Below are 72,089 nucleotides of genomic sequence, written 5' to 3' on the forward strand. Positions count from 1 at the left end.
GCTTTCTTTCTTTCTTGCTTGCTTTCTTTCTTTCTTGCTTGCTTGCTTTCTCCTTCTTTCCTTCCTTCCTTCCCTCCTTCCCTCCCTCCCTCTCTCTCTCTCCCTTTCTTTCTTTCTTTCTTTCTTTCTTTCTTTCTTTCTTTCTTTCTTTCTTTCTTTCTTTCTTTCTTTTCTTTTCTTTTTTTCTTTTTCTTTTTTTTTTCTGAGACGGAGTTTCGCTCCTGTTGCCCAGGCTGGAGTGCAATGGCAGGATCTGGGCTCACGGCAATCTCCGCCTCCCGGGTTCAAGCGATTCTCCTGCCTCAGCCTCCCAAGTAGCTGGGATTACAGGCGCCTGCCACCGTGCCCAGCTAATTTTGTATTTTTAGTAGAGATGGGGTTTCTCCATGTTGGTCAGGCTGGTCTCGACTTCCCGACCTCAGGTGATCAGACCACCTTGGCCTCCCAAAGTGCTGGGGTTATAGGCGTGAGCCACCGCGTCCGGCCACTTTTAAATTTCTTTATTTCATTACTTACCACTTCTACAAACTCATCTCCTCAGTGAAGGATCATAGAGAATTTTCAGAGGGCCACGAGACAACACTGGTTATATTTCTAATGATTACTGATAAGAAATAGAAATATCTAGTGTCCCATTGAGGCCATTAGCGAAAAGCTTTTCTTAAAAATGACTGCAATACAATAGAAAATTCACCTAGTTTACTTTGAAACCACCGCCAGGCTGAAAATGAGGAATTTCCCAAACTATAAAGGTCCTCATAAAGTCTTTTATATTAAATTACAAAGAATTAAGACTTTTTCTTAAAAAACAAAGCATAAGTGAAATGCTGGCCCTCTAACCATGAGCCTAGAAACGAACACTGTGTCAAATAAAAACAAATCCAGACTTAGTAAGGAGAGACATTATCCAAAAGGATTATTGCAAAGCTGAATGGGAGTATTGCTATAGAAAGTAAGTTAACCAGAAGATCAGCGTCTCAGGGGTTAGTCAAAAAGAGATTTGCTTGTGTAGGAAGGAGTTAATAAGGCCGGAAAGAACCGGCTGTGGAAAAATGCTAGTGTGATAGGATAGTAGATTACAAGATGTTCACCCTGAGGTATGACTGTTTTCAGGTGGGATTCTTATGAAAGGGCTATATGCTGGCACAGGTGGACGGTGAGCCCAAGTTCAAGGACTTGAGGGAAGAAGGAAAACTTAACCAAAGTTGTGTTAGCAAGCATTTTGTTGCAACTGATCAATTGGGTAAAGCATTTCATCTAACTATGAGCAAATTATGGGAATTTGGAGGGTCTGTGGTTCTCCTTGTCATAGGCACACAAGGGTCATCAATGAGTAATATCTAAGTTATACCGGGCACAGTGATCCTTAGCAAGATAATTTCCTGTAACAAAAAAGGTCAGGGGGGATTTCTAACCTTCACTGTTTTCCATGCTCACAGGGTTCTGAAGCAGTGGGAGTGGAGAAGGAACAAAGGAATCTATAACTGGTTATGATCAATTAGTTGTAAACATCACTGCCTCAGACCAGTCTGGCAGCCAATTTTAGAATTATAGACTCATATATGCACTATTAGTTGAATTCAAATAAAGGATTTCTTTCTCTTTGTAAAATAAATGTATATTGCTGATTGTGTTCTAATCACTATACTGTTTGCTGAGTTGTCAGGCATAAAGGCATCATTCATATCTAATTTCAGAGCTTCAGAAGTAATAACTCTTTTGATGTGATCAAAGTTTATAAATGACCTAATGCTTCTAAACTAAATTTAGCATTCTTAGAAAACAGATTCTTAAACATTTCCATTTAATAAACCATCTAAATTCAATAACCGTCTTAAATATGTCTCTGTACCTTCCCTTACTCTTTTTGCTCATTTCATCTTCATGTAAAACATAAATTACAGAAGCTTGGAGTAACTGGACCATTTTCACAAGCTATAAACAATATGCCTATGTTCTCATCTGGCTGTTTCTCTTCATTTCTCCAAGGGAAATCTGATGAGCTGAAAACTACAGATCTACATTTGTCCACTGGTGAAAATGGAGTTTCCATTAGAATCATGGGATTTTATAGGACAAGCATAGGAAAGAATGATTTGAGCAAGCTTTGGCAAGATCGGAACAGATAGAAAGCAGCTCTTTCTATACCAAGAGTAAGTGGACCTTTGCCTCAGGCCCAGTACACTTAGAGTGTTCTGTGATTCTTAGGATTGAAGAAAAATGGATGGTAGTTACAACAGTTGATGCTAAAATATGATACATAAACAATAGTATTTATTTACATGGGTGCCATATGGGACTGATAAAATTTTAATCATCACTTTCTATTTATATAGACACATATTTTTGAAAGTATGCCCTCTACTTAGTCCTTACGTTTAAGGTGCAGTTTCATGATGTTTTTAAATTCAAAGTGCTTCTGCTGCCCATGTAAACCTAATTGTACTTTACAAAAATATTGATGAAAGGGGAGAAATACCTAGATTGTAACATAATGTACCCAGGGCACACAACCCTAGAGTTCAACAAAGCATCACGCTATAATAAGAGGGTATTATAATTTTACCTGTATCACAAAATGTTAGAGGTATCTTCAGCTGGGGTGATGAGACAGTGTAAGTAGATCTTAATATCTGATTATTCCAGCTAAGGAAGCCTTGCAGTTAATGCTTATTAATAATGGTCCATGGAATTTTGAAGCATTTTATTTCTGCAATATACATAAAACATAGTCTGAACTCTATCCCAAATGTCAAAATTAAAAAAAAAATTATTAATCTTATCATCCTAAGAAGAATACATTAGTACACAATCATATATATACATTCATCTCAAATAAGAAGACAGAGCAGGTGAAATGCACAGGCTTTGGCATCAGCCTGTGTAAGTCTGCTTCCAAATTTACCACTAACCTTGGGCAAGCTACCTTGGGTGAGCTACTCTCTACCTCATTTTGTCAGTTGTACTGTGGATATTAAGATAGTACTAACCTTTTATTGTTTGTTCTAACAATGAAATGAGCTAATTAAGGGTCAGAAAGCTCTTAGAAGATCCCTGACATTTTAAATACGCTAGTTATTATTAGGGCACAAGACTTTAATGGACTCTCATTTTTCTGTGTGCTCTAAATCAATCAATTTCATTATTACATAGTCTTATTTGTAAAGATGAGTGCTTACTGCAATGCAGCCACTCTGCTAAGGATCACACACAAACATATAAATATCTCCACATCAAATCTCACCCTTTCTAAGGCTTTGTATATACTATTATAATACACATACTATTAAAATTAAACAGGAAACTGAGGCTCAGATCTGCAAAGTAACTTCTGTAAGATTATAGACCTTTTAAATAATGGAAAAGAAAACACCCGACTGGAATAGGAACAGTTGAGGATTCCTCCGCAAGTGGTATACTATAGACCCCCATAATCAAAGGGGAATGTGTCCCAAGAATTCCAGTGGATGCCTGAAACCATGGATAATACCAAACCCTATATATACTATGTTTTTCTATATGTATATATTACTTTTGCAGAGTGCTTCAGATTCCAGTTGTCTTACGACATTTGCTTAATTAGCATGGAGCCAGGTTTTCTTTTGATGGAAATGCCTATTTTTTCCTCAGGGAGTACCTGAAGGAAAAGGAGATTTTATCTATAATTATGTCTGAATGTGTAGGGCTTCTCATCTCTGCCTGTGGTCACTAGGTTGCCAGGGGATATAGGTGACTATAGGTTGCTACATGCACATGTATAGGTCTGGTTTGAAATATTAAACTCCAATACATTTCTCTTTCTCTATCCTGAAGATAAATTTGTTCTGCTCCTCAAAACTATTTTGGCATTCCAAAATGGAGCTGCTGAGACTCTAATAACCCAATTAATCTTATAAATACAATCATCTTCTCAAAGTAGAGATTCTTCGGAGTATTTTGGGAATTGGAGGTTTGAGACACACAGTTTCAGGGACTAGGGCTAAATAAAATTTCATGTCCTTACACCAGAAGCCATAGAGAACTCTCAGATGTAGTCATTGTTACTTATCTTTGCCCAATCTACCGAGAATTCTGCTTTCCTCCGAGTGTTTTTAACCTCAGGGTTCCCGTTGTTTTTCTTTGATCTACTTAAAAGATCCACAGTTTATCAAACAAATCTGAACCTGTCCAAAAGCTTTTATTATGGCAACAATACACTTTTAAATTTAGAGAAACATGTTGTATAAAATTGCCATTGCTGCCCTGATAACAATAACGTTAAAGAAAAAATATGCATATGAATATGGCAAATAATATAAAACCACAACTATGGAATTGGATTGCTTATGTTATAGCTTTAAAAGAGAAAACTCTAAAATAAATTTCAGTCATTATCCAAGAAAACATTAAAAGCTATCTTTTAGGAATATATCAGTAATTATTTAATAGATACCTTAAATGTATTGAATACTCTGCTAAAAGAGTCAGTGTATTTTTTAAAAAATGAAACATGGTTTCTAATGTAAAGCACTTGAATATTTAATTGTGAGAGATGACTTGCTCACATGTTAAACATGAGAATAAGAGCAAATATTGACAAACATATAACCGTTTCTAATGAGGGCAAGAAAGAGAATCTGGGTTTTCTATTTCCATTATTTAAAAGGTCAGTAATCTTAGAGAATTTACTTTGCAGCTCTGAGCCTCAGTTTTCTGTTTGATATTTCATAGTATGGGTATTATAATAGTACGTTTGTGTGTGTGTGTGTGTGTGTGTGTGTGTGAGAATTAGAAACAAAAAAATGGTACTCTCATGATTCACTAATATGACTATGGTATGGTGGGAGTATAAATTAGTTCAACCATTGTGAAAGACAGTGCGGCAATTCCTCAAGGGTCTAGAACCAGAAATACCTTTTGATCCAGTAATCCCATTACTGGGTATGTACCCAAAGGATTATAAATCATTCTACTATAAAGATACAAGCACACATATGTTTCTTGCATCACTATTTACAATAAAAAAGACTTGGAATCAACCTAAATGCCCATCAATGATAGACTGGATGAAGAAAATGTGGCACATATACACCATGGAATACTATACAGCCATAAAAAGGGACAAGATCATGTCCTTTGCAGGGACAGGGATGAAGCTGGAAGCCATCATTCTCAGCAACCTAACACAAGAACAGAAAACCAAACACCACATAATCTTACTCATTAGTGGGAGTTGAACAATGAGAACATATGGACACAGGGAGGGTAACAACACACACTGGAGTCTGTCAGGGGGTGGGGACCAAGGGGAGGGAGAGCATTAGGATAAATGTCTAATGCATGTGGGGCTTAAAACCTAGATGACGGGTTGACAGGTGCAGCAAACCACCATGGCACAATTATACCTATGTAACAAACCTGCACATTCTGCACATGTATTCTAGAACTAAAAGTAAAAATAAATAAATAAATGCATAAATAAATAACTATCTAAAATGACTACAATTAATTAGCGATTTCAGCAAATTTGCTGGTTATCATCTTATAGTACAAAAATTGGTTGTGATTTTACATATGAGCATATGTATGCCTTTATATATAAGAATTTTAAACAGAAGTTTGAAAATTAAATGTAATTTCAAAAAAATTGGCAGTGACCTCAAAAATATTAAATGCTGAAAATAAATCTCATGGATAATATGCAAGATCTCTACATAGGAAGCCATAGACATTATTGAGAGAAATTAGGAAGAAAAAAGTAAGTGGATAAGTATTCTGTGTTCATGACTTGGATAAGTATTCTGTGTTCATGACTTGGATGATAAATTATTGATTTCAACTTTTCCTTACCTTATCTACAGTTCAATGCAACACCAATCAAAATCTCAGAAGATTTGTTTTGGATATAAATTAATAAGTAGAGTATAATATTTACATAAAATTATTTGTTAAACGTCAAGATTCTCTTAATGAAGAAAATATGAATTTACTTGCTCTACTAGAAATCAAGTCTTATCATAAAACTACTATAATAAATAAAGGATAGCATTGGTGCATGGAAGAACAAGTAGAACAATGGAATAGAAATTAGTCCAGAAAAAGAAACATATATTTAGGGATACTTAATTTAAGAAAAAAATAAGACTGAAGTGTATAGAATGGTGCTGGACCAAGTTAAAATCCATAAGGAAAAACACTGAAGCCTGACATAAACTATAAACAAAATCTATTGCAGTTATATTATTAATGCAAATATCAAAGGCAAGATTATAAAGCTACTGGAAGATATTATTTATAGAATATCCTCATGATTTTATGTAGAGAAAGATGTGTTTAAAAAGACATAAAAAATATTAACCATAGAGGAAATAATGATAAATCAGACAATACTAAAATTGATCAATTCTGTTTCTCAAAAGACATCACTAAGAGAGTGAAAAGGCAAGCCAAAGGCTGGACAAATATATTTATAATGCACAAGTGGTTGATATTTAGAAAATATGAAGATCTCCTACACATCAATAAATAAAAAGAAACAAAACCTAAGAAAAATAAGCAAAAGACTTAAACAGGTAATATTTGTCTTATTACTATATCCCTGGATATAAGCCATATTCAAATGGCCACAAAACTTATAAAAGATTTTCAAGTGAATTAGTCATTAGGGAAAGGAAAATTAAAGCCTGGGGTAGCTAAAATAAAATATGACTGTCAATATCAAGTGTAGTGAGGATGTGGAGCAATGGAAAATCTCATAAGCTGCTAGAAGGAATTTAAATTAGTCTAAAAAACCATTTGAGAAAATAGTTTGAAACTATCTAACGAAGTTGGAAATAAAACTGCCATACAATTTAGTATTTCCACCTAGAGATATATACAGTAAAGGAAAATGCACATTTTTACAGCAAGATACATGTATAAGTATGTTCACAGCACTATTACTGGTAATAACCAGAAACTGGGGAGAAACCACACACACACACGCAAAAAAAAAAAAAAAAAAAGCTATCATCTCTTAGCAGTAAAAGGAATAAGTAAATTGTGTAATATTTATGTTTTATACAATGCTGTATGGAATACAAAGATACTTATAATATATAACTCATAAACAGTTGATATTCAGTTAATAGGAAGACCTTCTACAACTACCTCGGGAGTTTAACCTCAAGATTCCCATTACTTTTCTTTGGTCTCCTTAACAGCATTCAAATACCATACAGCATTGAAATACTATACAGCATTGAGAATAAATGAGTTATAACAAGAATATAATGAATCTTACAAACATAATACTGAGTAAAAACTGGACACATGTATATTATATAAATTAGTTTACATGAATTTCAAGACAAGTGAAAATAAACTTATTGCTATGGACTAAATTGTGTTACTCCAAAAGTCATTTGTTAAAGCCCTCTAACCCTCAATGTGATGGTACTTCAAGATGAGGCATTTGGAGATAATTGGGTTTAAATGAGATCATGGGATTGGGACCCTCGTGACAGGATTGGGGGTTTTATAAGAAGAGACACTACAGTGCTGTCTGTGAGCACAGACCCAGGAAAGACCACGTGAGAACATAAAAAGAAGTTGGACATCTGCACCCCAAGGACGGGGCCCTCACCAGCTACTGATCTTGTTAGCACTTTGACCTTGGACTTCAGATCTCCAGAGTTGTGAGCAAATAAATTCCAGGTGTTTCAGCCACCCAATCTATGGTAAATTGTTATGGCAGCCTGAGTATTTAAGGATGCATGAACATGTGGTAAAGCATAACAAGGAAGCAAATATCATAAAAGTAAGGCAGTGATTACATTTGAGAGGGAGAGAGGCAGTAGTAAGTGAGAAAGCTGTGATGAAGTTTTTGAGATTGTTTCAGAGTTCACATCTTGAACTAGGCAGAAATTACCTTGATTTTTCATGATGATAATTCATGGCACTTTTCTTTTTGCATGCTACATATATATATGTGTGTGTGTGTGTATATATACACATAATATATATATATATATATATTTTATATATTTTTTATTTTTATTTTTTTTTTGAGACGGAGTCTCGCTTTGTCGCCCAGACTGGAGTGCAGTGGCACAATATCAGCTCACTGCAACCTCTGCCTCCTGGCTTCAGGCCATTCTGCTTCACTCTCCCAAGTAGCTGGGACTACAGGTGTGTGCCAACATGCCTGGCTAATTTTTTGTATTTTCAGTAGAGATGGGGTTTCACTGTGTTAGCCAGGATGTTCTCAATCTCTTGACCTCATGATCCGCCCGCCTCGGCCTCCCAAAGTGCTGGAATTACAGGCATGAGCCACCACGCCCGGCCTTTGCATGCTATATTTTTAAATGCTAACAAAAGAAAGAAAATAGTGATGTCAGTTATTCCTGGCTGATAACATAGAGCAAGTTATGAACTGCTAAATGTGGTTTCATCTTTTATCTTTCAATATTCACATTTTTAAGGAAAATCTGTCATACAGGTCCTGCTCAGGTTTAGCCAAACTTCACCGCCATCATTGAATAAAGAATACTTAGCATGACTTAGATCTCACTGATCCTGTGAGAATTCAGACAACTTGTCATTTGTCTCTGATGGAATTAGATTGATAGGCTGGAGACAGATCAATGGAACTGCTTAAATGCCAGATTTAGTTATTTATGCATTATTCCACAAGACAGTTTTCTATTTTTCTGTGTTTCTCAGGTCCCAGATCCCCTGCATTAAATATGTCTGGAATGTTCACCAGAAATCTAAGCTCTTAATCAACTTAATTAGAATTTGTGAAGATAAGGACCCACACAAATATATATTTTTTAAATCGTCATATCTAATTCTTATCTACACAAGATTTTAGCTCAACTGCAGTTAACAATGTGGTAACATGGAAGTTCTTTTTAATTAGGGAGTGACATGATTGTAGTTATAAGCCACATTGAAGACCCTGATATGTAGACAGTTATTTGTGTCTATATTTTATTTACAATAAAGCTAAAGGCAACAAAGTTATACAGAACATTAATCAGAAAGTTCAGTTCCACTGGGAAGCAATGCTAAATAGTTTGCCTGCAAATTATTTGCAATTCAGTATTCAAAATACAGATACCTGTGCTTCAGCTACCTTCCCTCCCAAACTAAGGAGACGTGGTTGAGAACCCTTGCTCCATTCATGATATGCTTCACAGTTAGATGGTAAATAACCAATTATTTTTGTTATCTGCCAATTGACTGAAAAATCGGGCCATAAGAGAAAGGGTGGCACAACTATAATTTGGAAAAGGTTAAAATATAACTAGGCATATAGAAAAAAGTAAGTTAAAAAATATATAATAAAATGCTAAAATATTTATCAATTTTTAAACTTTTATTTTGTAAACATCATTATGGACTTATGACTTTAAATATATTTTCCAGTTTGATTATTCCAGTGGCTTTGCTGTCAATGGATTCAACCTACTCACTCTAACGTGTACTTTAAGCCCCCAGATTTGGAACTCATTAAGGGAGAAGGGCAGGGAAATACGAAGAGGAAATAGCTCCTTGGTTCCAGAAAGCAAGTGTAATTTCAAAACATGACATGATCATGCTGAAATAACAATAGGGCCAAATACAAAAACTATTGTTGGCCATCTTGTGATCTATTAAGCATCAAAATAAGAAAAATGTTGGTATTTAGTTACAATGGTTCGTTAAGCAGGGACAATTTCGGCACCCAGGAGACATTGGCAATATCTGAAGACATTTTTGATTGTCACAATTAGGGGGAATGCTACTGGTACCTAATGAGTAGAGGCCAGGGACACTGTTAAACATCCAACAATGCACAGTACAGCCCTCATCAAAAAAAAGAATTTGCCATCTAAAATTTCAACAGTGCCAAGGTTGAAAGACCCAATGAATTGAAACAAATTCAGACTATAAAGATACTCCATAAGGATGAAAACTATATAAATGTAAAGAGCAGAAGGTTGTATGCAAAAGAAGAGTAAGTTTAATGCATTTTTGAAACTGGTTTTCACATGTGAGCAGACTGGCATATCTGAGTGTGCTGTTTTCAGGGTTTTGTTGGTTTTTGTTAACAACATGCATGACAATCGACATTTAGTGTTTGTTAACTGTGTGATAGAGAGGAAGAGTCATGTGTAAGCCAATCTGAATCAGAAAACCAATAATTCTGTTATAAACTGGAGAGTGGTCAGCAGAGATAATCACAAAAACTATCAGGTAGAAACAGGGTTTAGTGGTGGGTTCCAAGATAGTAGTTTAACCAAATTTCCACAAAAGTGAGTTAACTGTATACAGTCTAGTCTACTTTGGAAGGGAAATATTTGTATGACTCTACTAATTTATGATGAAATAAAAAACTATCTGAGATGTCTGTAGCCATGACTTGATGGATAAGAGAGTAAAACAGGGAAGGCGCACACACACACACACACAAAATGATATCCCAAAGTCTCATGAAATAGCTCATGATCTTTTACTCAAAGGAGAAAGCCAGACCAATCAGTGCAGACTTGGTACTGAATCCCCATAGGATGGAACCATGTCTTGTTTTCAGATCAATAATTCATTAGTTAAATGGGAACATACAATCATGGCTTGAGAGAATATTAATATTTTGGGGTCTGTTCAGGTTATTTATTCAAGGGGATGAATATAAATGCTAATTTTGTAAACCCACAAATCCAGGGTGTCAATATCTTTGTAATGGTTTAAGTGTTGGTGTAATAATAAGATTTGTGGTCATTTATTCTGTGTATATTTGATCTATTTTAAGGAGTGTCAGCATTTAAAAGATCTTTTATATCAGATTCCTATTTTTATTAAAATTCAAAACTTGCCTATATTCTAATTAACTTTTGGATGGTTAGTGAATTGGATTTCTAAATATTTATTTTGATTCATTAAAAATGTAAGTGGTACCTAGAGATATAGGAGAATTTCCTAATGATTTGTAAGTTTAATAAGTTGAATGTTAAAGCAAAAGTAGTCAGTGTTTCTCCCCAAACACAATAGCCCCTGGAACTTTATCAACAAGAAGTGGCAATAGAGTGTAGTCCAGGTGTTGGTACGCCATGGCCCACATGGCCCACAGGTCAAATTCTGTCTGCTTCCTATATTTTCATAGCCCACAAGCTAAGAACAATTATTACATTTTTAAATGGTTGAAAACAAAAAACTAAAAATAGAATTTTATGACATGAAAATTATGACAATCAAATCTCAGTGTCCATAGTATGCTATTCAGGGTGCTGTTGGAATATAGCCACCCTCATTCATTTGTGTATTATCTCTGGCTGTTTTCATGCTATAATGGCAGAGACCATGTGTTGACAAAGTCTACAATATTTATTATCTGGCCCTTTACAGAAAGTTTACTAGTCCCTGGGGTAGCAGTTGCAAGCTGGGGCTCTGAACAAGACAAATTGTTTCAATGCCAGGTTTGCCACTAGTAGCCATGAGATGGGCACATTTGTTAAACTCAGAGGATTCCAGTGTTTCCATCTGTAAAATGAGACAATTTCAGTGACCGTCTTATAGTCTGGCTACAAAGAGCAAGTTTGTTAATATGTGCAGAGCACCTAAAAGAGTGGCTAGAAATACGAAGCCCTTAATGTAGGTTCATACTAGCACTAACTAGTATGAGGCCTACCTAATGATATTTCTGGAGTGTTTCTGGAAGGAGTGCATATGCTATCAACTTGGAAATGTGTCATTTTTAAAGCTGCACAGTTATTTCAAATTATAAATTAAAATGTGTATACCTTCTAAACGTCAGAGTCATGACACAAAGCCAGTTGGATTTCCCTTGAACTTGTCCTGGTCCAAAAGGTTGGTAGCAGAAGAAAGAATCAGTGCATACTGGAATCACGTGGACTTTGGAATTATGCAGGCTTCAGCTGAATTATAACTCTTCCCCTAGCAGTGTGTCTTTAAAAATAATCAATGTGCCTTTATGGATATCATTTTTCTCATCTACATAATTAATAAGTGTATACCATTGGTCTATATATCTGTTTTGGTACCAGTACCATGCTGTTTTGGTTATTGTAGCCTTGTAGTATAGTTTGAAGTCAGGTAGCATGATACCTCCAACTTTGTTCTTTTTGCTTAGGGTTGTCTTGGCTATATGGGCTCTTTTTTGATTCCATATGAAATTTAAAGTAGTTTTTCCTAATTCTGTGAAGAAAGTCAATGGTAGCTTGATGGGGATAGCAATGACTCAATAAATTACTTTGGGCAGTATGGCCAGTTTCATGATATTGATTCTTCCTATCCATGAGTATGGAATATTTTTCCAATTGTTTGTGTCCTCTCTTATTTCCTTGAGCAGTGGTTTGTAGTTTTTCTTAAAGAGGTCCTTCACATCCCTTATAAGTTGTATTCCTAGGTATTTTATTTTCTTTGTAGCAATTGTGAATGGAAGTTTACTCATGATTTGGCTCTTTATTATTGGTATATAGGAACGCTTGTGATTTTTGCACATTGATTTCGTACCCTGAGACTTTGCTGAAGTTGCTTATCAGTTTAAGGAGATTTTTGGGCTGATGCAAATACAGATGCTTGGACCTACTGAATCTCAAAGGATGAGACCCAGATATTTGTAATTTTAAAGAAAACTAAACAGGTAATACTGATGTAGATGCAGGCTGGAATGAAAATCACAAAATTAAAATGTTTATGTGAGATCTAAATGAAATGGGTGTCAAACTCCCAGAAGGGGACCTGCATCAACCAATCTGCCCCCATCCAATACTTTCTAATATCCCAAATATCACTCACTTAGAAAATCAGAGATAACGGAAAAGTTGAACCTGGACTGCTTATCTTTATTCTAGGACTCCGGAACAGAGGAAGGATCATTTCTGTGCCCTAACAATAGGTAGCAAACATACCTTGTGCCCCTCAGCCTCTGGGGGAAAAAGAAATGCCTCTATCCAACAGTCAGAATTTTTTCGGACCCTCCAAATTGAAAAACAAGACTGCTTTTAGAATCTTACCAAAAAATGCTATTAACTGATAGAATTAAAAAGTTCAAATATTTAAAGCATATTTTCTTTAAAGGTCATATTTCTATCAAAAATAGACCTTTTTCCCTTGCACTCTTGCAAGCTTATTAACACTTAAAATCACTAGAGCACCTGTAAGGCAGTGGTTACATATAGCCAGCTCTACTCTCTATGGTTCAACATCAATACAAAGTCTCATTAACCTTATCACTTTCTAGTCCTTGAGCACAATGGGATATGTCAGGCAGCTGCCACTGTCTCTGTGCTCTAATGCATAAACTTAATGGGTTTGGAGAACAAGACTTCCAGCAGTGCCATGAGCTATTCAGAGGTACTTTTCAGCTAGCAAATATGTTATTCTGAACCATCCAGCTATTATTGGAAGGTACAGAGCCTGAATTTTGGTTTAATGATGTTTTTTATGGAGATTTCAATAAAACTCAGGCCTCATTTCAAAAGTCCAAGAAAAATGAAAAGGGCTCTCCTTCCCACACAGTCCTAGTGACATTAAATAATGCCATATGTTGGTTTCCTCACCTTCTTCCCAGCTGCTACCTAAATGGTTTTGAAAGATAGCTTCACCTTGTGGATTCAATTGTGCAGAGTCTAAGGAGAGGTTCCAAAAGGACCTTAATTCTCTTAAAATTATTGTAAGAAAAAGAAAACATGTGTAACTGGACTTAATTGGTAGAGATGTCTAAAAGTTTCTTCTGACAATAGAAGAAATAAACTAGGATACTGCACAAAATAGCCTTATGCCTAAGAGCTCTATAATTACTGGTTTGGTTTGGATCTGTGTTTGCGAAACTCTCATGTCAAATTTGTAATCACCTGTGTTGGAGGAGGGGCCTGTTAAGAGGTGATTAGATCATAGGGGTGAATTTCACCCTTACTATTCTTGTGATAGTGAGTGAGTTCTCACGAGGTCTGGTTGTTTAACAGTGTGTAGCATCTCCCAAATCTCTTCTTCCTCCTGCTCCAACCATTAAGACATGCCTGCTTCCTCTTTGCCTTCCGCCATGAAAGTTTCCTGAGGCCTCCCCAAAAGACTATTTCCTGTACAGCCTGTGGAACTGTAAGCCAATTAAACCTCTTTTCTTTATAAATTACCCAGGCTCAGGTATATTTTTTATGGAAGAGTGAGAATGGACTAATACAACCACTACCACTGTCCCCATCACACCCCCAAATATAAATCTCATTGGTAGAGTGTGTGGCACTTAACAGATGATTGGTAGAAGAAAAGAACAGCCTTGCAAAAATGATGCAATCAAATCGTATTAGGAAACCAGTCTTGTAGGTAAAATAATTTTCATAATAGAAAGATAAAAAATAGGCTAAATCTACAGTATGAGAAAAGGTGTGTATTTTATGTCATTTGTTCTCCTAATATTACTACTATCCTTCAGAAAAAGAGAGCTCATTTGTGGAAAATACCATAATACATTTTGCTAAATGGAATCAGACTGGATGTAGTCTCAAAGAGCTGGTCCAGGGAAGATCAAAGCCAGGGTCAGTCCTAGGCTGATAATCAGTATTGCGTATTCTATTATTGACATGTTAGTGCAGAAATTTAAAAGCCTACACAGCATCAAACAAGATTTTCTTTATTTATTAAATTACAAAATTGGAAATGATTTCAGTGGTCATCTAACTGGGATCTTGTTGCCACCACCCCCACACACTGACTTTATACCTTTCTACTTTGTTTCTGTCTGAGTGTATTAGTCAGTGTTCTCTAGAGGGACAGAACTAATTGGATGAATAGATAGATAGATAGATAGATAGATAGATAGATAGATAGATAGATAGATAGATAGATAGATTAGATAGATAGATAGAAAGGGGAGTTTATTAAGTATTAACTCACACCATCACAAGGTCCCACAATAGGCTGTCTGCAAGATGAGCAGCAAGGAGAGCCAGTTCAAGTCCCAAAACTGAAGAACTTGGAGTCCGATGTTCGAGGGCAGAAAGCAGCAAGACAGTCTAGTCTTTTCATGTTTTTCTGCCTGCTTTATATTTCTAGCTGAGCTGGCAGCTGATTAGATGGTGTCCACCTAGGTTAAGGGTGGGTCTGTCTTTCCCAGCCCACTGACTCAAATGTTAAGTCCTTTGGCAACACCCTCACAGTCACACCCAGGATCAATACTTTGCATCCTTCAATCCAATCACGTTGACACTCAGTATTAATCATCACAGGCACTTTGAAGGAAATAATTTACTTTAAAGAGACTTCTGGACCTTTCTCTCTTTCTGATTCTTACCATATCCAATCAGCTACTAATCCAATCTCTTTTTAAATTCTTATTTCTTTCTAGCTATGATCTCTCCTCTACAATACTTTTTAGTCAATGTTAAAACACTAAATCTTCTTAAAATAGTACTTTGATCCTTGAGCTGGATGGAAAGTCTGTTTGCTCCTTTGCAATTGTTTTTACCTTTTCTGTACACTTCCCTGGACTCTGCAAATTTAACCTCTGCAGATAACATCAACCAATTATGATGTTCTTTAGCTTCTTTTGGTTTGCACTGAGAGTCACCAACAGGAGATCAGGAATCAATAGGACAGAGAGGTGACCATATCTTTTATCCTGGCCACCACCAAGGGCTGGCTGTGGTTTGGTAGTAGTTGTATTTCTCAAAGGGCAAGTAGGATGGCAGTCTCCCAATAGCATTGGGATGAAAGCTCTCTTGAAGTTCTGGCAATTGTTTTCCCTCTTTCTTCTCCAGGTCTAATGTTGCTGGCATCTGTGTGTTTTCCCCTTAATCCTGTCCACATTTTTGTAAATAATCTCTTCTTTCAATTATTTTCAATTGAATTGGTTCAATTGGTTCCTAATAAAATTCTGACTGATACAATAATATTACTTCTCAACTATGTACTTTGAAGTGTCTTCTTATGAGTTCCATTTTCCCATGCCTGGTCCCCATTAAATATAGTCCTAATCTATCTGTCTTGATTAATTTCTATTGCTAAGTTACCTTAGCAATGAACCCTTTTCTCTAGCCAGACTACATCACTCACTCTGTCTGCCACATATCCCGCATATTCCCACAACCAGACTTGACATGGGGGACTCAAATTTGGCTGGATTGACTAGCCCCTTTTCTCTGAGATCTGCACTCTGTGTTCCTCATTAAACTATTAGCAGTTATGTTTCTGCCATATGACCCTCCTCTCTATATTAGACCAGGAATGCCTACAAGATCCAAATTGGGCCAATCACATTCCTGTTCTCACAGACTTGGAATTCTAATGGAGTTGTTAGGACTAGATTCTGTTGGTAGTGGGAAAACATGAATAGCATTAGGATGAAAGAAGGCCCACAATCAAATAATCCATCCAGTGCCCCACCCTTTTTGAGGTTTGATTTTAAAACACTTCCTAGGATTTTTAGAGATGCTAGAATAGCTTCTTTAATAAGTTTGATTATGCTAATCAAGTCTTATTTATTTAACCAGAAAGCAAAAGAACCGTCCCTAACATACTAGGCAATCAACATCTCTTTGCCTTGGAAAAACACTATGCCTCAATCCATATATTTACAGCAATGGTCTGCAAAGTAGGTTGTGAGCCACAGAGCATGCACAAGATGTTTGTGGAAAAAGATATTGAAATATTTATTTTGTATCAAAATGATTTAAAAATCAAGCTATATTCATATTTAATATTTGGATTAACATTGGTGCCCTCACTCGGTTGGCAGGTCAGCAGGTGAAGTACCCTCTATTTACATGAGACACTAGGAGAGGAGTGGGAGCTTTATGTGATGAAGAGGTTGACAGTGGTATTCCCCCTTCTTTATTTGCTTTTAGAAAAAGTTAAAATATAATAGTCTATATGTGCCTTGTTAGATTGGTTTAAATGCTAAGCTAAAGGCTAGAGTTTTTACAAAACAAGACATGAGACGGGACATGACCATGCCTTATTTTGTAACATCCAGAGGTTCACTTTTTATCTCATGGCAAAGTACTTAAAAGAGTTGTCAAGCTAAAAGATAACGTAAGCATTTTTCTTTTAAAAACGTAAGTGTTCCAAATATACTGAATGTTTGGTGATAAAAAGTTGCTGTTAATAGAAAACTATCTAGCAGATATTTTGTTAAAAATTCAACCTCTACTGTTTTTTCAAGATAAAAAGTGGTATTTTAAAACAACTAAAAGTACCTTTATTTACAAGACAGGGATGCCCTCTCTCACCACTCCTATTCAACATAGTGTTGGAAGTTCTGGCTAGGGCAATCAGGCAAGAGAAAGAAATCAAGGGGATTCAGTTATGAAAAGAAGTCAAATTGTCCCTCTTTGCAGATGACATGATTGTATATTTAGAAAACCCCATTGTCTCAGCCCAAAATCTCCTTAAGCTGATAAGAAACTTCAGCAAAGTCTCAGGATACAAAATTAATGTGCAAAAATCACAAGCATTCTTATACACCAGTAACAGTCAAACAGAGAGCCAAATCATGAATGAACTTCCATTCACAATTGCTTCAAAGAGAATAAAATACCTAGGAATCCAACTTACAAGGGATGTAAAGGACCTCTTCAAGGAGAACTACAAACCACTGCTCAGTGAAATAAAAGAGGACACAAACAAATGGAAGAACATACCATGCTCATGGATAGGAAGAATCAATATCATGAAAATGGCCATACTGTCCAAGGTAATTTATAGATTCAATGCCATCCCCATCAAGCTACCAATGAGTTTCTTCACAGAATTGGAAAAAAACTGCTTTAAAGTTCATATGGAACCAAAAAAGAGCCCGCAACTCCAAGACAATCCTAAGTCAAAAGAACAAAGCTGGAGGCATCACGCTACCTGACTTCAAACTATACTACAAGGCTACAGTAACCAAAACAGCATGGTACTGGTACCAAAACAGAGATATAGACCAATGGAATAGAACTGAGTCCTCAGAAATAATACTACACATCTACAGCCATCTGATCTTTGACAAACCTGAGGGAAACAAGAAATGGGGAACGGATTCCCTATTTAATAAATGGTGCTGGGAAAATTGGCTAGCCATAAGTAGAAAGCTGAAACTGGATCCTTTCCTTACTCCTTATACGAAAATTAATTCAAGATGGATTAGAGACTTAAATGTTAGACCTACTACCATAAAAACCCCAGAGGAAAACCTAGGTAGTACCATTCAGGACATAGGCATGGGCAAAGACTTCATGTCTAAAACACCAAAAGCAATGGCAGCAAAAGCCAAAATTGACAAATGGGATCTCATTAAACTAAAGAGCTTCTGCACAGCAAAAGAAACTACCATCAGAGTGAACAGGCAACCTACAGAATGGGAGAAAATTTTTGCAATCTACTCATCTGACAAAGGGCTAATATCCAGGACCTACAAAGAACTCAAACAAATTTACAAGAAAAAAACAAACAGCCCCATCAAAAAGTGGGCAAAGGATATGAACAGTTCTCCAAAGAAGACATTCATACAGCCAACAGACACATGAAAAAATGCTCATCATCACTGGCCATCAGAGAAATGCAAATCAAAACCACAATGAGATACCATCTCACACCAGTTAGAATGGCAATCATTAAAAAGTCAGGAAACAACAGGTGCTGGAGAGGATGTGGAGAAATAGGAATGCTTTTACACTGTTGGTGGGATTGTAAACTAGTTCAACCATTATGGAAAACAGTATGGCGATTCCTCAAGGATCTAGAACTAGATATACCATATGACCCAGCCATCCCATTACTGGGTATATACCCAAAGGATTATAAATCATGCTGCTATAAAGACACATGTACACGTATGTTTATTGTGGCACTATTCACAATAGCAAAGACTTGGAATCAACCCAAATGTCCATCAGTGACAGACTGGATTAAGAAAATGTGGCACATATACACCATGGAATACTATGCAGCCATAAAAAAAGGATGAGTTTGTGTCCTTTGTAGGGACATGGATGCAGCTGGAAACCATCATTCTTAGCAAACTATCACAAGAACAGAAAACCAAACACCGCATGTTCTCACTCGTAGGTGGGAACTGAACAATGAGATCACTTGGACTCGGGAAGGGGAACATCACACACCGGGGCCTATCATGGGGAGGGGGGAGGGTGGAGGGATTGCATTGGGAGTTATACCTGATGTAAATGACGAGTTGATGGGTGCTGACGAGTTGATGGGTGCAGCACACCAACATGGCACAAGTATACATATGTAACAAACCTGCACGTTATGCACATGTACCCTAGAACTTAAAGTATAATAATAATAATAATAAATTAATAAATTAATAAAGAAGCTCCTTTGAAATTGTGTATTTGTTAAAGTTTCTGTCAGTATGAGCTTGTATTGCCAAGATAAGTTATTTACATGAATGTTAAATATAAAAATAGAAATTTCTAATCAGTTTTAAATTCTCCAAATAAAGAATATTATTAGGTGGTGAGACATTTGCTTAAAATATAAAAATATAACACCTTACAAATGATACAAGAACAATTTGTCAACATCAGTTAGGTTAGAAAATTAATAGCTAATTTCAATTAAACACTTTTCATAATGGAAGCAGAAAAATATGCATCAAAATGATCAAATATGGCCAGTTGTGAACTTCTCCAGTTGGATCAATATAGCTTTCTGAACTATGACAGCCATCCCCTTAAAATAAAACATTAAAATATACTGAACTTGGAACCAGAACTTTAGAATGTTTTTCAAAAACAAATAATTAAAATTCATTTTTCAGTACAATGAAGCATTTCCAATAATAGTAAGATCAAAAAGTTTTGAGGTATAACTAATAAAATTAAATAAAATAATTTAATATGTCATTTATTTTCATCATATACTTAATTTATTCTTATTTATGTTTTATCATATAGAAATATATTATTTCAGTGGTGCATGTATCTGACATATAAATGAATTAAATAACTATATATCTTATTTTATACATTTTATGTACTATTTTATGTTATTCATATTACATATTATTTTATATTATTCATTATATTATTATATTTAGTTTTATATTACTTTATAGTGTCAATTTATATTTTATATTATTTCATATAATTTTTGAAAAAAAATTTATATCTTAAAAAGTCATATATTAATAATGTATGTTTGATAATAACGTGTTCATGACATATAATCAGAGTGTATAAATAGACATATATTACTTATTATATAAAGGAATCATATATATACTTATTTATAATTGCAGGTGTTCACTTTTATTAGCTATTAGGAAAATTGGAACAAAATATTTCAGAAATGTCAGCATTAGTGATGCACAGTTAGAGATAAACAAGAGTGGCTCTAGGTTGACAATCAGTTTATATGGACTTGGGAATTTATTTTCTATACTCATATACATTTTAAATTTCCAAAAGAAAACTCCTTAAAAAATGACATTTTTGTAATTAAAGCCATAATAAGCCAAACTTGTAAATGGAGGATAATTAAAGACTTTTCCTTAAAGGAATAAAACATCTGAGGAATCATTAACATGATGATCCAAGTCAAGTCTGTCTTCCCCCATGAAGGCCTCTTCTGAACCCAAACCTCTGGGTTTTTTTCTTTCACTGAATTCCTCTCAAAGCTCTTTGTATAACTACTTTTAAGAGTAATTCTACACTTACGTATTTTCGTATTTCCTTATTTTTCATTAGCATTTATGTTATCGCTTCAACTATTTTGCCAGTTCCTGGAGACAACCATTGTGTTTCATGGTTATGTAATATACTTTAGACCTTCTGTTCTTTCTTCATGCTCACTTGGCCTACACATATCCTGCTTAAATTCAACTACCCACCCATACAGGGGAGCATGGTTGGGAAGAAAGGCTTACTCAACTGGCTGATCTCACTTTGAATTCAAAGTCACTTAACTCAAACAAACTACAGTGTATTATCCTGATCCTTTCATTCTACTTGCCCTGATGACAATTTTTTCTTGGTAGCTGGACATGATGTATTGGTTTAAAGTAAATGACATTAATTGTCCTTTAGTAACATGGTGGTAAGGTGAGGGAGGTGGGGAAATGTTTTATCTATAATCTTGTGAGTAACTCTCAGTCTTTTAGTGAGCCTCTGCCTCTGGATTATGAACTTCACAAGTGCTTCTCAGTGTTTTCTCCCCTTAGATAGGACTGGAGAACTGGAGTGGGCTGAAGTTGGGTATTTCCCTTCTTCCAGGTCAGTCAGGCTTTGGTAAAACCCCAGTAGGTTTTTGCAAATAATTAACTATCAAATAGTTTATCTGAGGGAAGATCTTGTGTATCAGTCCATTTTCACACTGCTATAAAGAATTACCTGAGACTGGGTGATTTATAAAGAAAAGAAGTTTAATTGACTCACAGTTCCACATGGCTGGGTAGGCTTCAGGAAACTTAAAATCATGGCAGAAGGTGAACGGGAAGCAAGGCAAGTCTTACATGGTGACAGGAGAGAGAGAGATAGTGCAGGGGAAACTGCCACTTTTAAACTATCAGATTTCATGAGAACTCCCTTTATCATGAGATAGAGAATTATCATGAGAACAACATGGGTAAATCTCCCCCATGACTCAATCACCTCCCACCAGGTCCCTCTCTTGACACATGGGTTTATCATTTGAGATGAGATTTGGGTGTGGACACAGAGCCAAACTACATCATTTCCCCAAATGCTTAACTCATTCCAGCATTATCTCAAAAGTGCAAGTCCAAAGTTTTATCTGAGACAAGGCAAGTTCCTTCTGTCTACCAGCCTGCAAAATAAAAAAATAAAAATAAAAAATAAAAAAAAAAACCACTTAATTGCTTCCAAAATACAATAGGGGTACAAGTATTGGATAAATGTTCCCCTTCCAAATAAGAGAAATCCACCAAAATAAAGGGACCATAAGCCCCACGAAAGTTCAAAACCTGGCAGGGCACTCATTAAATCTTAAAGCTCCAAAATAATCTTCTTTGACTCCATGTCTCACATCCAGGCCATGATGATACAAGGGGTGGGCTCCCAAGTCCTTGGGCAGCTCTGCCTCTGAGGCTTTGTGGGGTACAGCCCCAGCAGCTGCTTTCACAGGTTGGTATTGAGGGCCTGCTGCTTTTCCAAGCACAAAGCTCTTGGTGTATCTACCATTCTGGAGGATGGTGGCTGTCTTCTTACAGCTCCGCTAGGCAGTGCCCCAGTGGGTACTCTGTGTTGAGGCTCCAACCCCACATTCCCCCTCTGCTTTGCCCTAGTAGAATTACTCCATGAGGGCTCCACCCTTGCAGCAGACTTCTACCTGGACATTCAGGTGTTTCCATTCATCCTCTGAAATCTAGCCAGAGGTTCCTGACCTCATGTGATCCGCCAGGCTCAGTCTCTCAAAGTGCTTCGATTGCTGGCATAAGCCACTGCACCAGTCCAAACCTGTTTCTTTTACAGCCTTCCCCACCCAGTTTATGGCAACTCTATTTTTCCATTTGATAAGATGAAAAACCTTAATATTCATCTTCCTTTCATACTGCATTTTTAAGTTTACTCTCCACACAGCAACTAAAGTCATTCTGCTAAAAACTGTCAGATTATGTTACACCCATGACCAAAATCCTTCTGTGGTACTCCAACTTTTGTAATTATACAATGGATTTTAACTGTAAATGTCCATCAGAAAACCAAATAATTTAAAGGGTTTTCTTTCTATCATTTCCATTATTACTCAACAAAACATTGTATACTGGTTCCCTGAAAGCACCACTAATAACTGTTGATATGGCAAAGCTGACGTCATTATTTGTTGCAGTAAGGAAGAACATTGTCTTGAGAGAATTAGTGGCATCTCAGAAGGATAAGACAACACTGAGAACTTGATGAGGCTTTTGGGGTTATAGTTTAAGGTGTCCTTCAATGTAGGGGTTTACTTATAATGCTAAGAATCGTGAGGCAAGAGTGTAAGATTGGTGACAGAGCTAGACTCAGATATTGAAAAGAGAGTTTCAGGGGAGTCTTAGCACATAAATAGTCGTATAATGTTTTCTGTATATGCAACATTTATTTTGCTGGGCAATTGTTTCTGGAAATTACAGTCATGAAGATGAAAATAGTAACAAGTGAAGAGATGCCATATTAAGATAGCCCATTGCAAAGTCATGCAAATGATGACAACAATCTGTGTGAGTATAGATCTTTTCAGTTCTCAATAGACACCTTTCCCTTCCCAGCAGCTATCCATGCCCACCATCTGAAGTCAGAAAATTAGAGATTCTTCCTATGAATACACAGAACAGATCAAATATGGAGAATTGGGTTGATTCACATATTATCATCCCTGTTTGGTCATTAAAGGTATTTAAATATCTAAGTGCTAATGATTAACACTGTTTATTGACTAAATTAAATCAACTATCACTATATTTATGTGTCAGATAAACATGTAATAAAAATAGTAATTTAATTGAGAATCAATAGCTTTAATATGAAGAATGCAACATCTGCTTATGACTTGCATTGTCGCCACCCTGGCCCAAGCCACTGTGATCTCTTATAACACTTATCGCAATGGCTCCTCATTGTCTAACTTGCTTACACCCTTGCCCACTCTTCAGTCTATCCTCCACAGAGCAGCTATAGTAATCCTTTTGAAAACTGTCAGATTATGTTACACCATGACCAAAATCTCTCCCTGGTTTTCTTCCGTTCTCAAAGTAAAAGTCAAGTTCTCTACCATGACCTACAAAGCCCTCTTCAATCTGACTACTCATTAACTCTCTGATTTCATCTCCTATTGCTCTCATGCCTTCTTCTGCTCCAGGCATACTGGTCTCCTTGCTGTTTCTGGTCCCTGTCAGTCCTGCTTGCTCCAGCCTCAGAGCCTTCTCATGGGCTGTGTCCTCTGCCTGGAACTCAGTACCCCCTGCACCCACACATACACATACACGTTCCTTAACCTCCTTCTCGATTTTATCTTTTCCCAGAGCATTTAGCATCATTTAATACATTATATACCTGGGTATTTATCTGGCTTACTGTCTGTCCTCCTCCATTACTAAAATATAGAATCTATGAAGACAGAAATCATTTTATTTCTGAATTGAAAATGATTTTTACACATAATTAATGGCTTATAAAATCAGACCATTCAACAAATGATACTTTAAGCCTTATATATATAGTTACAAAATGCTACATAAATATTATAATAATGAATGAATCATTCCTTTTTTACGTTTTTATGGTCCTGTTCATGCCTCTCTTATAATGCTCAGGGCATTCATTAAAGTAGTTGTATTCATATTTATCTTTTTGCTATAATAAAATCTCTGATGAAAAGGACATACTTTATTCACATTTTTATAGTCAGATCCTAGCATCAAACTTGATATTTAATAAGATGTATTGGGATTGGACCTCTCGGTTATGATTTGTTTGTTTATTCTTCATTTGAGGGAGAAAATAGGCATTAAAAAGTAATTGTTAAAACCTCCCCAACACCCTGCAATATAGGAAAGCCAAATGAAGTCAAGCTTATGGTGCTGTGCTGATTACACACTCCACTGAGTGAAGAAATTGTTTCTGTTCTTTCTCTCCATGTGTCCCCGTGGCTATTATTGACAACTCCCCCATCTCACTACTTCTCTGTGACTGGGCCTTTCTGACTTGACTGTAATTCTCATATCAAAAGGTAAATTTAAAATATAAAGAAAATGACCAACACAGAGATAGGAACAAGACAGAAAAACAGAACAGGAATGAAGTAAAGAAAGAGAGAGAAAGGGAGGGGAGTCCAGGGTAGAGCAGGGAGAAGGATAGTGTGGATCTGGGGACATTTGCACAGACATCTACATCATGCAACCATGATGCTGCAAGGAATCCAGGGTCAGAAATAAGGTCTAGAAGGTGATTGTCTTAGCTCATTTTTGTATTGCTATAACGCAATATTATAGAGCAGTTTATAAATAAAATTAAATTGTTTCTCACAATTTTGGAGGCTGGGAAGTCCATTATCAAAGTGCTGGCATCTGGACCTTTATGTCACATTATCCCATGACAGAAAGTGGAAGGGCAAGAGAGCAAGAGAGAGCAAGAAGTCAAGCTCAGAGCCTCAAGCCTACCTTTTTATAACTGGTATTAATCCATTCATGAGAGTGGAGTCCTCATGATCTAACACTTCCCATTAGGGCCCACCTCTCAACACTGTTGCATTCGGAATTCAGTTTCCAACACATGCTTTTTAGGGGACACATTCAAACCATAGCAGTGGTCACCATTTAAACTGAGGTGCCAGGAAGCCATCAGAGGGAGGTACGCCATAGGGAAGAGGTCAAGAGAGATTAAATAACACCTTCTATGTTTCACAACACCTTAAATACTGAGAGGCCTAAATTTTGGCATATATTTCTTGAAGTGTAAGTGACTGAATGGAAATTGTTTGAATAAGACTGTCACTTTGGTGGTTTTTTTTGTTTTTTTTTTTTTTCTCTTTTTGGAATGTAAATTATCTGTGTTTTGAAATACTCTTTTAAATTTCTGTTTTTCTAAAAGGTAAGCTAAAGTTTAATTTTGTTTGTTTGATTGTTGCTTTGTTTGGGAAGGGGTCCAAGGGATACCAAAAGCTTATTTTAAGTAAGATTGTTTTATTCACTAGTGTTATATTAGCCTTATTTTAATCTATGAAATATTTCCACTTTAAACATTTAATCAGTGACCCTGCAATGAAGGAAAATTTCAACCTAAATGTCAGTAAAAAGAAATGCCAGTTTTTTGGTGAAAATTTTGCTTATAAATGTTAAATGTAAGAATGATATTCTTTGGTTTTTAAAATTATCTCATCCTCTTACACCTTTATTATTACTACAATCTATAACAGTTCAAAGACTTTTCAGTCATTTGAATTAGTCATATTCAGACAAATAAATCTTACAAATATTGGTTATTAAAATTTCACCATTTTAGCAATACTAAAGTAATTTTAGAACTAATATTATGACATTTAACAAAACATCCAGGTGTAATCTCTGGGTTCTTAATCAAGTGTTCCCTTTTGGAATTATTAATTTTTTAATATTGGTTTAATAAGTCTCAGGATTGTTAATTTTGTACTACAATAAATGAATTTGGAATGGTAGCAGAAAACCAGATTTTTAAAAGTCTCTTAAATTAGTAGGAATTGAAAAATTTTTTAAAAGAATCTTAATCATAAAACTCTAAGGTGTGAAAAAACTAGCTTTTCTTATGTGACTATAAGCTACTTTTGAATTAGAATGTATTACAATTAATTAATTCAATTTTTTTTCATTTTTCTTATTAAAAAAGACAATGTATACTATTTCCTGCCAAATCCCTTCCTCTGTCCTTGCTAAACGATGAAGAGCAAAAAGTGTTATGTGAATTGCTAGTGAGTATTTGAAATTAATAGCTCTATTTGTTTCCATTAGGCATCTGGAAATATTTAGAACTACAATTTTTTTCAAATATATTGAAGAGTTTTATTATAGTGATAAAGAAGCTAAAAGCATCAAAAAGCCTTTAAACAGGCCCTGATTATAACAAAAGCTAACACTAAGTGTTTATAAGTAGCAGACGATAGCCTACATATTTTGCATGTACTATCTTTTTTAAAAATCATGCTGTTTCAGGATTTGAATTCAAGGTTGTCTGACTCCAGCAGCTAAACTTTCAACTACAGTGTTGTACATGGTATTATTTGTTCAAAATGTTTCTTGCTCCACCTACAGGGCCCCTTGCTATGGAGAACTATACCTTTCCACCTCATTAACTTCAGTTTGTCATGAGACTGGCTTTGGCAAATGGACTACAAACATTGACACGCATCATTTCCAAACAGTTTTTCAAGCCATCACTTGGTTCTCCACCTTCTTATTTCTCCTTTCCCTTGAGCCTAGAAGTGTCTCCGATGGGGCTGTTCCTGCAATCTAGGTCTCAGGTGATGGTGACACTGAGCCAGGCTCCTGAGAGTATGAACGTGTAACATAAGTGAGAACTCATGGTTCCTCATTATACGCCAGTGAGATCTGGGGTCATTTTTGGTTACAGCGCAAATGAGTCTACCCTGACTGACACCTACACTATCCTTTTTGTGCCTCTATTTACTTATTCCTCCCTCTATGCAGATAAATTTATTTGAAATGTAAATTTTTCTTTACTGTCAATAAACTGTAACAAATCAAAATTTTCTTCACTGCAAAACATTCTGAATATATCATAAAATCCTTTGGTAAGCTCTGTAAATATACAACATAATTAAATTATGAAAGCATGAGAATTATAAAATGCCACTCTCGTTGGATCCTGCACAAAATGCATATCAAGTAGAAGAGCAAATACTTTTCAGAGATTATTTTCCATTATCCACTGTTAATAACACCTCTCTTGGTACTGGCTAAACCATTTAAACTCTGTCTGCAAGCACATTTTGAAACAGATTCTGTTGACAGGTGCAGCTCTGAAGACTACTTCATCTTTAGTGAAATTACACTGCTCTCCCACTCACATTCCTTCTTTTAAAATGGTACTTACACCCACTGTTGCTGGATGCTTTTATTATACAGTGATTCAGCTAGTTTTTAATCTCTTGGCCTTTTCAGTAGGATGGTAGAACCATAGGAATTAGGGATGAAAATTATCCATTGCTTTTTTCATTTACATTGTTATACTTAAAAGTCAGCAACTTCCCAACAACATAGTTGAATAAGAAAGGATAGACCAAAATCCTCTGCCACGGATAATGAACTACCTACAGACCTGAGGGTGGGGGCGTGCTTTCTTTAGAAGAACTACCTGGTAAATATCACTCTATCTTTTATATTTTAAATTTACTCTCTTTTGCCTCAGCGTGTATCCACTGATTTTATTTTGGTTAAATCTGTTGAAAAACAAGATAAACATCCATGAATTTTTCATTTGCAACCATTTATGTGTATGAGAAGTAACTTATTGATCTCCTAATTGAATAGTCATTGCTCACTCTTTATCAGACATGTCCTGCTATTTACCACTGTCCAGGATCTGACCTCATGTCAGACTGTGAGAAACTTTGCAGACAAGGGCACTGTTTCTGTGGTTAGAGAAACATATATCAAACGCCTGTATACAGACTAAATGGAAAGTTCAGGCACAATGTAAATAGACTTTAAATTATCACCGCAGCCTCTTCTTTTGGCCCAGACCTAGCAAAAGCAGTTTATCACCTCTTGTGCTATGGTTTAGGGCCCCAAAATCGATTTTTGGGAGACGTTTTTAATAAAATTGAGGCAAACAACAGTATGGCCTTGATAATACAGGTAAATTTAGAAAGTATGTACCTCCTTTATATAAGCAGATTTGGGCATTTTTCAATGGTTATTTCATGGTAAGGATAGTAAATGTAATTCTAGAGAATTTCAGTTGAAGGAAAATTAATTACAGTTATTGAAAAGTAGGTCAAGACTTACTACTGATCACATGTCTCTTATTTTAAATGGAGAATGCAAAGTAGCTTATAAGGACTTACATGTGAGTTTTCCCTTTATTGTGCTATTTATTTTACTTTGAGTTTTAAAATATCTATCTTGACCAGCACTTTCCAATAGAACTTTCTGTAATGATGGAAATGCTCCAATTCTGTGCAGTCCAATATACAGCCACTAGCCACATGTGCCTAACAAACACTTGAAATCTGGCTAGTGCAAATGTGAAAATGATTTTTAAACTTTTTGTAGATCATCTGTAGCTAGAGATGTGTAGATTACATGTAGACACATCTATATGCAGCTAGTGGTTATCACACTGGACCGTCAGGTCTAGACCACACATTACTGAAATTCTTAGAATCACAGAACTTTACTGTTGAAAGCATTTTGCAGAGTTTCCAATCTAAGCTCTCTCTTCTGTTACTCAACCATTGGAGAGGTATTTGATGTTATGTTTGGAAAGGGTCTGCTCACAACTATAGTTGCTTTCTCTATCTACTCACTGTAGACGAGGCCAGAATCCAATACCTTCTGGGTTTCATTCTTGCTAACCATAAAACTGTATTTGTGAACCACAAAACAGCTCAAGTTTTTGTCATTATCCTGTTTAAAACCTTTTGTAGGCAAATGGTACCATTTAAATAGTGAATGATAAACATCTGTCAGAATGCTACAAATCGGACATAATGTTCGTTGGCCTTAGAATTCACACAGCCATCAACACACACAATAAAATAGGTTGGGTATGAGTGTGTACAATAGGGCAGAATGAAAGCAGAAAACATTACTTGCACAGAAACATTAGAAGTGCTTTCTTTGGCACTTGAACCCATGACTTGTTTATTTTTGTTCCTTCAATCCTGAGCACAGCGAATTCTCATTGGTAGACATGATTGATAAATGTGATATGAACTTACAGAGCTTAAGTGATTGCATTAAGAAAGCTGAATGGTATTTTAATGACTGGTATCTTACCCACAAGAGATTGGTCAGTGAGCTTATTATCTCACTGGTTTTTGTCTCTTTTAGATGGGACCACCTGGCTAACTTAAAAAATATCCAGGTCCAGCTATAGGAGAAGTGGGGGCCAAGTCATCCGTAGCTTTTAAAAGCTTCCCAGGTGATCCTAACAAGCAGTAGAGTTGAGAAACACTAATTTATTTAGTAAATTATGGTAAAGTTCAGATGTAATTCAGAGTCAAGATTAGTTTTGACTCTAATCAATTCAAAACCTTAGAATATATCAAATAAGAATAGCTGGACTAATGAAAACACATTACTAAAAACAGAAAGATAAAACAGTCAAGCAAAAGGCAAAGATAAAATTAGTGAATTCTATTCTCAATGGGTCTTCACTTGTCTATAGACCTGCATGAAAGACTGAGAAACATCATGTGACAGAATCCAGTTTTAAGGACATGGATTATAATAAACCTTGAGAGAGAATCACTTTTCTGAATGAAACAAGGCGTTTAGTCCAAAGAACTAGATTTCACAATAGAACTTCGGCAGAAGGGAAGGAAAGGTGTGTATATATATGTAGTTGATAATTGAATAATAATGAAACTCTTCAATAATCGTTGCGATTTCTATAATGTCTATAACGAGGCACGCACTAGTACAAGTTCTGTGAAGCTATTTTCACTCTCACTCCATAGATAACTTCTGAGTTGTTTTAGTGTCAGGATAGAAAAAGAGTTTAGAGTCCTTTGTCTCACTGAGATTTCTTCCCCCATTACCTGCCTATCAAAATCCTTTTTATCCATGGAGGCACATTTTGGAAATCAAAAAATAATTCTCAAATAATAAAAATTTAGTTAAAAAATTACTTTGAAAACGGAGGCCACAATGTCCAAATGTAAGAATGAATATTTGAGCAAAAAAAAGTGATTGATAATGAGTGCAATACACTAATGTAATCATGATTCTTTATTTGTAAAACAAAGAGAGTTTAGAAAATATCTACTTACCACTTATCACACAATTTAAGTAAAAACTATATGCTGTATGTATTCATCACATAGTTGAGTTTCTCACTTGGTTTCTTTTCCAAAAAGAAAGAAATTTCCAATAAATTAGAGAGATGTGTTTAAAAGCCTCCTACCCTAAACTAGGTACTTACTACTTTGAGATTATATTTTTTATAGGTAATATTCTTGGCAGAAAATTAGATTTGTTCATTTAAAGTCAAAGAAAGTAAGTTTATTTTCAAAGCCTAAAGTCTTGAATACATACACATATATATGCATAAAATAAATGTTTGCTGATTGATTTATAAGGAAGGCATTATACACAAGCTGAAATTTGGGGTGGCTTAGTAGTGCAGGAATATACGAGACAAACATATTTGTCTGTATGTATATGTGTTTTTGTATACGGGTAATTGTATGTATATGTGTTTTTATGGCTTCGGATTAAAAAACAAGTTTTTAGCTTTGTTAGTAAGAAGTCACACAGATGAGATATTATCATTTCTCCAGATCTATTTTGAACAAAGTAAACCCAGGACAAAATCTTATAGAATAACCACACTCTCTACTGATTCATTTCATGAAGACTATAGTCAGCAGAAACATTGAAGGAAATGTATTAGATATAGATGTGAGAATTCTGAAAGTAAAAACAAAGGTTAAAAGATTAGCTTATTATTTACAATCATTATTCTTTTCCTTATGTATAAAATAGAACATTCCTTGTTAAATATAGTCAGTCAATCAGCTTCCTTTCTGCTGGATTGTGCACCAGTTCTAATGATGAATAACAAATAGTAGTTTCATTTGCTTATGGAGAAAAGGAAATTTGGGGAACAATTTTGAGAATTGTGGAGAGAATTACTCCATTCTCCAGATTTAGAAAACAAATTTGATGGCACATATTTAAGTAAATATATATAACTTTAATTTTGGAGCTTCATTATTAATGCACTATAATGTAGGATTCTGATTTCATGTATTTTCAAATAAAAAACAAAAAAAAAGTAAGTGAGAACAACAGTTGAATTCTCTACATATGCAAAAATAGATTAGAAATTGCAGGGGTTTATTTAAAGCCTTGCATGATGTTTTCATTTTTGGAGAATTAAAATAATGCAAGATAAATCTCTTTTATGTCTGATGAACAATATTATTGCTCTATTTGCATTGTGGATTATAGATGGAAAAGAAAACTATGTATTTGCCTAAGAGTTTCCAAAAAGTAAATGAAGAGCCAAGAATAAAATGTCTTTTATTCGTGCTTCCAAATCTCCTTCTTCCTCTGCTTCACAAGATGACAAGCTTCCTTCTAGACCAATTACATAACTCTCTTCAATTCAAATAAGCAATATTCTAAGAATGCATATACACTACAAATTTAAAATGCATTATTCCAAATCCTGTATTTTTTCTTTTTTGGAAATAACTTATTGGTAAAAATTCACAGAAAATAATGCACCATATTAGACTTTTCTGAATAACCAAACGATTCCAGATGTATAAACACAGCCTTGCTTAAAGAGCACACCCTGAAATTCAAACTTTCATTGCTTTTAAGTAATCTTTCTGGCAATAAACGTTATGCAAATATAGGCAATGAGGAAAAGCCACTTCTGAAAACTGCTGTGTGCATTTAAGTAAAGAGCTATTGAATGCAGAAATGCGCTTTCCTGATTCTACTAAATGATTTCTTTCTAGAAACTACAAAGTCAGGATGCTGATACACTTAAGAACATTGATTACAATTCAAAGCAAACTGAGATACCAAGTGAAATTTTATACAGATTTTACAGATCATAATTTAATGATTCACAGACACTTTAAAACATATTTTTGGACTTGCCTCACTTTTTCTAAAAGTTCATAATTCTAGAGAATGAGCTCTTTCTTCCTGTTTCCCTGTGCACTAAATCTCTAAAAGTCTTTCTTTATTCATCAGAGGTAAAAAGATAGACTCCCCATCAGGGAAGCTGCTCTGAAAATTGAAGTCCCATGAGAAGAATTTCCTATAGGAACCTTAAAATATTTGAGTTGCTTCCACCGAAGAAATTATGATGCGTGTGTGCTCCCTAGTCTTGCAATCTTGGTTTGAAGAGCTATGTTTGGCTTTTGAGTAATCATTCTAGTAAGAAAAATCTGCATCTGAAAAAATACATTCCATTTCTTCTTTTTTAGGCTAGAAAAGCCTCACTACCCCCCACCCCCACAAAATGCAATGATTCATTGACTATGTCCCCATAGTGGAAGTCAGGTTCCTTCGGGGCCCAGGCAGGTAAAGAAGATAAGAGAACCTGAAAGGTATAATCCTTCAGAGGTGCTGGTTACCTTGGTAACCTACCTAAAACCATTCATATTTGGAAAATAAAATAACAGTGGTCAACCAGTGTGTGATCTATTAAAAAGCTTAATTTAAAATTGTAGATAAAATAGATACAAATAAAGTTCCATTTTTTTTTTCAAATCCCAGTGTATCATCTCCATCTCCCCACCATGTGAGGACCCCACTTGGCACAACTCTGCTCCAGAATTCCTCCCTAGGCTAAATATGTTGTTTGTGACTTATTCTTCCTCTGAGTAAGACATTCTGTCTTTGGAGTCTCTACAGCAAAGGGATACATGAGACTTATACAAGCAATTTTAAGTATAGGCCCCAGATAACAACAAAATTTGAAAATCGATATTTTACTTTAGACCACTGACCCAAGCAATAATTTTTCTTTTTATTGCCCTCAAATTCAAGGATTTTTGAGCACTATAGCATCTATAGTAGACACTGTGAACTATAACCCAAAACCACCTCATTTTTTTCCATTCATTTACTCTCACTTCCTTCTCTTTATTTCCTTTATTCCTTGCATCTTTTTAGTAAGAAGAGAAAGTCATATTTACTAAATTTTCATTTTTCTATATAGTATTTGATTATGGATAAGTAAACATATACTGATCCTTGTTTAATATAAACACAAATAGATTTAGGGATTTTTTTGTCTTGTTTGTAGAATATAGATTTTGTATTCTTTAATTTCTTAAGGTTTATGTCTTATTTTTCGATATATTAAAGCATTTGAATACTAAGAAAATATTCCAGGAACTTGTTCTTCTTCTATTTTAAAAAAAGTTTTCTGTCAACTCTATTAAGTCATACTTTATACACAATAAAGTGCATGCATTTTAAGCATACATATTGTTTTTGACACTGGATACATCACAATCAAGAAACAGAACATGTCCCTTGAGCCCTTTTGCAGTAAGTATCCCTGTGTTGCAACCCTGGCTTCAGTAAACAACGATCTTCCTTCTGTCACTAAAGAGTAGACTTACATGTTATAGAATTTCATACAATTGAATTGCAATACTGTATACTCATTTGTGTCAGGCTTCTTTCTCTCAGCAAAACACTTTTATGCATGTTGAGATGTACTCATGTGGCATGTATCAGAAGTTTATTCTCTTTTTATTTATAAATAATATTCCATTATATGCACCCCAATATATTTATCCATTGTATGTAAAACAGTTTGTTTCACTTCTGATAGATATTTGCCTTGTTTCCATTTTGGAACTAATATGAATAAAACATTTAATCCATCCACCTGTTGGTTTCCAGTTCTGGGCTGAAATATATATGCAAACACATATTGTCATTTCTATTGGATAAATACTTAGGAGTGGAATGGATGGATCACATGGCAAGCATACATCACTGATTGTTTTCCATCCTGGCTGCACCATGTTACCTTCCACCAGCAACATATGAGAGTCACAGTTGTGCCATATACTCTCCAATACTTGCTGTTGTCAGTCTTTTTAATTGCAACTATTCTATTAGCTGTGTACTGGTATCCTATAATAGCAAAACTTTATAGTCACTAGTAAACAATGATATTGAGTATCACAACACACAATCATATTTGTATAACAACATATACATTATTTCACCTAGAGAGTTAGTGATATGGTTTGGCTCAGTGTCCCCACCCAAATCTTATCTCGAATTGTAATTCCCACACATTGGGAGAGGGGCTTGGTGGGAGGTAACTGAATCATGGGGGTGGACTATCCCCTGTTCTTGTGATAGTGAGTGAGTTATCACAAGATCTGATTGTTTGAAAGTATATGGCACTTCTCCCTTTACTCTCTCTCTTTCCTGATCCGCCATGGTAAAGACATGCTTGCTTCTCCTTCTCCTTCTGCCACGATTGTAAGTTTCCTGAGGCCTTCCAGTCATGCAGAACTATGAGTCAATTAAATCTCTTTTCTTTATAAATTACCCAGTCTCAGTTAGTACTTTATAGCGGTTAGAAAGTGTAATATTAAAATAGTAACTTGACAGTCTCAAAAATACTTCAACTTTTTACCATTCTTATGACAAAACACAATACAGAATACATTAATCCTTTTGTATAAATTACTTATAGATTTATCCATTTTGATAATTCCTGTCTTTCCAATAATTTTTAAATTTTCTCTAATTTGTCAAAATTATCAACATAATTACTCATAATATTTTCTTAGAGTCTTGTTAATAGCTGCAAGATCTGGAGTAATGCTCTTTCTTTTCTTTGTGATACTAATAATTTGTATTTTCACTCTTTTGTTTTTAACCAGTCTACACAGAAATTTATTGATTTTAAGTTTTTAAAAAATTATTTGGCATAACTAACTTCATTCTTTACTTGATTTCTATTTCATTAATTTCTGCACTCGTCTTATTATTTCTTTTTTGTTGTTTTGTCTGTTTCTTTTTTATTTTGTTTCTTTATTCCAGTAAATTTGAATTTGATTTTTCTTTTCTTTGTCTTGTTTCTTTAGGTGTCAATATAGAATATTGTAGACCTTTCTTTTTCTCTAATATAATTATTTAAAGCCTTAAATTTCCCTCTAAGCATTGTTTCAGCTACATCTTACAAATTTGACATTGTATGTTTTCCTTTTATTCAATTCAAAATACTTCATGCTGCCTTTGTGAATCTCCCTTGACTTGTGATTATTCAGAAGTATAATGATTAATGTTCAAGTATTTGGGAATTTTCTAGATACCTTTCTGCTGTTAATTTAAAATTAAATTTTATCATATATAGAATATAATTATATTATGTGCAGAACATAATTTGTATAGTTTAAGTCTTTTAACTTTCTTAAAACATGTTTTATGTTCTATATTTTATGTTCTATATTACAGGGTCCATCTTGGTGGATGAACCGGCTGCAATTGAGAAAAATGCATATTCTTCTGTTGCTGAATAGAAAATTCCACAAATATCAATTAACTAACATCGATCAAACCTTTTTTTTTTTTTTTTTTTTGAGACGGAGTCTTGCTCTGTAGCCCGGGCTGGACTGCAGTGGCCGGATCTCAGCTCACTGCAAGCTCCGCCTCCCGGGTTTACGCCATTCTCCTGCCTCAGCCTCCGGAGTAGCTGGGACTACAGGCGCCCGCCACCTCGCCCGGCTAGTTTTTTGTATTTTTAGTAGAGACGGGGTTTCACCGTGTTAGCCAGGATGGTCTCGATCTCCTGACCTCGTGATCCGCCCGTCTCGGCCTCCCAAAGTGCTGGGATTACAGGCTTGAGCCACCGCGCCCGGCCAAACCTTCTTTACTTTTATTGATTTTTAATATTTACTTGTTCTGCCAACTACTGAGAGAGAATTATTGAATCTCCACATATAACTGTGTATTTTTAATGGTGTTTTCAGTACACCTTTTGCTTCATGCATTTTGAAGTTCTGTTATTTGGGGCATACACAATTAGGGATACACAGATATGTGATGAAATATATATGAATTTTATATTTATTATTTAGCCTATATGTGCCTTGATATTTAAAATATATTTATTGTAGCCAGTATATAATTGGGTCTTGCTATTTTATCTAGCATGATAATCTCTTCCTTTTAATTGGAGTCTTTATTCCATTTTCTTTCATCTAGTTTATAGATATTGTTGAGATTAAAGCTATTACTTTGTTATTTGTTTTGTATTTATACCTCTGCTACTTTTCCTCTTTCCCTCTCTTTTTGACATCTTGATAGCTTTTTATATTCCATTTTATTTTATCTGGTTCACTATAACAATCACTTTGTTTTAGCTGTTGTTCTAGGGTTTTAGGATTTGTCCATCTTTAACTTGTCACATTGACTTCAAATAATGTTATACCACATCATATGTAATATTTTAAAAGTTACATATAATTACATCTCCTATTATTTGTGCTTTTGTTTTTATACATGTTATACATGCTACAAACTTCACAATATACTATTATTTTTGTTTTAAAGATTATCTTTTATAAAGATTAAAAATTTAAAAATGACTCAATGTTATTTTTAGTAACAAATTTACCAATCCCAACACTATTACTTTCAGTAAATACAAGTTTCCATCTGGTATTACTGTCCTTACACCTGAAGAGTTAGTTCTATTTATTGCTTTCTGAAGTAAAAGTCTGCTATTGACAAATTCTGCATTTGTTTGTTTTAAACATCTTCTTTTGGTCTTTATTTTTGAAGTACATATTTTCAGAGTATAGAACTCTAGATTGATTTTTTTTTTTTTCTTTTAACAGTTTGAAAACGTTATTTTTTAAAACTTTCTTTAGTTTTAGTACTACAGGTGGTTTTTGGCTACATGGATGAGTTCTTTAAGGTAAATTCTGTGATTTTAGTGCACCTGTCAAACATGCCATGTATGCTGCATCCAATAGGTCATCTTTTATCCCTCACCCTCCCCGATTCTCCCACTGAGTCCCCAAAGTTCATTATATTGCTCTGTATGTTTTTGCATCCTCATAAGGTAGCTACCAATCGTAAGGAGAACATACAGTATTTGGATTTCCATTCCTGAGTTACTTCACTTAGAATAATGGCTTCCAGTTCCATTTAAGTTTCTGCCAAATACATTATTTTGTTTTGTTCCTTTTTATGGCTGAATAGTATTCCATGGTGTAAATATACCACATTTTCTTTATCCACCCATTGGTCAATGGACACTTAGGTTGGTTCCTTACCCTTGCAATCGCAAATTGTGTTGCCATAAACATGCATGTGCATATGTCTTTTTTATATAATGACTTCTTTTCCTTTGGGTTGATACCCAGTAATGGAATTGCTGGATGAAATTCCAGCAATTCTTTTAGTCCTTTGAGGAATCTCCATACTGCTTTCCATAGTGATCGTACTAATTTACATTCCCACCAGTAGTGTGAAAATGTTCCCTATTTATCACATCCATACCAATATCTATTGTTTATTTACTCTTTAGTTATGGCCATTCTTGCAGGAGTAAGGTGTTATCTCATTATGGTTTTAATTTGCATTTCCCTGATAATTAGTGAGGTTGAGCAATTTTTCATATGTTTGTTGGCTGTTTGTATATTTTCTTTTGAAAAATATCTATTCATGCCCTTTGCCCACTTTTTGATGGGATTGTTTTTGTTTTTTCTTGCTAATTTGTTTGAGTCCCTTATAAATGCTGGATACTAGCCTTTTGTCATATGTTAGATGCACAGCTTGTGAATATTTTCTCCCAGTCTGTGGCTCTGTTTACTCTGGTGATTATTTGCTGTGCAGAAGTTTTTTAATTTAATTAGATCCTACTTATTTATTTTTGTTTTTCTTGCATTTGCTTTTGGGATCTTAGTCATGAAGTCTTTGCCTAAGACAATGTCCAGAAGAGTTTTTCCAATGTTATCTTCTAGGGTGTTTATGGTTTCAGGTCTCAGATTTAAGTCTTTGATCCATCTTGAGTTTATTTTTCCATAAGATGAAAGATGAGGATAGAGTTTCATTCTCCCACATGTGGCTTGCCACCTTACCCTGCACCATTTGTTGAATAGGGTGTCCTTTCCCACTTATATTTTTGTATGCTTTGTTGAAGATCAGTTGGCTGTAAGTATTTGACTTTATTTCTGGGTTCTCTACTCTGTTCCATTGGTCTATATGCCTATTCTTATACTAGTACCATACTGTTTGGGCACCTATAGCCTAGTAGTATAGTTTAAAGTTCAGTAATGTGATGCTTCAAGATTTGTTCTTTTTGGTTAGTATTTCTTTGGCTATATGTACTCTCTTTCTGGTTCTGTATGAATTTTAGGATTTTTTTTTCTAGTTTATGAAGAATGATGGTAGTATTTTGATGGGAATTGCATTGAATCTGCAGATTGCTTTGGCTAGTATGGTTATTTTCACAATATTGATTCTTCCCATCCAAGACCATGAGATGTGTTTCCTTTTGTGTCATCTGTGATTTCTTTTAGCAGTGTTCCATGGTTTTCTGAAGACATTATTTAATTATTTTCTGTCACAGGTTATCTTTTTCCTTTTCTAAATAATTTGCATTTAATATTCTGACTTGTGTAAGAGATTTTCATTCTTTGCTAATATTTAATAATTTGATTATGATGTGCTTATAGGATTTTTTTTGTTTTGTTTTTGCTTTTGAGAATTGGTGGGGTTGTTTGTTTGGTGTTTAACTCAACTGAAATTCACTGAGCTTCTACAAAGTGAGTATATGTTGTATTTACCAATTTTGAAATAATTTAGGCTAGAATTTCTTTAGCCTTTTTCTGGTCCCTCATTTTCTTTCCAGGACTCCAGTGATACATACATTGGACTGTTTCATATCATTACAAGTAATTGAGACACTGAGGCAGTGTAAAAACTTAAGGAGACACTGTTTATATTTTCTTAGTCTTTTCTGTCCTCATAGGAAATTCAATTTAGAAAAATTTGAGATCCATGTCTTCAAGTTTATCTATCTTATCTTCTACAGTGTCTTGCCTAGTGTATCTTTAACTTCATATAGTGCCTGAGTTAAATAAAACTCTAGACGTTCTATTTGGTCCTTTTATATAGCTTTAATTCCTCTCATCATTATTATTATTATTTTCCTGTTTTTCTTTAAACAGTCAAGCATATTTTTCATGGTTGTTTACAAAGTCCTGTTTATTAATTCTATTATTGTTATCATTTTGGGATCTGTTTCTATTTACTAAATTTTCTCCCTTTTGTAGGTCACATTTTTCCATGTTCTCACATAGTAATTCAAGACTGAATGTTGGATATTGTGAATTTTACTTTTTTTATCACTCTTTAAGGAAAGTTGAATTTTATTCTGCTAATGTATGTTATTTCTGGATCAGCTTGGTTCTCTCAAGGCTTGTTTTAAGCTCTGCTAACAAGTCTAGAGTAGTTATTATTCTAAGGCTAGTTTAGTACTTGTGTTAATGATCCATATTTAGATATTTACTATGGCAGAACCTCACTTCCAGGTTGTTTATTACAGCATAACAAATTATCCCAGAACATAGAAGCTTAAAGCCACACAGATATTTATTATCTGACAATGTCTGCGGGACAGGAACCTGGGCACAAATTTCCCTGACTCTCTGTTTTTCCTAAGGCTGCAATCCAACTGTCATCAGATCTCTAGCCATTTCAAAGATTGACGGTGGGAGGATCCTCTTTCCAGATGACTCAAGTGGTTCATCACAAGATTTAGTTGCTTATGAGTTGTTGGCTGGAGATCTCCCTCAGTGTCTTGCCACATGGTCCTCCTCATCATGCAGCTCACAATGCGGCAGCTAGCTTCCATCAGAACAAGTCAGCAAGAGAGAAGGCAAGTAAAATGTAAGCCGGCATTGTTTTCTAATATAATCTCAAATGTAACATCTCGTCACATTTGCTGTATTCTATTCTCTACAAACAAGTTCTAAGCTCCACTAGCACTTGAAGGGAAAATATTACAAAAGTTCATGAATATTAACATGTCTGAATCATTGGAAACATCTCAGAAACACTTACAACACTTACAACAGTTACTAAGGAGTAACTGTCATTAGGTCTCTACAGGATACACTTGATGTTCAGATGAAGAGTTGGCAGTCTGGGTGGTCAGACTTCAACATTACCCAGTGAGCTCTGGGAATTGTTTGGTACACAACTCCTAGATTATTTTTTGCCTGATCTCATGGAGTTAATTCCCACACAAATTTTGCTTAATATTTTGCAACAGCCTCAAGGAGATCCTTATACGAATTTCTGGAGTTCTGCAGGGCTCCTTTCTCTCTGATATTAAGTCCTCTAAACTGTAGCCAGCTCTGCCTCCCCCTGCTCTGCTCTGCTCTGTTTTTCATTAGTGAGACCCTTATGTTCTGTTTTGTATTCCCGTCCCACACCGTGTTCTAGAGAGTGCCTCCAGGCAGAGAGCAAGGGCAATTGTAGGCCTCTCCTCATTTGTTTCCCTTATCTCAGGGGTCATAGTTCACACTGACTGTTGTCCCATTTTTGGACACAGATGTGTTGTCTATTATGCTTAGTTTTCTAGATATTTATGGGCAGATGGCAAGTCTAGTCCCAATTACTGCAATGTGACCACAGCAGAAACTCATCCAGGGATTTTAAGCCAGCTTAATTCTTCTTCAGCTGCTCTATATATTTGGAATACCTTTTCTTAAATACAAATGATAGCTCTATATAAACAAATAATAAAATAAAGCTTAAACAAGTAATAAAATAAGGCTTAGAAGTGGAAATGAATCTAAATTAATGAAGTATAATTATCCTCCCAAAGTGATTTTTATAGCATTTCTTAATATAACTAGGTATTGTTAAAATATACTTTTTATTTACAAAAAAACTTTTAGGAGTATGCATTCTATTTTAAACAGAATATGTGTTCATCCCACTATAAATTATTTAAAATTCTTATTACTTAAAAAGTTTAGGGCTCCAAATTGCTACTATTGTCTATCTTTATACACTTTAAAATCCTAACGATGTCTTCTGCAGGGATTTGTCCCCACGTGTCACTTTATGGTAACAGTATTTTCAAAGGTTACAAATGAAAAGTTCATCAGATGAATAATAGCTGATGCTGTACTCCGCTAAACTTCCCAATATTATCTTTTTACTGTCATACATTGATCACATGGTTATCTATAATGTTTGAGACATTTGAAGCTAATTAAGCAAAAAGCAAAATTTCCCTTTGCATTGTTCCTTGCTGTTGTGTCTAAAAGAACACTCATAGCCCTCTTTCCTCTGCTCCCTCTTGAGGCTGCAAGAAGAACACAGGCCTGCTTGTTCTGAGTTTCTGTGAAATGAGCAGACATTTCAGACACTCACCTGGTTATTCTAATTTCTACACTGCTGATGGCACAAAGCAAATATTCCTCCTAGGTACAGGTTTGGTGTATAGACAAATTCAGTCTTAATACCTATGCAGGAAGAGGATAGTGACCATAGAGAAACCCTGACAGAAGAATGAAAATTGCACATTCACTCTTTCATCCCCTTACCCTCATTCAGGCTAAGCCTAGGCAAAAAGTTCTAAAAAGTACAAAGGTAATCAGACCCACAAAGCTGTACTCATTAAGGCCTCACAATATATATTTCACAATTTTTAATAGAAAGATCTGATATTAGGTTCTTAGAGTAATTTTAACATTGTTTTGTGTTCCTTTTAAATAATGGATAAAGGAAAGGAAGATAAGTACTAGGAATAAAATTACACTGTACGTGCTTCTCAACTTGTAAATGATATTTGCATCGGACAAATGGTATATGTGCTGGACATTGTCAACAGCCCAATATAACCACCTTTTTTGTTGTTGTTCATATGGCTCCTTCTCTCGGCTGCCTCTGTGTTTTCTGACCCATGTTATGTGCAGGTGGGAGTTTTCTAAAATGTAGCTTTTTGGCGAGAAGCTAATTTTCAGATTGTATCTAAGCTGAAAATAGTTACCCAATTGCCCTGAAGTTATCACTGTCAGGTTATTTCTAATGTAGTATTTTTCAGCATGCTCCTGGGTTAGCACTCCTGAAGGCTTAACTGCATAATCTGGTTTTACTCATTGTCTAGAAGGCTAATGGAGTCTGTTGGCATAATCTTCAAGAAAAGTCAGAGTATCCAATTAGCAAAGGTGAAAAGGTTAGCAAAGTTTTCTCACCGATTAAAAATAAGCACTATGTTTGGAAACCTGTTTTCATTAATAAATTATGATTCAGTTATTAATAAAGATAATGTCTTTAGTAAATTAGTTGAGTTCAACCAGTAAAGCTATAATGCTAAATACAATCTGTGCATCTGTGTTCTCATTGTGACTTGCAAATGGAAATGTTTGCATATTTTACATATTTCAACCTTTTAGTATTCCAAAATGGAATATTAAAAAAAATCTGCTGCACAGAATTGGGCAACTGTGCTTGACAGTGAGTAGCTAATCCTGCCTACTCTGAGAGTTACTGAATTCTCTGCTCAATGTGGAGGGAGCACACAGCTGCTTCTGTTGTTTCTCTTTCCACAGCACAGCAATGAATTTAAACATGACGGTGGCATTTGAATACTAAAGCATATCCATTTCTCTCCTGACTAAAATTGAAGCACTAGCAGATATGTAATGCCGCCTGACTTAATCAATTTTAATTTAATTAACATATCATTATTCAAACTGAAAATTATTTGTTTTCAAAGATGGAGTCCAATCATCCTTTATAAATCATTTTAAAATAAAATTTGGACTAACAATTTCTATATAGAAACCTGGGTTAGTAGAACTTAAATAAGCTTTTTGGTTTAGATAATTTGAAAAACAAACACCAACAAAATATTGTTGCCCAATGAATACTGCTAGATTTCCAAATTTATCTGGAAGTTTTAAGAATATATCAATAGCTCAAATGAAAAATAAATTTACCTTTGGAAATATCATAATGGAAATCCAAAGGGGCTAATTTCCCCATGAAGAATTTCTTACTCATCTTGTTATTTCAGTCAGAAAGTTAGCAAGAAAAAAAATGGATAGAATAAAAGTTTATAAAAATTCATTTTTGCATCAATTTGGTAAATAAAATAATGAAAAATTAATATTTATTTTTCCAAAGTAAGTATTAGTAGGTGGCATTAAAATATACTATGAACTATTTATTTTTAATAGAATAGGAGATCTCTATATTGTGCTGGTATAGTGACACTCATGTAATAATTTAATCTACTTCTATGTGTATTTGGATATTTGCTGGTAGTTCTCTATTCAATATAATGGGCAATTTTAATGATTTTTTTTTAAACCTGAGTTAACCAGTGTTTTTGTTTGGGGCTCTCCTGTAAGAATGCTTCTGTTCAAAAAATGAAGAAGCCATCAAAAAGTAACGCCTAACTAATTTATACTGTTGCGAGGCAGTGCATCTACAAATGATCCCGGACTGCCTTGTTCCTATTACCCACTATTTATAGTTTCCATCTTGCAGAACTTTGTGATTCAATATACTTGGGCTTTTTCAATATATGAATCTAGACTTTCTCAGCTATTTCCCACATTCATGAATAATTAATCTGCATTATTATTTCTTTCTAGCAGAGTACCTTGAGGCTGGCTAATTAGTTTATTTAATTATCATTATTTTTATTTGCGTCCTGCCTTGTTCCTAAAAGGAAATAAAATGGTTTGCAAAGATGCATATAATACAGCAAGATAAACTAGATTTTTAAAAGAGAATGTTGAGAAAAGGAGGCAGCGGGAAGTAAAAGAAAGCAAGCAATATGGAGCCAGAAGTTTAGCTTGAAAAAATAATTTCCCCAAACAGTTTATCTTGGTGAAAGTGATTCTCAAATGTGGTTCTGAGTTTGTTAAATACCTACCAAGGTAGGAAAACAACTAGAGAGGGAGTTGGGCTGTTAACTGACTGAGTATCCCAAAAGAGACCATATAACATGTAATTTGGAAGAATTTGAGACATGTTTTATAGAAAAGTTTATTCTTCTACAACCTCACGCAAACTAGAAGACTATGCTCTCTCAGTTAAGTTTCTTGCATTTCTAGGTTAGTAATGTGTTCATTTTCAATCCTGTCACATGTTATTTTCTCAATAAATCTAGAAAATGCATACTCTTAAACCAGAGTTAGGTACTTAACAACTAATTTATTGTAACATATTTGAAGTTTCAAAGAGTATAGAGGCATCAATTATTTTCAGTATCTCCAGTGAGGCGTCACTTACAATGCTATAGGTATTGTGTCTTAACCATCTCAGGCTTCCATAATAAAATACTATACAGGCTGAAAGTCTGACTTTGTGGTGCTAGCATGGTCAGGTTTTGGGCTGACCCTTTTTGGTCAGTAAAGAGGGCTCACTTCCTGGCTGGCAGATGGCTTCCTTCTCAATGTGTCTTCACATGGGGGAGAAAAACAGAGGAAGGTGAAGGGGGAGTATGAGCATGCAAGCTGTCTTTTATCTCTTCTCATAAGGGCACTAATCTCATTATAATGGCCTCACACTTGTGACCTCATTAAACCTAATTTTCTTCCCAAGACCTCATCTCCAAATGTCAACACATCATTGGGGCTTAGGGCTTCTTATAAAATTTTGGGAAGGGTTGAGGGGAATAATTCTGTCCACAGCATACCCTTAGCAAAAAGATACAGAAATTGATGCATTTCTTTACTGTTAATGAAAACAAAGAAGGAGATTAAAAATTGACCAAGAAAGATGCAAAGAAGTTCAATATTGGGACTCTGCAGCACAGACACATAATCACCTGCGAGCCTGACTGCTGTCTGTATGCCCATGTGAAGGCTGCCAAGGGACCACTCAAGTCAGTCAGTGTACAAGAAAACCAGCTCCAAACACACTAGTCAAAGCCCATCGTGCCTTTAAGACATCTCAGGAGCATGCTGTGACCCATTTTGTAAAGTACAGCATTAGTTCCAGCAGTATCAAAATGAATGTTTGGCTAGTCTCCAGATTCTCAAAGAAGACATAAAGGAATTTTAACACTGCCATTTTAGGAAGTCTGTTCTGTGTCTTGAATAAACTAGGAAAACCTTTTTGGGCAGTCAGGAAATCTTGTGAGTCACACTGTACTATCGTTTCATATAAATTTTCCATTGTATTTTTCCATGATATTTGTGGAACATCAGGTATGCTGTTTACGTAACATCTATTTGAAAAGAGAAATATCCTAGGTATAGCACATTCAGATAATGAAAGTTAAGTTCAAAAGTCATTTCATATAGTGGGAAATTCACTTAGTCAGGAATCTAGATTCCAAATTCCAGTCCCTCTTTTGCCACTAAATAGTTGTGTGACAATGGCCAGTCACTTAACCTGAAAAGCATACATTTCTCCATCTTTTCAGTGGAGCTATAATAACTCTCCTCTTTTCTTCTCTACTTTTTTATATGAATACTCAACAGGAAAATGTGAGTAAAAAGCTAATAAAGCCAGGAGGTTGTAAACAGGTGCAAGGTGTGGGTTTCTTTCTTCATTTTTATTATTATGCTACACTGAAGTGCCCTGATGACTCTAAAACCAGGAAAGATTCGGGGAAAATATAGGTACAAGTTAGAAACAGAATGTAGACATGTCAAAGACAAGCTGAGTGTGGTTTAAATGGTTATAGATGACTTTCGTTTCTTTCTGTTTTAGGAGTCACCCAAACGTACTTTTACTCCTAGAGATTCTAGCTCTTTCAGAAGGGGACATGCCATGATGATCTCTGGTGTTCTTCCTTTTTACAAAAAAGAAAACACATCTATAGCAGATGCCTTAATATCTTGAAAGAAGCACCCTTAAAACTAAAAGTTTGCCTGTCTTTAGCTCTCTCTTCCTCCAATGACTATAGTTGTAACCATCAGAGCATGAACACATCCACTACTTCTTACCCCAAAGCCATTGACCAAATATAGTTAATTATTTAGATTTGTTTAGGCTCATACAAAAGTGTATATTGTATAAATTGTCTAATGCATTCACATTCTAGCCCTCTTCTCTCAAGGAGTGAATGTAGCATCTCATGGCCTAATATATTAATATTTTGGCAGCAAATCAAACAAATGCCCACATGTGTGATAAACAAACACTAGAAATAGCCTCACATCAGTTCAGGTTAGTGTTTGCACTCAAATAAGTTCAAGTTAGGACAGGTTTTGCAGACAAAGGTATTTAAAAGGTTTTAGTGTTTAGCTCTTTGGACTTTAGAACTGCAGGTAAGAGATTATATAGATCTGTAGAAGGAAAGACTCAGGCTCACTTTTTACACTCAGCAACGAATCCAGAAATCTTGCCAACTTTTTCAAGGTGGAAAAAACATGTCACCACTCAGGTTTCATAGCCACTTCTCAAGTCTGTGCTTGATGTTAATTTTTCACAGATTGGTCATAAATTTATTTAATTTAGAAAGGACCTTAGAGATCACTTGTGGAAATATCTTTATTTTCCTAATAATAAACTGAAGCTCTGAGAATTTAGATGAAGCTGTGTGTACGAAGAGTCAAAGCATAAATTTTTGAATCAATCAGCTAGACCTGTGTTCAAATCCTGCCTCTCCTTCTTGCTGGTAATATAAACCTGAGCAAGTTATTTCATTTTCTTGTCCTTAATGTCCTCATCTGTAACACAGAGTTATAATACCTTCTTCGCAGACTTGCCCATTCACTACTAAATGCTTACTGAGTGCCTCTGTAGTGACAAGCACTATTCTAAGCACTGGAGATAAGTCAGGATTGTTTTGAGGTTTAAGTATGATAAGGTATTTGAAGAACTTAGTACCATGGCTAACACCTTAGATTTCAGTAATTGCTATTGTTATTATCTAGTGGAAGAGTTATCAAAAAATTATTAGCTCTGTGGGACAACAACCCATGTATTCTTTAAGAAAAAATGAGGAGAAGTAGACATAAAAGAACACAATGTATTTTGTCCAAGCCAATATGGCCCAGAAATAATGTTGGATTCGCAAAGCTTCTAGAGATCCTGTGGTTGGTGTTCAGGAGTTGTCTAGCTTTATATTGACATAAAATATCCCAATCTTGAAAAATGTCCCAGCTAAAGGGTTGGAATCTCAGAGAATAAGTTACAAGCTACCCATGTTCTTTCCTTTGTTAGGATCATCCTTTTGACACATAAATAATCCTTAGTCTTTTATCTCACAGTTACATGAACTAAAATGTTATTAGCTAAATGGGAACTTAGCTATTTCTAGTAATGACCAGTATTCCACTACTTTCATAACTGCAAAGATGCAATAACATTTTCTTCATAGAGAAACACAATGCAAATATTTGTAGCTAATGAAATAAAAGTTTAATTGTCAGAATAGCATTTCCAGCATCAATAAATTCTCAGCAACTTACATGTTTTTTTGGTTTCAGTGTTATATTGATTGAATCAGCAAGATAATATTACTGTTCTATTTGAAATTAAATGTCTCTTCATTACATTTTTTGCCTTTACTGGATTTTTAAATATCTTAACCATTTACTATATAGAACAGTACTACATTAGTTTTAAGTTTATGAAAAAAAGGTATAATAAACCAAAAGCATTTCTTTCTTCAGAAAGCATAGTGAATTTTGACTCAAATTATAAAAATAAATGGGTAAAAATGAAAGCATTTTATTGTAATATAAAATAATGACATATTGGTAAGAATAGTAGGAACAAGATGGTCAAATAGAACCCTCCAGCTATTGTCCCCACCATAGGAATACCAAATTGAACAATTATCCATTCAAGAAAGCACTTTCATAAGAATAAAAAAAAATCAGGTGAGCAATCACAATACCTGTTTTAACATAACAAAGACAGAAGCACTGAAGAGGGTAGAAAGGGCAGTCTTGCTGTATTAGGCCATTCTTGCATTGTTATGAAAAATACGTGAGACTGGGTAATTTATAACAAGAGGCTTAATTGGCTCATGGTTCTGCAGGCTTTACAGAAAGAATGGTGATGCTATCTGCTAGGCTTTTGGGGAGGCTTTAGGAAGTTTTCAATCATGGCAGAAGTCAAAAGGGGAGCAGGCACATTACAAAACAAAAGCAGAAGCAAGTAAGAGAGAGTCAGGGGTAGGTGCCATATACCTTTAAATAATCAGATCTCATGAGAATTCACTATCACAAAGACAGCACCAAGCTATGAGAGATATGCCTCCATGATCCAAACATCTCCCACCAGACCCCACCTCCAGCATTGGGTATTACAATTCAACATGAGATTTGGGCAGAGACAAATATCCAAACTACACCACTGGCATTGCCTACATCATGTCTCCCCAAATCCCAGGAAGTGCAGTGAAAAGAGAATCCCTGTGTTTGGAAGAAAGAGAGTGGGGTGAGTGTGTTCCTTTACACTGGAACTCAGTTCCACTTTGTCATAGGGGGACACAACACAAGGCAGAATTTTGCCAGTATCATCCAAGGGAGCATTTGGACCAGTCCTAGGGCAGAGGGGAGTCCTCCACCCCAGCAGGGGGAACCCAAGTCCTGGCCTGCTTGACTACTGGCTGACTGAAGTGGAATACATTTGAATGGCAGTCAAGCCACAGTGACTGCAGTCCTTGGGCAGGCCCTGGAGCTACTCTGCTCTCAGAGACAATGGGCTGAGGGTGTGATCCAGGGTGACAACAGTTGCAGCAACCATAAGGGTGCCTGTGTCACCCCTTCCCAAACATCAGGCAGTACAGCATGGAGGACACTCCTGCTGCCTGGGGAAAGGAGAGAGAAGAGTACAGATGGCTTTGTCTTGTAACTTGGGTACCAGCTCAGCCACAGTAAAATAAAACAGCAAGCAGATTCAGTTATAAATAGAGACAACAAAAAATCAAAAAGCAAGAGATATGGAGAAAAAGGGTAAAGTTTTGGGTGTTTTTCTTTTTTTTTTTCATATCTTTTTTTTTTCTTTGCATTGTAATCAGTGTTAAGTTGTCATCAGTTTAAAATAACTGATTATAAGATATTATTTGAAAGCCTCATGGTAACCACAAGGCAGAAAGCTATAATAGATACACACACAAATATAAAAGGTAAGAACTTAAAACATATTACTGAAGAAATTCAGTTTTACACAAAAAAGGACAGAAAGAAAGGTGAGAGGACTAACAAAAGCCAGAAAACAAATAAAATGGTAGTAGTAGGTTTTTACATATCATTAATAAATTGAAAATCAATGGACTAAAATCTTCAGTCAAGACATAGAGTAGCTGAATAAATAAATAAATAAGCAAGATCCAACTATATGCTGTCTACAAGAAACTCACTTCATTTATAAAGACACATATAGACTAAAAGGAAGAGATGGAAAAAACATACTTCATGCAAATTAAAAAGAAAAAAAGAGTAGGAATAGCTATACTTATATCAGATAAAATAGATTTCAAGACCAAAACTAAAAACTAACAACAGAAAAAGATTGTCATGATATGACAATGATAAAAGTGTCAATAAATCAAGAGGCTATAACACTTGTAAATATATTTGCATCCAATGCTGGAGTACCCAGATATATAAGGCAAATATTACTAGACCTAAAAAGAGAGATAGACCCCAATACAATAATAGTTGGGGACTGATATGTTTTGGCTGTGTCCCCACCCATTTTTCATCTCAAATTATAGTTCCCATAATCCCCACATGTCATGGGAGGGACACAGTGGGAGGTACTTAAATCATGAGGGTGGTGTCCCCATACTATTCTCATGATAGTGAGTACTTTCTCACAAGATCTGATGGTTTTATAAGGTGCTTCCCCTTTGCTTGGTTCTCATTCTTCTCTCTCCTGCCACCACGTGAGGAAGAACATGTTTGCTTCCCTTCTACCATGATTGTAAATTTCCTGAGGCCTCCCTAACCATGCTAAACTGTGAGTTAATTAAACCTTTTTCCCTTATAAATTACCCCATCTTGGGTATGTCTTTATTAGCAGCATGGGTACAGACTAACACAGGGACTTCACACCCCACTTTCAGTGTTGAACATATTATCTAGACAGAAAATCAACAATGATATGTATAATTTAATCTGCACTATAGATAAAATGAACCTAAGAAGCATTTACAGGACATTTCATCCAACAGCTGCAGAATATACTTTTTTCTCAGCACATAGAACATGCTTAAGGATAGACAATATGTTAACCCACCAAACAAGCTTCAAAAAATTTAAAAAAAAATTGCAATCATATCAAGTATCTTTTCTGACCATAATGGAATAAAACTAGAAGTCAGTAATAAGAGGATCCTCAGAAACTATACAAATACATGGAAATTAAACAAAATGCTCCTGAATGACCACTGGGTTCATGAAGAAATTAAGAAAAAAGCTGAAAAATTTATGAAGCAAAAGAAAATACAGTATATCAAAACCTATGGTATACAGCAAAAGCAGTACTAAGAGGAATGTTTATAGCAACAAATGTCTATAACAAAAAAGTAGAAAAGGAAAGACTTCAAATAAACAAACTAAAATGCATCTGAAAGAACTAGAAAAGCAAGAGCAAAGCAAACTCAATGTTAGTAGGAGAAAAGAAATAATAAATATCAGAGCTGGGATAAATGAAATTGAAACAAAAAATACAGAAGATCAACAAAATAAAAAGTTGGTTTTGTAGAAAGATAAACAAAATCCACAAACTTTTAAGTAGATTAACTTAAAAAAGACAGAGCGAAAAATCCAAATACATAAGATCAGAAATGAAAACTGAGACACTACAACTGATACTGCAGAAATTCAAAGGATCATTAGAGACTATTATAAGCAACTATATGCCAATAAATTGAAAACCTAGAAAAAATGGATAAATTCCTACATACATACAACTTAGCAAGATTGAACCATAGAAGAGATACAACACCTGAATAGATCAACAACAAGAAATTAGACAGAAGCAGTAATAAAAAGATCTCCCATGAAAGAGAAGCCTAAAACATTATGACTTCAGTGCTGAATTCTACTAAACACTTAAAGAACCAGTTCTGCTCAAACTATTCAAAAATATCATGGAGGAGGAAAAACTTCCATACTCATTATATAAGGCCAGCATTACCCTGATAGCAAAACCAAAGACACAGCCATAAACAAAAACTACAGGCCAATATCTATGATAAACATAGATGCAAAAATTCTTAACAAAATACTAGAAAACTGAATTCAATAACACATTTAAAAGATCAGCCAGGAGCGCTGGTTCATACCTGTAATTCCAGCACTTTGGGAGGCCCAGGTGGGTGGATCACGAGGTCAGGAGATTGAGACAATCCTGGCTAACATGGTGAAACCCCATCTTTATTAAAAATGCAAAAAATTAGCCAGGTGTGGTGGCGTGCGCCTGAAGTTCCAGCTACTCAGGAGGCTGAGGTAAGAGAATTGCTTGAACCCAGGAGGTGGAGGTTGCAGTGAGATGAGATTTCACCACTGCACTCCAGCCTGGGCAACAGAGTGAGACTCCATCTCAAAAAAAAAAAAAACAAAATAATTCATCATGATCAAGTGGAATTCATCCCAGGGACACAAGGATGATTAAATATACACAAATCAACAAATGTAATACATCACATCAGCAGAATTAAGTACAAAAATCATATGCCAATTTTAATTGATGGTGAAAAAGCATTTAGTAAAATTAAACAACTCATGATAAAAAAAACTCTCAGGAAACTGGGTATAGAAGGAACCTACCACAATATGATAAAGGTCATATCCAACAAACTCACAGTTAGTATCAGATTAAATGGGGAAAAACTGAAAACTTTTTCTCTAAGATTTGAAGCAAGCCAAGAATGTACATTTTCACCACCTTTATTCAACATATCTTGAAGTCCTAGTCAGAGAAATTAGATTTAAAAAAAAAAAAGGCAATCAGATTGGAAAGTATAAAGTCAAATTATACTTGTGTGCAGATGATACAATCTTATAATCTAAACTATTCCAAAAAACTATTAGAACTATACTTCAGTAAAGATGCAAGATACAAAATCAATATACCAAAAATTAAAATTAAGAATATTTTAATCTGCCAAGAGTAAACAATCTGAAAAATAAACCCAAAATGTAACTTAATTTAATAGCTACAAATCCTAGAAATAAACTTAACCAAAGAAGTGAAAGATTTCTACAGTGAAAACTACAAAACATTGATGAAAGAAATTGAAAAGGACACAAAAAATTGGAAAGATACCACACGTTCATGGATTAGAAGATCAATATGGTTAAAATGTCTATGCTACCCAAAGCAATCAACGATTCAATGTAATCCTTATCAAAATAACAATGCCTTTCTTCACAGAAATGGAAAAATACGATTTCATATAAATCCTAACATTTATATGAAAACACAAAAGACTTTGAATGGTGAAACCATTTCTGAGCACAAAGAAAGCTGAAGGCATCATGTTACTTGACTTCAAACTATACTACAAAGCTAGACTAACCAAAACAGCATGGTACTGGCATAAAAACAGACATAGACCAATGAAACCAAATAGAGAACCCAAAAATAAACTCATGTATTTACAGTCAACTCATTTTTGAAAAAGGTGCCAAGGACATACATTGGTGAAAGAACAGTCTTTTCAATAAATGGTGCTAGAAAATTGGATATTCATATGCAGAAGAATGACACTAAACTCTTATCTCTCACCATATATAAAACCCCAATCAAAATTGAATAGAGACTTAAATGTAAGTCCTAAACTATGAAACCATTTGAAGATAACATTGAGGAAATGCTCCAGAACATTGGTCTGGGAAAAGATTTGAGTAAGACCTCAAAGAAGACAACGAAAGCAAAAATGAATAATGAAATTATATTAAACAAAAGAGTTTTTGCACAACAAAAACAAACAATAAACAAGTGAAGAGACAACCCACTGAATGGGAAAAAAATTGCAAATTACCCCCTGACAAGGGATTAATAACTAGAATATAGAAGGAACTCAAAGAACTTAATAGGAAAAATCCCAAATTATCCAATTTTTTTGAATCAACAAAAAATATGAAGAGACATTTTTTTAAAGACATACAAATGGCCAACAGGTTTATGAAAACATCCTCAACATCGCCAATTATCGGAGAAATATAAATCAAAACCACAATGAGATATTATACCATCCCAGTTAAAATGGCTTTTATCAAAAAAGATAAGCAATTCAGTAAATGAATGAAGGAACAAAAATCCAAATACTGCATGTTCTCACTTATAAGTGGGAGCTAAATACTGGATACACACGGATATAAAGATGGCAACAATAAACAATGGGGAATACTAGAGCGGGGAGGGAAGGAAGGGGACAAGAGTTGAAAAACTAACTATTGGGTGCTATGCTCAGTACCTGGGTGACAGAATCAATCATATCCCAAACCTCAGCATCACACAGTATATCCATGTAACAAAATTGCACATGTACCCCCTGAATCTAAAATAAAAGGTAAAATTATTTTTTAAAGAAAACAGGCAATAATAGATTATGGGTAGGATGAGAGAAAAGGCAAATCCTCCTACACTATTGGAGGGATTGTAAATTAGTGCACCCACTACAAAAAAACAGTATGGAAGTTCCTCAAAAAACTCAAAATTGAACCACCATATGATCCAACAATTCCACTAGTAGGTGTATATCTAAAAGAGAGGAAACTAGTATATCAAAGAGGTATCTGTCCTCACTCCCCTGTTTATTACAGCACTCTTTACAAAAGTGAAGATATGGAATGCACCTAAGAATCTATCAATGGATGAATGAATAAAGAAAACATTATATATATAACATATTTCTTCATATATGTATATATGTGTGTTTGATATGATATATTTGATATATAATATTAATATGTATATAAAATATTACTGAGAATATTGCCTACGGAGACAATAGCCAGGTTGTATCACGGGATGAAATTGTGAATGCAGACAAAGTTGCCAAGACACGTTTTTCTTAGAGACGTTACTCTACAAATATGAAACAAGACTGGGAGATAAGGGGACTCAGCTCTCAGGAGGTCAAAAAACAGAGGATTGCCATTACCTGACCCCTCATCAAATAACCTCAAATCCTACAGTTGGATAAAGCTACATATCAGCTCTGGATACTGAAAGTGAAAAATTCATACAAGAAGTCCTGGTTAAAGCTAGAGAACATCGCACCTGCAGTGAGATTGCTCACTGCCTGTCCACCATTCAGAGCTCAGACTTAATAGTGGTGTTTTAGGATGGAAGAGTTAAGGAGCACGGCATGCATCAACAGCTCTTGGTACAGAAAAGCATCTACTTTTCAATAGTCAGTGTCCAGACTGGAACACAGAACTTATGAACAGAACATATATATGTGATACATGGTGTGTGTGATATGTATGATGTATGTTATATATCATATATCTCATGTATTATATAGATATTCAAATTAATTACCTTGATTTGATTATTACACATCATATGCTTGTTTCAAAATTTCACATAAATATGTACAGCTATTATGTATCCATAAAAATCACAAATAAAAAATAAGATAAAATAAGGTGACAAAGGAAAAAATAATACGTTTAATATTCTGAGTAGAGAATGAAATATCTAAGTTGTAGGATTATGGCTTCTTAAAGTAAAATAGCATCCAATCAATTATTTTAATAATTTTTGGGGAAAATGACATAAACTAGTCAATTAATGTTAAATAAATTATTCAAATGCCTAATGAGAAAATACATTATTGTATGACTGGTATATAAGCATTAATCCATTTTTTAGATCTTATTTTAAAGAGGCTTCAGTCTTTATATATTTTTAAGATGATGCTTTTGAGGCACAGGTATTTGACAGAAGAGAAGTGAATCACCTTCATTTTCAAAATCCTCTAATAAAGTACCTGTTCTGAGTTTATTCTTGTTTCAGGATTGAGCAAATGACATGTTTCTTCAGAAAATTTTGCCAAAATTTTCAGAAATGGCAGAAATTATCACCCCAGGATTTAAAAATTTTGACAGCACATAGACCACAGGTTTTCAAGGATGAAAAGTTATAAAATTAGTTTGCAAAGGGATTCTCAAGTAACAAGGAGTGCTCAGCAGGAAAAAAGAAAGTGTAAGTGAAAGTGTTTTTCCTTGGTCTTGTCTTTGACACATAGCGTTTTATATTGTCTGTGACAAAGCATTAGGACTAAAATTTCTATATCCACAAGAAAGAGTAGCAAACTATTGCAATACTCACTCCTCTGGCCTGCTACATGATGCTGCATCCAGAGTAGATTTTAATTACAGCTACTAATTCCATGTTGCTTAACCTAACATGAGTCTACACAAGGAGGTGTAATCTAAATCAAATGTAGTAAGCGATGACCTCAGAAACCCAAAGAGATGGTTATTTATCAAGGACTATAAAAAATTTCTAAACATAAGTGTTGATTAATATCAAGGAAAGTCTGCAAGTCTCTTTCATTGTGATTTCCCAATTTAAACATGTGTGCTACTTTTTATGATGTGAAAATGTCATAAAATAGTTTGAGAATAATAACTTCCTTTTATTTCCACTTTGCTAATGGTAGTGGTAGTGGTGAGAGAAGGTAGATGGATGAATAAACCTAGAGTTTTCATACTAAATGATGTTCTTTACTGATTTAGATAAACTTCCCCAAATAAACTTTTAAATATTTATTACAAATTTAGAGGTTTTCTTTTTGATGACATAGAGTACTTTGAGTGTGAAAATTGAACTGTCAGTATTACTCTCTGCCTTAGATATTGTTATACTTAACAGAGTTGCATAAAGCTATATAAATAGTTCTTCAGTTACTCTTGAAAATCAAGTGGTTTGAACTAGGAATAGAGTCAACATTGTTATAATACATTCATATTCTGCAGCCTCTAAGAATACAATTAAAGAGTCTATGAGATTTTGCCTCAATGTACAATGTCATCTTGCCGAAGATGTCTACCAACTATGTAAATGTACCTTTTTTTTTTCTTTTTCAGTACATACTGCAATCTCAGACCAGCCACACTCAGAAAACCACAACACAGGAGAAATTGTTTACTCCTTAAGAAGAAATTATTTGTAACATTAACAGGATACAGTAGGAAATAAGAGTGAACCACACTCATTAATATACAAACATCTTGAGGAGTATAACTATCAGCGGTACCAGACTATAAATGACAGAAGCAAAAATATTATTTTCTAAAGATTTGAAAGGAAAGTCGGTCTGAGAGAAGGAGGACGGAATCATCTTTCATGCCTGCTCGGTGATACTTACAGGCCAGAAGAAAAATAAACCAATCTGTCTCCAAGGATCAGAACCCTGCATAAAGACCTAAGTACAATCCAGGTGACAGCACTGAAGGTGAATAATGGATTACAAAACAGAAATGTAACAGTAATTTTCACTGTGGTATTTTATTTTCCCTTGAGAGGTTACACCGATGGATTAAAAAGGACATTGCTCCACTTTTAATATAGTCTTATAGTCTGGTCTGGAAGTTATGAAGTTATTTCAGGCAGTCACTTGCAAATTATTCATATCACTGGAAAGATAGGTGTAATCTAAAGTCTGGAAATTGTTAAAAAAACATAATTTGTACTTGAATATAAAATGTGTTAATTCACTACACTTAAAAAGATTAAAATGACTTTTAATGCACTCACTACAAATAAAATGAAAAAGGTAAGTGTCAAGCACAGATTAAAAGGGATCTTGGAAGTTCACTCTAACTCCTTTCTCTAGGTTCTTAAAATTAAATACTTTTAGAAAATGGTCAATTCAGTTTATGATGCTATTACTCCAGCATAGTTGAGAAGAGCTTCACTCCTTAAAAGAACTCAAGTATGAAACAGTCAAATGTTTACATTTCTGAGGATATTTCTCCCAGCTGAAAAGTAGAAATAGAGTCTGAGATGTTAACCAAAGATACGATTTAACGTAGTAATTAATTATAACAAAAGTGATAGACTTGTGACTACAATGAAATAAAAATATAGAATAAAGATTAAGAAGATTGTTCTAGATGGTGTTGATAAATGATAATTAAAATCTGTGTTAGGTGGCTACAGACTACAGATGGAGTCTAGACTAAAAGTTCTCAACCTTTGCTGCACATTAAAAGTACCTGAGAAGCTTTAATGTTGATGACTAGGTCACACATTAGAGTAGCTGAAGTTGCAAACCTGGTGTTAGTATTTATTAAAAAGCCTCCAGGCAGAGGTAATAGGCATCCTGATTTGAGAACTACTGGGCTAGACCAAGAATCCCTCTTTAACTGAATTCTAGAGATGTGTCTTTTTGTTTCTAACTGAACCAAAAGTGTAAAAGCTATAGTTTATATGATTAGTCTTACATTCGAGGCAGAAATTACATAACATTTCTTCCAGTCCTAACCGTTTTATCATCTTTATGTGATTAATAAGCCTGACACATTTAGAATTCTTTGCACAAATGGGTAACAAGCCTATAAAGCATTTAAAAAATCTTCACCTCACAGGTAATCAATGATTTGTAAATTGAAACAAGTTGTTTTTCCACCTATAAAACTTCCAACGTTATTACCGAAATGGTTAGATGTAGTATTTTCAGGGTTCAGGAAAATATCACTGAATTCAAAGAGCAGTTTAAAAAAAATAACATGGGGGAGGAGGGCAAGATGGCTGATTAGATGCAGCCAGGTACAACAGCTCCCTCCCAGGGACCAAGAGAACTGCTGTGCTCCTAACAGATCTTCAGAGGGAAGGCACTGAGGGGAAATGGAAGGAAGACACAGAAGTTGGGCTGAAGGAGAAGAAAGCCTGGAATCCTACACTGGGTTGCGGCACACTGGGACTCATTCTGGACCCCCAACAGCTCCCAAGAGAAGGAGTGAGTTAAGTAGGTAAGGAGCAGGTCGCTGTCACCCCAGCCTCTGGAACCTCAGCAGGTGGAGACTCCTCGCTCACCAGGGACACTGGAGTTGGCCGGGAGAGCTGCTTAGAGAAGTGGTGGGTGCAGCAAGCCAGCAGATGTGGAGCCCAGAAGGTTTGAGCGGGAGCGTTGGTAGCAGAGCACAGCCGGGGCTGGTCGTCCCCCTAGGCTCCACTTGCTCTCATAGGAGACTTTAGCCCTAAGGGACCTGCCAGACCTGATTTCTGCAGGTCAGTCTTGCCCATCAGGCAGGGATGGTCCAACCTGAGAACCCTTTGGTCTGCTGGCCTCTACTGGTGCTCCAGCCTGGCCACGCCTGCTTGCAGGGCAGCCGCAGGTGCCCTGGGGGTCCTCACCATAGCTTCTGCACTGGTGGACCGTGCCAGACTGGCAGAGCTCCAGTGGTGTGTCCGCTGTGGCCACGCACCAGCTACCACGCTCCCTCTCCACACCACAGCTTCCCCTTGTCTCATGGCAGCTCCCCACTTCACACTGCTAGTACGTGTCTGCCAGGTGTCTGCCAGGTGAGTTTTGCTTCTGTTGCCCTGCCAGCACACAGGAGTTCAACTCACCTCCGATAGCCCCACTGACTGCCATTGTAGACGGAGCCTTGTCGAGTACAAAGCCAGCCAGCCCCATCCCTGCCCGCAACCCGCTCTTGCACTAACACTGTGCGGAGAACAGCAGCAGATCAGCCTCCACCCTGAGTAACTACTCCTGCTTACAGGGCACAGAGAAGGCACCCAGACCTGGACTCATCAGCACCCCGCCTTCGAGGCAACACCACCTCAAGTGCGACGGTGCACACAGTCGCAAGCAGGTCCCCTCCCGCACCTCGCGGCACCACAACTGAGTTGCCTCCACCACTGAGGCGAATGCCCGCGGGGAGGCAGGCATCCTGGCAGGCTAGCATTCTGTTGGCTGCTGCAACCGCTGCTGCTGGCACGTGTGAATGAGGATAAATCCTTCTGTCAATGCTTTATGAAATGCTTCGGCTGACATCATGCATCGGAGTGTAATGATCAGCGGTCCAGGAGCACCTCGAACCCTTGCACCAGCATTCCCTGCAGCACAGGGGACCCCTAACCTCCAGGAGCCAGAGAACAAAGTCAGGGTCCAAAACGAGTCCTCCAGAATTAGAGCACGCAGTCCAGGAATTCGGAGCTGAGGCTGGCTCTCTAAAATCTTCCAGAAACGAAGCCAGTTGACTGAATTCATCTAATACCACAATCAATCCCTTAAGGTCATCAAGTAGGATTAAAAAAAAAGAAAAAAAAAATCCAAAGGTCAGAAACTTCAATGACTGAAGGTCAATAAGCTCACAAAGACAACAGAAAATCAACGCAAGAACACTGACAAGTCAGAGTGCCTTCTTTCCTCCAAATGAGGCACAATTTAAGCAAAGTCTCATGATACAAAATTAATGTGCAAAAATCACTAGCATTCCTATATACTAACAGTCAAGCTGAGACCCAGATCAAGAACATAATCCCATTCAAAACGTACACACACACACACCAAAAAAAAACAAAAAACAAAAAAACAAATAGGAATACAGCTAACGAGGGAGGAGAAAATTCTCTACAAGAACTAGAAAACACTGCCCAAAGAAATCAGAGATGACACAAACAAATGGAAAAACATTCCATGCTCATAGATAGAAAGAATCAGTACCATTAAAATGGCCATACTGCCCAAAACAATTTACAGATTGAATACCACTCCTATTAAACTACTATTGACTTATTTTTTTCACAAAGCTAGAAAAAACTATTTTAAAATTCATATAGAACCAAAAAAAATGCATGAATATCCAAGATAATTCTAAGCAAAATGAACAAAGCTAGAGGCATCACACTACCTGACTGCCTGACTTGGTTACTTATACCACAGGAGTACAGTAACCAAAATAGCATAGTACTGGTACAGAAACAGACACATAGACCAATGGAACAGAATAGAGAACACAGAAATAAGTCTGCACTCCTACAACTATCTGATCTTTGGCAAACCTGACAAAAACAAGCAATGGGGAATATATTCCCTATTCAATAAATGGAGCTGGGATAACTGGCTAGCCATATGAAATGACTGAAATGAGACCCCTTCCTTATACCATATACAAGAATTAACTCAAGATGGGTTAAAGGCTTAAATGTAAAATCTAAAACTATAAAAATCCTGGTAGATAACCTAGGCAACATCATTCTGGACATAGGCGTGGGCAAAGATTTCATGATGAAAATGCCAAAAGCAATTGCAACAATAGTAAAAGCTGACAAATGAGATCTAATTAAACTGAAGAGCTTCTGCACAGAAAAAGAAACTATTCAGAGAATAAGCAGACAACTTACAGACTGGGAGAGAATTTTTCCAACCTATGCAACTGAAAATTTCTAATATCCAGCATCTATAAGGAACTTAAACAATTTACAAAAAAGAAAAACACCATTGAAAAGTAGCCAAAGGACATGAACAGACACTTTCAAAAGAAGACACACATGTGAGCAACAATTGTATGAGAAAAGGCTGAACATCACTGATCATCAGAAAAATACAAATTAAAACCACAATGAGATACCATCTCACATCAGTCAGAATGGCTATTATTAGAAAGGCAAAAAATAACAGATGCTGGTGAGATTGTGAAGAATAGGGAACAATTATACATGTTGGTGGGAGTGTAAATTGGTTAATTCATTCTTGGAAGACAGTGTTACGATTCCTAAAGGACCTAAAAACATAAATACAATTCAACCAGCACTGGGTACATACCCAAAGGCATATAAATTGTTCTATTATAAAGACAGATGCAAGTGTATGTTCTTTGCAGCACTACTCACAATAGCAAAGACATAGAATAAACCTAAATGCCCATCAATGATACACAGAAAGAAAATATTGTACATATACATCATGGAATACTATGCAGCCATAAAAAAAAAAATGAGATCATGTCCTTTGCGGGGACATGGATAGAGCCGGAGTCAATTATCCTTAGCAAACTAACACAGGAACAGAAAAGTTCCATATGTTCTCACAACATACCATATGTTCTCACTTTTAAGTTAGAGCTAAATAATAAGAACACATGGACACAAAGAATGGAATAACACACACTGGGGCCTATTGGAGGGTAGAGCATGGGAGGAAGAAGAGGCTCAGGAATAATAACTATTGGGTACTAGGCTTAATACCTGGATGACAAAATAATCTGTACAACAAACCCCCATGACACTGTTACCTATAAAACAAATCTGCACATGTTCCCCTGAACTTAAAAGTTAAACTTAAAAAATAGTGGAGGCATTACAGCAGACAAGATTATATTGCAGCTCCGACTTGGAGGGACAGAGCAGCGTGCAGAGGCTCACATCGTGAATTTCAGCTCCAGAACAACTGCAGGAATAAATTGGGAAACCGGAGAGGACCCACAGACACCCTGAAGGAAACAGGCTGCTCCTGCAGGACCCTGGAGACACCCCAAATGCAGTGAGTGCCCAAACTGCAGAACTGGAAAAGGGAGATCCTCTGCCCCAAACACACACCCCAACAGGGGAAACTGAAGGTCTAGTTTACAGGAGAAGATTCCGAACTTACCCAGAGCTGAGTCAATTTAGAGAGCCGAGTGAAATATAGGGGTAGAGGAAGAAGTGGGAAAGGCCCTGTGCACTCACTGGATCCCCAAGTAGGTCATTCCTGCTTGGCACCACAGGGATCTTTCCAGAGGGTGGCCAGAGGTGCAGGGAAAACGCCACAGGAGAAGGAGCTCTCCAGCTGAACTTTGTAACAATTTGAACCTGTTGAGAAGCCTCCTGGCCAGAACTCCACTTGCAGGGAGGACGTGAATCCTGCATGCAGACTCCACAGGTGGGGGCAGAACTAAAGCCTTACTATCTTTTTTTTTGAGATGGAGTTTTGCTCTTGTTGCCCAGACTGGAGTGTAATGGCGCAATCTTGGCTCACCACCTCCGCCTGGGAGGCTAGTAGTCCGAGGCAGATTCTCAGCCCTGCTTGCCCACTTCCTGGAAACAGACTCAGGCTGTGAGGTGGGGCATGGTGAGAGTGAGACCTGCCCTTCCGATTGCATTGGAGCTGGGTGAGCCTGTGATTGCCAGCTCTCCCCCACTTCCCTGACAACCTGCGTGCCTCAGCAGAGGCAGCCATAATCCTGCTAGGTACATAACTCCATTGACCTGGGAACCTCACTCCTCACCCCCCACATCAGCCACAGCAAGACTCTCCCAAGGAGAGTCTGAGCTCAGGCATGCCTAGCCCTGCCCCCACCTGATGGTCCTTCCCTACCCATCCTGGTATCTAAACAAAAACGGCATATACTCTTGGGAGTTCTAGGGCTCCACCCACCACCGTTCCTCTCCGTATTTCCACAACTGATGCTCTCTGGAAAGCATCATCTCCTGGCAGGAAACCAACCAGCACAAAAATGGAGCATTAAACCACAAAGCTAAGGACCCTCACAGAGTCCATTTCACCCCCCTGCCACCTCCACCAGAACAGGTTCTGGTGTCCGCAGCTGAGAGACCCATAGACAGTTCACATCACAGGACTCTGTGCAGACAACCCTCAGTACCAGCCTGGAGCCTGATAGACTTGCTGGGCGGCTGGATCCAGAAGAGAGGTAACAATCACTACGCCTTGGCTCTCAGGAAGCCACATCCATAGGAAAAAGGCGAGAGTACTACATCAAGGCAACACTCTGTAGGACAAAACAATCTGAACAACAGCCTTCGGCTCTAGACCTTCCCTCTGACAGAGCCTACCTAAATGAGAAGGAACCAGAAAACAAACTCTGGTAATATGACAAAACAAGGCTCTTTAACACCCCCCAGAAAATCACACTAGCTCACCATCAGTAGATTCAAACCAAGAAGAAGTCCTTGATTTACCTGAAAAGAATTCAGCAGGTTAGTTATTAAGCTAATCAGGGAGGCACTAGAGAAAGGTGAAGCTCAATGCAAAGAAATCCAAAAAGTGATACAAGAATCAAAGGGAGAAATATTCAAGGAAATAGATGGCATAGATAAAAAAAAATCATAACTTCAGGAAATAATGAACATGCTTATAGAAATGCAAAATGCTCTGGAAAGTCTCAGCAATAGAATTGAACAAGTAGAAGAAAGAAATTCAGAGCATGAAGACAAGGTCTTTGAGTTAACCCAATCCAACAAAGACAAAGAAAAAAGAATAAGAAAATATGAACAAAGCCTCCAAGAAGTTTGGGATTATGTTAAATGATCAAACTTAATAATAATTGATGTTCCTAAAGAAGTAGAGAAATCTATAAGTTTGGAAAATATATTAGTGGGAATAATGGAGGAAAACTTCCCTGGCCTTGCTAGAGACCTAGACATCCAAATACAAGAACCACAAAAAACATCTGGGAAATTCATTTCAAAAAAGATCATCACCTAGGCACATTGTCATCAGGTTATCTAAACTTAAGATGAAGGAAAGAAGACTAAGAGCTGTGAGACAAAAGCACAAGGTAACCTATAAAGGAAAACTTATCAGATTAACATCAGATTTCTCAGCAGAAACCCTACAAGCTAGAAGGGATTGAGGCCCTAGCTTCAGCTTCCTAAAACAAAATAATTACCAGCCAAGAATTTTGTATCTAGTGAAACTAAGCATCATATATAAAGGAAAGACACAGTGTTTTTCAGATAAACAAATACTAAGATAATTCATCACTATCAAGCCTCCACTACAAGAACTTCTTTAAAAATATCTAAATCAGCTGGGTGGGTATGGTGGCTCACACCTGTAATCCCAGCACTTTGGGAGGCTGAGGTGGGTGGATCACAAGATCAGGAGATCGAGACCATCCTGGCTAACATGGTGAAACCCTGTCTCTACTAAAAATGCAAAAAAAATTAGCTGGGCATGGTGGTGGGTGCCTGTAGTCCCAGCTATTCGGGAGGCTGAGGCAGGAGAATGGTGTGAACCCAGGAGGCAGAGCTTGCAGTGAGCCGAGATTGCACCACTGCACTCCAACCTGGACAACAGTGAGAGACTCTGTCTAAAAACACACACACACACACACACACACACACACACACAAACAAGAAAAGCTCTAAATCTTGAAAGAAATCCTGGAAATACATCAAAACAGAACCTCTTTAAAGCATAAATCCCACAGGACCAATAAAACAAAAATACAATTTAAAAAACAAAAACAAAAACCAAGGTATACAGGCAACAAATAGCATGATGAATGGAATGGTACCTCCCATCTCAAAACTAACATTGACTGTAAATGGCTTAAATGCTCTATTTAGAAGACACAGAACTGCAGAATGGATGAGAATTCACCAACCAACTATCTGCTGCATTCCAGAGACTCACCTAACACATAAGGACTCACATAAACTTAAAGTAAAAGAGTGTAAAAGGCATTTCATGCAAATATATACAAAAAGCGAGCAGGAGTAGCTATTCTTTACATCAGACAAAACAAACTTTCAAGCAACAGCAGTTAAAAAGGACAAAGAGGGACATTATATAATGGTAAAAGGCCTTGTCCAACAGGAAAATATCACAATCCTAAACTTATATGTACCTAACACTGGAGCTCCCAAATTTATAAAACAAGTACTAATAGACCTAACAAATGAGCTATACAGCAATATAATAACAACAGAGGACTTCAATACTACACTGACAGCACTAGACAGGCCATCAAGACAGAAAGTCAACAAAGAAACAGTGGATTTAAACTATACCTCGGAACAAATGAACTTAGATATATATAGAACATTCCATTCAACAACCACAGAATACACTTCTAGTCAACAGTGCATGGAACTTCCTCCAAGACAGATGATATGATAGGTCACAAAATGAGCCTGAATAAATTTAAGAAAATTGAACTTATATCAAGCACTCTCTCAGACCACAGTGGAATAAAACTGGAAATCAACTCTAAAAGGAACCTTCAATACCATGCAAATACAAGGAAATTAAACAGCCGGCTCCTGAATGATCATTGGGTTAAAAATAAAATCCAGATGGAAATTTAAAAATTCTTCGAACTGAACAACAATAGTGACACAACCTATCAAAACCTCTTGGATACTGCAAAGGCAGTGCTAACAGGAAAGTTCATAGCCCTAAACATCTACATCAAAAAGACTGAAAGAGCAGAAACTGACTCTCTAAGGTCACACCTTAAGGAACTAGAGAAGCAAGAACAAACCAAACACAACCCCAGCAGAAGAAAGGAAATAACTAAGACCAGAGCAGAACTAAATGAAATTGAAACAAACAAATAATACAAAAGATAAATGAAACAAAAAGCTGGTTCTTTGAAAAGATATATACAATTGGTAGACCATTCAAAAGATTAGGCAAGAAAAGAAGAGAGAAAATCCAAATAAGCTCAAGTAGAAACAAAATGGGAAATATTACAACCAACACTGCAGAAATACAAAAGATAATTCAAGGTTACTATGAACACCTTTACATGCATAAACTAGAAAACCTGGATGAGATGGATAAATTCCTGGAAAAATACTACCCTTATAGTTTAAATCAGGAAGAATTAGATACCCTTCACAGACCAATAACAAGCAGCAAGATTGAAACAGCTGTTAAAAAAAAAAACAATGATGAAAGTCCAGGACCAGACGGAGTCACAGAAGAATTCTACCAGACGTTCAAAGAAGAATTGGTACCGATACTATTGACATCATTCCACAAGATAGAGAAAGAGGGAACCCTCCCTAATTCATTCTGTGAAGCCAGTTTCACCCTAATACCAAAACAAGGAAAGGACATAACCAAAAAAGAAAACTACAGACCAATAACCCTGATGAACATGGATGCTAAAATTCTTAACAAAACACTAGCTAAGCAAATTCAACAACAAATCGAAAAGATAATCCACCATGATTAAGTGGGTTTCATACCAGGGATCCAGAGATGGTTTAACATACACAAGTCAATAAATGTGATATACCATATAAACAATTAAAAACAAAACATCACATGATCATCTCAATAGATGCAGAAAAAGCATTCGACAAAATCCAGCATGGCTTTATGATTAAAACCCTCAGCAAAATTGGCATACAAGGGACATACCTTAATGCAATAAAAGCCATCTATGACAAACCCACAGCCAACATAATACTGAAAGGGGAAAAGTTGAAAACATTCCCTCTGAGAATTGGAACAAGACAAGGATGCCTACTCGCACCACTCCTCTTCAGCATAGTACTGGACATCCTAGATAGAGCAATCAGACAAGAGAAAGAAATAAAGGGCATCCAAATTGGTAAAGAGGAACTCAAACTGTCACTGTTTGCTGACAATATGATCGTTTACCTTGAAAACCCTAAAGACCCCCCCAGAAAGCTCCTAGACGTGATAAAAGAATTCAGCAGTTTCCAGATAGATTAATGTACACAAATCAGTAGCTCTTCTACACATCAACAATGACCAAGCAGAGAATCAAATCAAGAACTCAACCCCTTTTAAAATAGCTGTAAAAAATAAAACACTTAGGAATATACCTAACCAAGGAGGTGAAAGATCTCCTTGGTAAAAAGTATTTTAAAGTTATTTTCTACTACCTTCTGGTCTCTAATGTTTCTTATGCAAAGTCAATAAAATTTCTACAAAAACTAAAAAACACTACTGAAAGAAATCATAGATGGCACGAACAAATGGAAACACATCTCATGTTCATGGATAGGTAGCATCAATATTGTGAAAATGGCCATATTGTTCAATGCAATTCCCATCAAAATAGCACCATCATGCTTAACAGAACTAGATAAAAAAATTCCTAAAATTCATATGGAACCAAAAAAGAGCCCACATAACAAAAGCAAGACTAAGCAAAAAAGAACAAATGTGGAGGCATCATCACGTTACCTGATTTCAAACTGTAATATAAGGCCATAGTCACCAAAACAGCATGGTTCTGGTATAAAAATAGGCACACAGACCAATGGAACAGAATAGAGAACCCAGAAATAAACCCAAATACTTATAGCCAACTAATCTTTGACAAAGCAAACAAAAGCATAAAGTGGGGATAAGACACCCTTTTCAACAAATGGTGCTGGGATAATTGGCTAGCTACATGTAGGAGAATGAAACTGGATCATCACCTGATATAAAAATCAACTCAAGATAGATTAAGGACTTAAATCTAAGACCTGAAACAAAAAAAAATTCTAGAAGATAACATTGGAAAAACAAAACCCTTCTAGACATTGGCTTAGACAAGGATTTCATGACCAAGAACCCAAAAGTAAATGCAATAGAAACAAAGATAAATAGCTGGGACTAATTAAAGTAAAAGGAAATGGCAAAAGGAACAGTCAGCAGAGAAAACAGACAACCCACAAAGTGGGAGAAAATCTTCACGATCTATACACCTGACAAAGGACTAATATCCAGAATCTACAACGAACTCAAACAAATCAGCAAGAATAAAATAAACAATCTCATCAAAAAGTGGACTAAGGACATGAATAGACAATTCTCAAAAGAAAGTATAAAAATGGCCAACAAACATATGAAAAAATGCTCACCATCACTAATGATCAGGGAAGCGCAAATCAAAACCACAATGCAATACCACTTTACTCCTGCAAGAATGGCCATAATCCAAAAAATTAAAAAATGGTAGATGTTCGCATGGATGCAGTGAAAAGGGAACACATCTATACTGCTGGTAGGAATGTAAACTAGCACAACCACTATGGAAAACAGTAAGAGATTCCTTAAAGAACTAAAAGTAGAAATACCATTTGATCCAGCAATCCCACTACTGGGTATCTACCCAGAGGAAAAGAAGTCATTATATGAAAATGACACTTGCACACACATTTATAGCAGCACAATTCACAAAAGCAAAATCATGGAACCAACCCAATGCCCATCAATCAATGAGTGGATAAAGAAACTGGTAAATGTATATATACAGTGGAATACTACTCAGCCATAAAAAGGAATGAATTAATGGCATTTGCAGTGACCTAAATGAGATTGGAGACTATTATTCTAAGTGAAGTAACTCAGGAAAGAAAAACCAAGCATTGTATGTTCTCACTGATACATGGGAGCTAAGCTATGAGGACAAAAAGTCACAAGAATGATACAATGGACTTTGGGGACTTCGTGGGAGGAATAAAAGGGGATGAGGAATAAAAGACTACAAACAAGGTACAGTGTATACTGCTCAGGTGATAGGTGCACCAAAATCTCACAAATAAGCACAAAAGAACTTCCTTATGTAACCAAACACCACCAGTACCCCCAGTAACCTACGGAAAAAGAAAAGAAATTTTTAAATAGTGATATGCCCAGTATGATGTGATATTTATTAATAATAACCAGTCTAGGTATTGACCAGAAACCCATTTCATTACAAGATTTTCTGGACTTCTCAGGGTTTTCCCTGACCAAGAACCCAAAAGTAAATGCAATAGAAACAAAGATAAATAGCTGGGGCTAATTAAAGTAAATTTTCTATTACTTAAATTTCTCACTTAAATTTTCTATTCTCATTGAATCCTTAAGTCCACCCATGTATCTTCTATATCTATGCTAAATCAGAGTTGCAGTGCATTCTTGCTTTTCAAATTTCCCCCTGATATTCTTCACACAAACAGATTTGGTTAAAATTTCTGGAAAAGAGAGAGGGGCTTACCAAACTGTATCATAAAATAAGCAATTAAACATGGGTCTTAATATGCTGGTTCATATGCATAAGTGAATATTATACATGTGTTTGTATAACATGTGCTTTTTCCCCTCCTTTCTTATTTTGGGATGCTAACCATATATTCAAAAAGGGGATAGTTACATTTAATTTTTGAATGATGAAGAAGTAGAACAACACATACTAGGGACTATCTGTATCATGGCTGATGGAGAAAAATATTCTGACATAATTTTTTTAATGTAATGTTACCAAAACTTTCTGCACCTCAGTTTCCTGATGTGTAAAATAAACATAATGACAGTGCCCACTTTCTGGAGTATTTGTGCTGATTAAGGGTCAAGCACTTAGAGAAGGGGTTTACCCCTAATGCAACCTCAGCAAGTACTAGCTGTAATTATTATTATTTTCATTCATCCTTTTAAAATGAATGTAAAGAATGAACCAGAATATTACACCTATACCATTAACCGTGAATTTTTCTAAATATTCCACCTTGTTTTTCCTTGCTGATTCAGATTATAAAATGTTCTATCATCTAGATTTGTCAAAAAGGAGAGAGGTTTCTAAGAAGCAAACACAAGTACAGTTGATCCTCCTCATTATGTATGGATTCTACAACTGAAAATTTGCCTACTTGCTAAAATGTATTTGTAACTCCCAAATAAATATACATGGTGCTTTCACAGTTTTTTGTGTAGGTGTGAAGAGCAGCACATTTTTGAGTCACGCACATTCTGATGTTCTCAACTGCAGTCTAACAAAGTGATGTGCTTCTTCTTATTTCAGCTCTCATATTGTAATCTACTGTCATTTTTATAGTACACTTATTACTACATTTCTCTCATTTTTATGCTTTTTATTGGTAACTTTGCTATTTAAAATGGTTCTCAAACATAGCGCTAAAACACCATGCTATGGCCTGAATTGTATTGCTCCAAAATTCATATATTGAAAGCCTAACCACCCCTACTCTCCACCATGTGACTGAGTTGGAGACAGGACCTTTATGGAAGTGATTAAGGTAACATGAGATCCTAAGGGTGGAACCCTGATCCAATAGAACTGATGTCTGACAATGCTATGAGAAAGATGAAAAAGAAAATAAATTTATGGATTCATGAGATAAAAACAGATTTTTTTTAATTTTTTAATTTTATTATTATTATTTTCTTGAGATGGAGTTTCGCTCTTGTTGCCCAGGCTGGAGTGCAATGGCACAATCTCGGCTCACCGCAAACTCTGCCTCCCAGGTTCAAGCAATTCTCCTGCCTCAGCCTTCCAAGTAGCTGGGATTACAGGCATGTGCCACCACGTCCAGCTAACTTTGTATTTTTAGTAGAGACAGAGTTTTTCCATGTTTGTCAGGCTGGTCTCAAACTCCCAACCTCAAGTGATCCACCTGCCTAGGCCTCCCAAAGTGCTGGGATTATACGCATGAGCCACTGCGCTTGGCCAAAAATAGATTTTTTTAGAAAGCATGGTGAAAAGCATTGTTGTGGGGATGAAGTGTAAAAAAACTTATGTTATCTAGGGCCTGGAAAATATTAAACTCTTTTGGTCTAGGCATAAAATATGTTCAACTTGCAGGTGAGGTAATTTTGCAAATCAGGAGGCTACAGAATTTTTTTTCTTTTTAATTCCCTGCTACCTGTAAAGGAGTTATGTGGAATAGGAGCCTGTCAACACTGGTAAGACTGGCTTGTTTTACGAGGTCTTTGGCAAATGACACTTTGACAAATGATCTCAAAGTCCCTGACAGTTAGCTCATTCAAAACCATACAATTATTCTTAAGAAATATATCTTAAATAATGTGTCTTTAAACAGAAATAAACATAAAACAAGGTTAAATATTGATTTTTTGATGAAATGTTTTGACCAGACACTTGTAGGAACCTAAACCTGTGTTCCCCTTAGGAGGAATTGTTCCCTAATTACTAACTCAGTGTTTGCAGCGACCTTAGAAAACATAACTACCATGAATAATGAGAATCATCAGCTGGATCTGTTTTCAAAGCTATGTTTTTACTTTAAATTAGAATCTGTCTTTGTTTTTATTTTTATGTATTTTTTGCATATGTTATTTTCTCCTTTAAGGAAATATCATTCATCATTACATTCAAGATTGAACTCTTTACTGGACTCTTTATCTCAGTTATTCATTGCTTTTATTGTTGTTTTTGCACAAGCCTCTCAAATAATTGTTTTGAATGCTCTTTATTCTTACCCTAAATTCCAAGTTTCCATCTTTATAATTCTCTTTCCGTCTAAATTATTTCCTTTTCTATTTCTTTAGAGTAGATCTGCTAGTGATAAATTTCTTAGATTTTGTTTTTTTTTTTTTTTTTTTTTTTGGCCAGAAAGTACTGACATTGTGCCTTCATTCTTGAAATATATTTTTGCTAGATACAGAATTCCAGGATAATCGTTCTTTAGTTTCAGCATTTTAAATTTATTTTCTACTACCTTCTGGTCTCTAATATTTCTTATGCAAAGTCAATGAAATTTCAAATTATTGTTCCTATGAGTGTAATCAATCATTTATGTGGTTGTTTCCACAATTTTATCCTTATATTTGGTTTTCAGTAAGTTAAATATGATGTGGGGTTTTTTGTTTTGTTTTGTTTTTTGTTTTTTTTCTACTATTACCCTACTTGAAGTTTTCTGAACTGTTTTAATACAAATGTTTATGTCTTTCACCAATAACAGAACTTTTCAGCTATTATTTCTTAATTTTTTTCTGCTCACTCTGTTTTCTTTTTCTGGAATTCTAATTACACATATGTTAATAATGCTCATGGTATTGTCCTACCAGTCTCTTAAGTTCTTATCATACTTCTTGAATATTTTTTCTCTTGTTAAATTTCATTTCAATAGTAAATTGAAGTTTCACCTATCATCAACTCAATTTCACTGTCATTTTTCTCCTTTCTCATTTGCTGATAAATCTAGCCTGTATGCTTGTTCAGATATCATAAGTTTAAGATATTCAGATATCATAAGTTTAGTTGTATGTATTCAGATATCACAAATTTAGAATTTTCATTGGTTCTTTTAAAAAGATTTTATTTATTTACTGAGGTTTCCTATTTTTAATGTATTATTAGCATATTTTACTTCATGTCCCTGGGAATCATTAGTTATACTGCTGCTTTAATATTCTTATCTGCTTATTCCAATATCTGGGTCAGTCTCCACTGATTACATTTTCTCTTGATATTGGATCATATTTTTCAGTTTCCACGTGAGATTGTGATTTTTTTTTCATGTATTCTATCTTGGACTTTATGAATAATATGTTTTAGAGACTTTGGATTCCTTTATGTTCTTCTGAAGAGCATTGATTTTTGGTAAT

Source organism: Chlorocebus sabaeus, chromosome 7 (assembly GCF_047675955.1).
Source record: "Chlorocebus sabaeus isolate Y175 chromosome 7, mChlSab1.0.hap1, whole genome shotgun sequence".
Taxonomy (NCBI): Eukaryota; Metazoa; Chordata; class Mammalia; order Primates; family Cercopithecidae; genus Chlorocebus; species Chlorocebus sabaeus.